The sequence below is a fragment of the Neopelma chrysocephalum genome, unplaced genomic scaffold, assembly GCF_003984885.1.
Source record: "Neopelma chrysocephalum unplaced genomic scaffold, ASM398488v2 Primary Assembly neopelma1_117, whole genome shotgun sequence".
NCBI classification, from domain to species: domain Eukaryota; kingdom Metazoa; phylum Chordata; class Aves; order Passeriformes; family Pipridae; genus Neopelma; species Neopelma chrysocephalum.
This window is the reverse complement of record NW_020897779.1, coordinates 99,917-172,005: the sequence shown is the minus strand read 5'-3', so window position 1 is coordinate 172,005 and position 72,089 is coordinate 99,917.

The following is a 72,089-nucleotide window of genomic DNA, read 5'->3' as shown; positions in this document are numbered from 1 at the left end:
TGGAAATAAAATGCAACACTGGTACAAAAGAAGGAACCCAGATAATAAATGGGTCCAAAGGAATCAGCCTCGCATGATTGCATAGCATTTCTTTGGGGAAAAAATGGTGACTGGTTTATTGTTAAAACAGTCCATATTTCTCGTGGGAAGTAACCATGCAGACTAGTAACATTAACGTAAATAGACATTCTCTCCAGAAATTGTTTCTGAGAATCCCAACAATCTCTAAATAGTAGCTTGCTCCCTCCAAATAGACACCACTGAACTTGCAAATTGATGTAATTCCAGCAGTGGGCCTGTAACTTTCCTCTGCAGTCATGCTGTTGATTTAACAGGTAAGAAACAAATAAGTTGCAGAGAAGGCAGAGTGACTAAACATGTTCTTAGCATCAGTCTTCTCTGAAAAGATCAGCCCTCAGGTATCTCTTATCCAGGAAACAAGGGTAAAGAAATCTTGGAAGGAAAACTTTCCCTTGGTCAAGGAGGATTGGGTTAGAGAACACCTAGGCAAACTTGACATCAACAGGTCCATCAGCCCTGATGGGATGCGTTCGTGAATGCTGAGAGCTGGTGCACAGCATAGCAAGGCTGCTCATGGTCATCTTTGAAATGTCGTGGAGATCAGGAGAGGTACCTGAGGGCTGGAAGAAAGCCACTGTCATCCCAGTCTTTAAAATGGGCAAGAAAGAGGACCCAGGGTACTAGTGGCCAGTCAGCCTCACCTCAACCTCTGGGAAAGTGATGGAGCACTTTGTTATGGAGGGAATGTTTACCTACACAGAGGAGAACAAGAAGGTGATCAAGAGTAGTCATCACGGATGCACTAAAGGTCATTCTTGACCAATTTGATTGCCTTCTACAATGAAACATCTATCTGGATGGATGAGGGGAGAGCAGTGGGTGTTGTCTACCTTGGCTTTAGCAATGCTTTTGACACTGTCTCTCAAAACATCTTCATAGGAAAACTCAGAAAGTCTGGACTGGATGAGTGGACAGTGGGGTGCATTGAGAACTGGCAGAATGACAGATCTCAGAGGGTTGTAATCAGTGACACAGGGCCTAATTGGAGGCCTACACCCAGTATTGTTTAACTTGTTCATTTATGACTTGGATGAAGGGCCAGATGCCTCCTCAGCAAGTTCACGGATGACAAAAAGCTGGAAGAAGTGGCCAATACCCCGGAGCACTGTGCAGCCCTTCAGAAGGACCTCGAAAGGAGATGGGCAGAAGATGGAGAGATGGGCAGAGAAGAACTACCTGAAGTTCAACAGGGGCAAATGGAGGGTCCTGTACCTGGGAAGAATAACCCCATGTACCAGTACACGCTGGGGGCTGACCTGCTGGAAAGCAGCTCTGTGGAAAAGGACTTGAGAGTCCTTGTGGACAACAAGCTTGAGTTGTGATGAGCCAGCCATGTGCCATTGTGGCAAAGTAGGCCAAGGGGATCCTGTGGTGCATTAAGAAGAGCATTGCCAACAGGTCAAGGGAGTTGATCCTATCCCTCTACTTAACCCCAGTGAAGCCACATCTGGAGTGCTGTGTCCAGTTCTGGGCTCTTCAGGTCAAGAGAGACATGGACCTTCTGGAGCAGGTCCAGCACAGGACAACAAACACAAACATGACCCTTACAAGGACAGTTCAGACTGGAGAAGAGAAAACTGAGAGGACACCCCATCAATGTCTACCAATATCTGAAGGGAGGGTGCCAAGAGGGTGCCAGGTGAGTAGAGCCAGGCTCTGCTTGGTGGTTCGAAGAAATAGGATAAAAGGCAATGGACAGAAACTGATGCACAGGAAATTCCACTTGAACATGAGGAAGAACTTCTTTACTGTGCAGTGACCGTGCACTGGAACAGATTCTCCAGACAGGTTGTGGAGTCTCCCTCACTGGAGATATTCAAGAACCATCTGGTCACAGTCCCGTGCCATGCGCTCTAGGATAACCCTGCTTGAGCAGGCAGGTTGGACGAGATGACCCAATGTGGTCCCTTTCAACTTTATCCATTCTGGGATTCCAGGATTCTGTGATTCAGATTTAACACAGTAAGGCAAGTAGGGTTGGATTTTACTTTCACAAAGATGAGATATCATGACCAGGCATTACTTCTACCAGAGAATATTTGGGAGGATGGAAGAAAGAAGAAGAAAAGATAAGGTTTGGGCAGAGATTCCAGCTTGCTGCTACTAGAAGATGTTAGGGATATTACCAAAGTCCACGTGTATTTTGAAAACTTTTTTCCTTCTTTTAATCTTTGCATAACCTTTACTTCTACTGTAGGTAAATGCCATTTAAGCTTTCTGAGCGGAGTTCATTTCCCTCTTTACAAGAAGGATTTTTTTTCCTTTTCTGTTTGTGCGTAATTCCCCAAATTTATATCTCACTAATTTAAGTCAAAGCACCATTACAACGCAACTTATGATTTCATTCTTATCCTTAAAAATTAATTGATTTTATAGAAGTTCTTTCAGATACTGACTCCTCTATGGGTGCTTTCATTAAGACATAGTGGTTTTAAAATGAGACATGGTTATGCACAAACTGTCTTAAACATACAAAGAATTACAGCATTAAAAATGGTGCTAATGACTGCTTTCCTTGTATTGCCCAAAAAAGTCCTCATTTCCATGTCTACCTTTTCTTCTACTGTACCCCAGAGTTGAACAGTGGCTTATTTTCCTTTGTGATCCTGCAGAGTGACCCTACGAAACTCTCAAAAGCCAGAGTAGAATCCCACTGACACCTCCCTAGGCACTTAGAATTGGCTGTTTCCAGGTGGCTCCCGATTGAGGGATAGCAAGGGTGAGCACAAGGGACCATCACTCAGCTCTTCTGAGATCAGGATCTGGGCTGAACTTTCAGCACAGAAAATTTCCCAAGTGTTTCATGAAAGCTGACAATTAATACAGCTAAACTGTTCTCTGCAGGGGATGTGGTGTGGCTCAGGACAAACTGTCCTATACATAAATTATACCTAGATATTCCTTTTCATGTGACTCTTTAGACTTTTGGTTTGAATATGCCTTCTTCCACTTTATACCAACGACTCTGTGATGAAGCATTGCATCTGAATTATTGCATTTCACACCTGGCTTCCTCTTTATATTAATGTTACTTTATGCATTTAAATTTCAGGGGAAGCTAAACAGAAGGCAGCGTAGCAAAGCAAATTTCACAGTCTCGTTTATCAGTGTCACTTAAGGTGATGCTGTCTTTGCTGAGTCAGAAAGCTTGTCCATGGATTTATGACTGCCTGCTGTTTGGAGGAAGCTTTCCTCAGGCATGTGGTCTAAGGCCTAAAGCGACTTTCCAATCACCTGCTCTGACTATCCACATGCTTCAAGCGTAGCATGTTCTTGCAGTGTTAAGGATGGTGTTGATAGATGTCTGCAGCAAGGCCAACAACATGGCATTTGAGGGACTCAGTTCTGTTGTGCCTGATAACAAGCTTTTGTACAGTGTGTCTGGGCAGCTTTATTTGCTTCTGCTCCAAGTTGGGCAATGCAAAACTATTTCCTTTCAAGGTCATCTCTAGGATGCTGCTGAGTTTCTAGGCCTGATGCTAAGTAAGATTTGTTCAAAGAAAATATATGTTTGACTTCATCCAGCCGTTTTTCGGCTGCCAATTGGCTTTGCTAGAAAAGAAAGAACCAAAAAATAGCGTTGTTGAATGATACTTCTGCTCTTAGTTATGCTGGGAACAAGAGACTGACTTTTCTGGGAAGGCAGAAGCCTCGGTTAGTAAAATCAGGAACACTTCTGAGATTTAAATCTCTTCCCACCAAAGGTCACTTCTACACAGTTATTCACTTAGAGATATCAATTAGACAAGAGAGAGGTGGATTTGAGCCAGACACTAAAAAGTAACCCCTGCTTATGTGGTTTATTGGCTGCAGTAGAAAGCCTGTTGATTTACAGGATCATACTTAAAAGGACATCCAGGTCTTAATGAGATGTTTTTAAGCAAGGAGTTATATATGAGAGTTTCATGAGTTGAAGGTGAGGTTGCAGCCTCCAGGCAACTAAGAATAGGTGAATAGTTGAAATAAGCTCTGGAATCAGTGGTTTAGTAAGGCACTCGCTAATGCTAGGCTGGTCTGGCTCCACAGGCTTCATTGGAACTGGGACCAATTGGTTCCAGACGGAGTGTTTTGCTAAAAACTAGCCCATATGGACAGCCAAGCCTTAGCACCTGCTCCACTACCACTCCTTTTCTGGTTTTGCTGCAGTTTTGACAATCCATTTAGTGTCACCAGGCAGCTATTCCCTTCCTGATTTTGAGGGGAATGGAAGGATGTTGTCAGCATGAAAATTTTATAGAGAAGGGTGGCTGTTGTTTTTCACCTGGGCTGGCAAACTGTTAAAACCTGAACTTGGACTGGGTATCTGAATGTGGAACTAAATGGAAATCTGCAAAAAACCCTATATATATATAATTTCCAACCAAACCGTGTCAGTCCAGCAACATTATTCATGTTTGCTTCTGTTCTATTGCTTTACAGTGAAGAAAATGGGGTGTTGTATGCTTCCAATGTATGATACAGTCATTACTCCCAATAGTTTGCCATTTAAGCAGGTGATTTTTCAAATAATCCAAATTACTGGAATATTAATTTTCTCACAGAAAAAGGCCAGATCGCTTAGGATTATTTGGAGCCATGTAGGCCCTATGTATATGCTTTATTAGTGATCATTTGCAATCTCTCAGAAGTCCATGAATCCTTGGGTTTGGATTGAAAACCACTGCCCCAGATAGAGAAGATGAAGCAAGTTGCTTATATAACCCAGCTGGGGGGAGGTGAAGTTGCTGGAATAAAATTGTCTATTAAGAAAACTGAACCTTATGCAATTTGTCAAATGGTCACATCCTGTTATGGTGATTTCTAAATAAGCTTGCTTCACAGGCCAGAATTTTATGCTGAAGTCTCAGATGTGCTTGTTTTTGCTCATTTACGTGAGATTAAATCATTTCTTAACTCTCTTTTGTCATATCATGGATAGGCGCTGTAAACAGTACTAACAAGGCTGTATCTGTTATCTTGTAGTACATACAATTAATCTCCCCCAAGTACAATGGAAATAGGCTTAATCTAATTTTTAGCCTTCTGAATGTTTGAAACAGTGTACATGATTTAATAAAAAATGCGATGTGGATAAGCTGTGACACCCACACTGGTTTTCATGCTATATTCAGACTTGGAAATGGACTATAGGTGTATCTTTTTTGTAGGGCCACTGAATAGCCATTCTTGTCCATAGGAAGTGGACAAGAGAGTCTGAGACTGAATTCTGAGTGCTGCATTGCACCTACGAGCTGCAAAAGCAATCACATTGCATATTGAAGCGGCAGGGACTGCTTGGAGCAGTGCTCTTACCTATATTGCTTTTAACCATAAGGATGTAATTGTTGGATAAGGTTTGGCCCCATAGCACTGAGGAATACAACTAGTGGAGGTATCTCCTTGTGCAGCTGCAGCGTGAGCTGCAGGTTGTTCCTGAGATGGGAGACATGGCTGGAGAACCCAGCAAGGGGCACTGACCTTTGCCTAAGGGAACCTGAGGCACCGGCAGGGCAGGGGGGGTGTCCAGTCAGCCACAGACTCTGTACAACCCAAATTAACAGTGAGTAGACCCCAGACTAAGTATCACCATTGGAACTGTGTTGCAAAATGTGAGATATGTAAAATTTTCTTAAGAAAGGATGTTCTTTGATGTTTGATCTTTGTGTACTTTCAAGACTAATCAACAAGAAGGGAGACTTAATTCATTAAACAGAGAGCAGCAAACAACCAAGCTCTAAGTGATGTCCAGGTGTTAGAAAAACAAATTACTTGTTGGTAGAATTGCCTTGTTAAAGTTTAGGGCTGGACATGCTTCAATGATCTCAGACCTAAGGGAAAGTTAACAAGACTGGGAAGAAGGATGTCCCACTGAGAGTGGACACAAGGAATGCAGAATTTTTGGGCCACAAGGACATTTTGCAGAATTCCCAAGATAAGGAAGAAACTAATAAAGCCAACTCAGCAACTGTGCTGAATCAGCTCCGACTGGGTAAAAGGTGACTCCGGCAGAGGGAGATCATGACCACCGACTCAGAGACCACTGACTCAAGAAACCAAACTCAAAAGAACTCAAAAGAAGAGAAAGACTGAGCATGTGGGTGACTTAGCATAGGAAGTGAGAATAGAAGATAGAATACTAATTAATAAGAGAACTGGGTAACTTGTAGCCAATGAACAATAATTCCTTTGTTTGCTAAAATGTGTAAGTAGTAAAAAATTTTGATTGCTGGTGTGCTTGATTTGTGGAATACCAGCAAGAATCCAGGCTTGTGCAATTCTGAAATAAATAATCAATGTCTCCCCCGAGTGTGTAATTATGGGCTTGACGCACACTGAGTAACGAATCCAATTTTTGTGGTCAACAAAGTGAACACAGACTCTGAGGTTACAAAAATCTGGGGGTTCCTTTGTTGGAGGTCCCTCCCTGGAGGCACCAGCTCCAGTTGTTACGGTGTCACTGCACCACAATTAAATCAGATGAACTAGACATGTGGGACTCTGCTACGGGAAACCTGAAGGCACCCGATGAGCAAGATTTGTCTGTGTGATGTGTGGTGAGAGCCAATTGGGGCACCCACAGATCTGCCCACTGTGAAGGGGCTTTGCTCCCAACAAAGAAAGTCTGGGGTGGTGAGAGTGTGACTCCCAGAGTGGTCCTAAATAGTCACGCAGGAAAGTTTGCTTAGCAGTATCTGCAGAAAGCTTTGCCTGTAGTATCAGATCAGCTTTCCTAAGGACCTCACTCCTGGACTTAGGTGCTTAGTTGATTCTTGGCCCAAGTTTGATGGGAGGCTGGACTTGTTGTTGCATTGAATCCTCTCCTGTAACTTGCATCTCCTGTCTGTCCAGTCCCTGGTGAAAAGGAAAGAGTTGCTCCAAACTTGCTCCTCAAGCCTGAGACCTCCCCATCCATGACTTGGAAGCAGAAAAGCCTGTGATTAATGGCAAATAGCAGATGTAGTGGATGCTGGGTGTCTTACTGCTTTCACTTCTCAAGAAACCCATCTCAAGCCTTTCTGACAAATTTGGTTTAATCTGCAGGTGGCCTACACATATCTGAGGAACTGCAGTGCATCACTTCATAGGGCCAATATGAAGGATTTAATTTCTCTTATTTGATTTCATAATGATTGATTGACCAAACTCTGGTTTGCTAAAGAAACTTTTTTTCTTCTTTGTCTGGATACTAAATTTACACCTACAGCGCTTTAGAAATATAGAGGAAAACCAGTGGAAATACCTTGGCAACACACTTATAATAAAGAAATAGGTCGCTGTTATATATTTTCCCAATCTTCCTGTGGAATGCATGTCATATTTCCTGAAAACTAAATATAGCAATGTACATTGAATGCTAATGCATAGACTTCTCTATGTAAAAGTGTAATAGATCTTCAGAAAGTCTGTAGGGGCTCAGTAAGAATTTTAAAGGTAAGTTGTTGATTACATTTAAAATATTGCGGGCCATTTAAGGAAAGTGGTCAGAGGTAGTCAATGTGTCCTGTATTTCTGTGAATATTGTAAAGGGTAAGGGGTCAGAAAGGTTTAAATTGGAAATTCCCTGCTTGGGATAGTGTGGAATATACCACTCAGGATAGAACTAATGACTTAACTACCCCTGTCTTTTCCAAAAATGCTCTTATCAGGAACTTGCTTTGATGCTTCCTGCTTCACGGGCTTGCAGGAATGACTGAGGTATTATTAACTCTTGAGTTAGGAAAACCTTTTTTTTCCTACAATGCTCTTGTTCATCTTTGCTCTCTAAATGAGCATTATTCAGCTAAATGCACCAGCAGTGGTGCTCACCCTGAGGTGTTTAACAACCAGACCATGAGCTAATGTTGCACAGGAGCAATTTTACCCTAAGTTACCTTAGCCTGTTGTGTGTGGAGGAGATGTTTGGGATGATGGGGTAAGGCTGGGGAGGTACTTGGCTCAGTATACATTAGGAAGAGAGGTGATTTGAGTTGTCTGTCCTCTGACAGGGAGTGGGAGTCTGTGACATGCTCCTAGGAGGAGGGAACTTCTCCTGTTCCTACATGAGCTGTAGTGAGCTGTTATTTTGACAGATGGGTGAAGCCCTAGTCAAGCTTAGGCTGAGCCCAGCAGCTGTTTCCCTGTCCAGGCTGCACTGAGGTGATTCAGCTCAGTCTCGCAGAGAAAGTGAAAGAAAGAGATAAATTGTCCTATAGGACTGAGGTCTTGTTCAGCCCTGCTGGGCTTGTCTGTTCCTCTGAGGCAGGTGTTCAGCTCTTGGTCGCCCACCTGTGCTACAGCCAGTGTCCTGGTTACATGGCAGTACTGCAGACATCTTTTGCAAGAGTCAGTGTTCCAGTTAACCACAGGAGGAACTGCACAGACTGTTCAGACTGGGCTCTATAAACCTGTAGTAGCCTAATTCAGGGGCAACCTGCAAGGAAGGGATGTAAGGAGACCCTGTTGCTCAGACAGCTTCTGTCACTTTTTGGAAGTTGCCAAGCACATCTTTGAAAAAAAAGGTCAGGGAAAAAGGCATGAGCTCTTGGTAGGCTTTAGTTACTTGCATCAGGAATATCTCTGGTTCAGACACAGAAGAAGGATGCTCAGTGAAGGTAATTCTAATACAGCTTTAAATACAGTGGCACAAAGCCTGATACTGAAATATTGTAGGGTTTGGCTTATTTTGCACCCTCTGATGTGTGGTATAAATTGTAGGAAATCTAAAGTTAGGCAGCTGCTAAAGCTACATGTAGGTGACTAGAAACAAGCTGAAAGACCTTTCATGAGCCTAATCATACTATAGAGACAGTGTTATCATCATCATACTCCCATGTGCGTGCTCAGTTTGTTACCTTGTGCTAGAAAGGAAACTCAGATCTGTAATGCTTCCAATTACCAAGCAACTAGTTTTATATCATCCAGCCAGGCCTGACTAAAATGGCTCCTCTCTGCCTGCCCCTAGATGGCCATAAATAAAAGTAAATTCAGACATAGTCTTTGCTTTGAGACATGACCTTGCAAAGATGTAGGACATTATTTTTTTCCCCCTGAATTCCACTGATTGAATTCTTCAGTCTTAGCACTTTTTTTCAGGCTGGGGGAGAGGCAGGGCAGGTAAACAACTGGTTCTGTTGTATTGGCAGCTATGAGAAAGTCTGGGAGGGAAAGTCCTGTCCTTTGGCAGTGCTTGGGTCTCACAGGTTGCTACAGGATTTTCTGCCAGCAGGAATAGGGCCAGCCTTTCCCCCTGACCTCTAGGAAGCAGAGTGATGTAGTACTGTGGGAAGGACAGGCCAGTGGCTGCAAATTACTCAGCTGATCCACCAACGCCTGTGGCTGACCAGCTGCCCCTACAGGCAGAAAAGCCAAAAACTGACACATCCCACAGCTCTTGTTTTGTTGTTGTTGCTTTATTTTTGTTGTTTTGGGTTTGTGTTGTTTGTGTTTTTTCCTCACATCAGTGAAATTCAGCCGGTGCCCAGATGTTTGCTGGTAGAGGTACATAGGACTACTCAGTAAACAGGAATGGCCAAGGTGCAACACAGGTTATTGGATCATGGCAAAGGCTTGGCTCCTTACTGACCAGGATCCCAGTGACCCAAGGAAACTCTCAGTGAGCAGACCTGTCTCTCAGTCCCTTGTAATGTCTGTTTAAAATATCACTTTCCACTGGAATGGAGCAGGGTATCAGATGCTCCTGAATCTTCAGAAGATGCCCTAGTACATGCCACATGATACCAGTGAGGAGCTAGGGCAGTGCAGGATAGTGTTGGAGGGTGAGATGGTGCTAACAGGACACCCTCCGCTCAGGTGCAGCAAAATAAATCCTTGCTGCCCTGCCTGGAGCAAACCTTCTCAGCCCAGGTGTGCAGAGAAGCACTACCCGCCCCTCCTGCTGTCCCTCTGGTCAATGCCCCATCCTCTGCAAGGCTCTCAAGAGCCAGCACTAGAACAGAGAGGGCAGACCTGCAGGCAAGACAGGGAAGTGGTGCATGGGGAGCTCTCTAGCAGCTCAGTTGAACTAATGAGCTAGTCCTTTTAGCTCCCTCTTCAGAAACCTCGTATTGGCAAAATTAGCTCTTGAGGAAAAGGGAGACGGCAATTTTAAGAGTCCTAAGAGACTTTTAAAAGCATAAGTTGTGTTTGAGCATCAAAAGCTGCAAATGTTTTGAGGTTAATTGAAGGATGTTTCAGCCTGATTTAATTTGCTCATTGCCCTGATGAAAAATTATGTATCTCTGTGATAAATGTGGGTGCCTTTATGCACTTGATTCTAATTATTGATAAGTAGGTGTGAGCAGTAATAGTACCCAATCTTTACTTGGGGAGGGGGGGAACGAAATGACAAGTGTGTTTAATCACCAGGACTTTATTCACTATGCGTGGGGGGTGAGAACATCATGTTATTTTAGGGCTGGGAAAGCAGGCTTCTTAGAGGAATTATCCTGTGAGAGGCCCGGGACTGAAACTTCCTCCTGTCTGTAAGCCAACTCATCAGTTCTGTGAAAGACAATCATAGATCTGTCATGAAGTCAGATCATTTTGGGGATCTTTGAGTGTGCAGCAGAGATATTTTTATGACTTATCTGAATATGGTGGTTTGACCTGGGTTGGATGCCAGGTGCCCACCAAAGCCACCCTATCACTCCCCTCCTTGGCTGAACAGGAGAGAGAAAATACAACAAAAATCTCATGAGTTGAGATATGGGCAGGGAGAGATCATTCAGCAGTTACTGTCACAGGCAAAACAGTCTCAACTTGGAGAAATCAATTGAATTTATTACCATTTAAAAGATTGTAGAAAACAGATATGAATATTTTTTTGCTGGTAGCAGAGCAGAGGGCAACATGGGCTAGGTCAATGTTCAGTTAGAGGCTTTGAAATTGTGTTGTGGAAGTTGGGACCAGCCAACTTCTCTGTTCTGAGGAAGGTTTTTCACAGCTCTCTGCTCACTTCTGTTCAGGTGTTTAGCCTGGGAAAGATTTCATGTTGTGGTGTGGTACTTCTGTTCAGAATGTGGTACATAATCTGTGTTGTAATTTGGTTTCCATTTCTGGCTGCTCCCTTCTCAAATAAGTTTGATGGCGAGAAAAGGAGTTGCACGTTCTGTTTGCAGGGTGACTTAGTATAAACAGAGTTTAAAAAAACCCCAAAGGTGTTACTGTTAGGCAGTTGCATATTCTTCATACAGAACTATCCTTCTGGGCAGTCTTCCAGAATTTAGATAATTTCTTAACAAGAAATTTGACACTTCACAATGTGCTGTGTGAGCCTATCTTGTAGCAGAATACATAACAGTCATTCCAGCCACAGGACACTATGGTGATAAGGAATATTAAAAATTCTTGAAAAAAATTAATCCTCAATTAATAAAAAAATAGCACTTGTTACAAGATCAAGAGTTTAAATGCTGGAAAGAGATCAGATTTTTTTCCTTTGATGAATTGCCTAAGTAACCTATTGCACTAACAATCTTCCAATTTTTCTGATAGAATGGAAAATGTTTTGCAAACTAGAAGGGTTCTGGAAGCGGAAATACTGGGGTTTCCAATCTGATTCTGTAACAGGGACAAATAATGAAGGAAAGGCAGGAATGAATGCTGTTGAATTTGTGCCTAAGAGTCAGCAAGGCTTGGCCCCTTTCTCAAATTTGCTGCAACTGCATGAAATAGCTGAAGAAAAAAAATGAGGTTTTCAACCATCATCCAAGTGCCCTGTCTTATTGTGACAGTTAATAAGTAGGTAAGTAGGCTTTTTATTGAATATGAAAGTGCAATTTAACAGAAAACAGGAATCCTCTGAAAGCTGGACTGAAGCTCCTGACAAATGAATTGCTCATTTTTTATTTTAATTGTACTGTTATTGCTCCCCACAGTAAAATGTACCTGTAGGTTTCTGAAGCTATCAGCTACAGTATGGCTACGTGGAGCCCCAGACGAACGTACTGAAGGAGACGATGCCAGAGAGGGGGAAGTTGTGTGTCTCAGCCACTGTTCTTCCCAGGTCATAGAAGCACAGAATGATCTGGGCTCGAAGGGACCTTGAAGATCATCTAGGTTCAACTCCCAGGCCGTGAGCAGGGATGCCACACACTAGATCAGGTTGCTCAAATCCCCATCCAGCCTGGCCTTGAACACTTCCAGGGGCTGTGTATTTATGACTTCTCTGGGCAACCTGTTCCAGCTCCTCACCACCCTCTGAGTAAGAAATTTCTTTCTAATATCTAATCTAAACCTGCTCTCTTTCAGTTTAAAGCCGTTAACCTTTGTCCTATCGCTGCATTCTTTGATAGAAATTCTCTCTTCATCTTTCCTGTAGGTCCTCTCCAAGAACTGGAAGGTTGCTATAGCATCTCCCCCGAGCTAAACAGCCCCAACTCTCTCAGCTAGTCTTCACAGGAGAGGTGTTCCAGCCCCCTGTTCACCTTTGGGGCCTCCTCTGGACCCACTCAAGCAAGTCAGTGTCTTTTTTATGCTGAAACCTCCAGACCTGGATGCGGCACTTGAGGTGGGGTCTTATGAGAGCAGAGTAGAGGGGGAGAATCACCTCCCTTGACCTTCTGGCCATACTTCTTTTGATGTGGCCCAGGTGCAGGACCTTACACTTTGTTTTGTTGAATTTCATAAAATTTTTATGGGCCCACTTCTCAAGCCTGTCAGGGTCACTCTGGATGGCATCCCTTCCCTGCAGCATGCCAACAGCACCATACCACATGGTGTCATTCTCAAACTTGCTGAGGGTGCACTTGATCCCACTGCCCATGTTCCTGAAAAAAAAGTTAAAGAATATTGATCTCAATACAGATCCTTGAGGAATATCACTCATTGCTGGTCTCCACTGGATTTTAACCATTTACTGCAACATTTTGAGGGTGACCATCCAGCCAATTCCTTACCCATTGAGTGGTCCACCTGTCAAATCCATGTGTCCCCATATTAGGGACAAGGATGTTATGCAGAACAATGTCAAAATGTTTTGCACAAGTCCAGGTAGACGACAGTTGCTCTTGACTTAACCACCAACCCTGTAACTCCATGGTCACGGTGGAGTGGGCTGTAGCAGAAGTGTGTCTAGAGTTGCAGACAAACACCACAACCATAGGGAACACAGCCTTTCCAGGGTCTCCTCCTCAAGGAAGTTTTGCAATAACTGAATAACTGTCCCTGTCATCATTTACAGTTTTGTTGGTGTTTTTTTTGGTTTGGTTTTTTTTTTTTTGTTTGTTTTTTTTTTTTGGTTGCAGTGCTGAGAAGAGAGAGGTACAAAAGTTCCCTGGGGATAGGGGTTTCCAAGCCTGCTGAGAAGAGCAGAGGTCTCTCGGGATGTTTTGTGCCCCCAAGATGTGCTGCAACACAGTGCATGGGGTCCATTGGGCAGGTCCAGAGCTTCTCAGTGAGCACAGCTGTAACAGCTGCTGATACAGGTCCTGGTGTTCTGGGAGCCTGTGGATAGGCAGCAACATCAGCTGCAGTGTTGGTTAAAGTGAACCTGGCTTGGAAAGGGGACTGTAGGGAGAAGTTGGAGGTCAGAAGTGCATTATATAGACCTATGTGGAGCTTCCTTGACTTCCCAGTATCTTTGCTCTGCAGAGGCTTCATCTGGAGATAGATCCAGAGCCTATCCTAGCTCTCTCATCCTGTGGTTTAGGAATAGTACTCTCCAATTTAGTGCTCCCACTAAGAGTCTCCAAACTTGCTCGCTCTCCCCTCCCCCTGCAGTGGGATGGAGAGGAGAAATGAAGGCACAGAAAGTAAAGATCACATGTTGAGATAAGACCAATTTACTGGAAAGCAGCAATGAGATAAGAAAATGAACAGTAGCAGCAACCATACTACTGAAAGAGGGTACAAGAAAGATTCACAGAGAAACAATTCACACGGAAACCCCCCCGACAATGGACAATACATGTGGTTAGGAGAATGTTTCCCCAGTTACAGCTAAGGCATAAGGGCCTGCAGTCTTCCACTTGCCACTGCCAAAACGTGGAGGTGCTCTGGCAATTTAGGGAAAAATTTTTAGACTGAGGTTTCTGGAACAATCTGTAAACTCCCTGAAATCCTTTCTCCTTTGGCAGAACAGCAAAGAAAATCTCTTCTTTATGAAAAACTGAAATTCATAATTTCAGCTAGCTAGAAATGCTTCTAATTAGGACAATGAGGGAAAGAGGACAGTAACAATTTTGGGACAATCAATATAGTCTGTTTCATCTCCATGTTCCTTCTGTCTGTTCCTTTTTGGAAGGATTAAACCCAGGGTGCAAGATCACTACATTAGCCATAGCTATGTGTCTATTGTGGACTGTATGTCCTCTCAATAGGCAGCCCTAGCTAAACTAGTTTGAGAGGGTGTTTGGTCAGCTCTCTACTGCTACATCTTTGGGTTTTTCCATTTTTTAAATATGCCTCTGGAAACTAAGTGTGACGCAGCAATTCTTGTTTTTGTGTCATGTCTGCACAGCTGTCATTTTGAGTCTGCTTGGCAGAGTGACAAAATTGATGGCAAGGAGAGGTGTGAGTGGGTACTTCACCACTCTCCCGACTTGGATAAATTTACTGATTGTGCTGTAGCTGACACAGTGGGAGAAGGACTGCTGAATCATGTACCCAGGGTTACCCATGCCAGGATATTGCTAGAAGCAAGCCTTGTATTTTCCAGTAGTGGTCCAGAGGAGATATGAGGTTTAATGGGCTAATGTTAATTTGCACAGCTCCCCAGATTTAGTACTACTATGGTTTCCTAAAGAAATAAGGTTTGCATGATCATTATGTCTGTCTGGTCTTTCTTCCACACCCATTAGTTCCTGACCCTAGTTGACAAACTCGATTGATCTAACGAATGAGCAGAGTTCCCAGAGTCAATGAATTTCTACAAATACTGAGAAAATTGTTGGCTGAAGAAAGAGTCCTGATTGGCTCAGTGCATCAGCTGGCAGTTGACCCAAATAAACATCGAGGAGAGCTGCAGGCTGCACCTCTCCAACTGAAAGGGGAGATCAGCAGCAAATATCTTGTGAGAGAGGGATAATTTGTGAGTATTGTAGTGGGGAAAAGTATGGAAGAAAAAGTTAGAGGATACAAATATGCTGGAATAAATTCCACTAATTGGTAAAGTGGTCTGTTAAGGAACCAGAAAAGGAAGGAGAACTCCCACTAAAAGTTTGTACCTTTCCTGTTGCTGCATTGTCCAAATACCTTCTAGTCCTACATGAAGGTGTGCAGCTAGCCTCTTGTGTGACTTGCCCTTTCTTCATGTATATCCTTTCCACCTGCTGTCTCAAGCCAGCCTGTTGCTTGGGTTCCTGGTGCATGAGGTGAAAAAAGCTGATGCTCACATCAAGTGACCTAGTGTGAGAAAACAGTCTTTGACTGCAACACGTCAAGCAGTCTGGAAACATGGCTGTGCATCTTCAGCTTTGCTTTGGTGATTTTTGAAGCTTGGCTTGTTTGGGAGCTCTGAGTTGTGCATCCAGCTCGAGTGGAGCTTCTCCTTTGCAAATTTTAGTTTACACCTGGACACATGTCCAGTGCCACCAGGGATAATACAAACACAATAGAGACTTGGACCTATAGAAGAGTGAACCTGTGCTATCAGTTTTGTTGTGGTTTCGTTATTTCTCAACACATCCATATTCTGTTAAAACAAACTTGTACTGAAGGAGCATGCCCTGGAAGAAGGATCTGAAGCGGTGGTTTGGCACCTGTCAAAATTGGTGAAGCCCTACTAGGACAAAGGTGCAGATGTGCTTTCAGATGTGTGAGGATCCTAAAAGAGGATGTCTGTGAATAGCCACCAGGCACTGTTTATCAGCAGTGAGAGAGATCTTGGATCCACACGGTTTAAATGGCCACAGGGTCACTACAAGCTCCAGAGAAGACAGACACACTGCAGACCCCTCTGGGGCAAACACAGCAGCTGCTTGGTGCGTGGAGTCTTGGCACAGTCATCTTTGCTGATCCCAATAAGTACATGCATGTATGTTTCTGAGAAGGATGTTGGGAAGCTGCCCAGAGCTGAACTTGTCCTGGCTAGACAGCATAGGCAAGTGGGCAGTGGGAATTTCCCCAGCTGTGAGTGCTCATGTTCTTGGTATCTCTACCTGGGCAGAGCTGAAGGGGACTGTAAAGGCATCATTAGAATCAGGACAGTAACAACTCTTCTGGGGGTTCTTTCCGAGCAGGAGAGATCCTGTTGGCAATACACTGAGGGGCATATGACAACATGGAGATGTGTTTGGGTGAAAATATGGAATGAAAAACTACACAGCAAGAGGGAGGATTGTGGCTGGAAGTGCAAAATTATGCGTGAGCCTTGCTGGTAAATCTGATTCATTGCTGCTCAAACCCTGGTCACTTCTGTTGCTTTGTCGTTGCTCTGGGATGCAGCCGGATTTTGCCAGCCTTTGGGCACAGTAGAGTAGAAGGATGACTCATACCAAAAGCGTGATCGGGTTTTAGATTTAAAAATTTAAGCCACAGATGGACATTTGCATGATTTTTTAAAACAAATCTCTTTCAAAATTATCTTTGAAGGAGGACCAGTTGAGAGATATCCCAAGCTACTCTGTGACTATTGGTATTGGTTGTAACTGCCTGGCTCTCACTTCCCACTATTTGTGAGTGAGCCGGCCTGATGTAGATGCTGCCTCAGGGGATGATGCCATTGGAGAAAGTGCCAGTCAGCACCATACCTGGTTGTCATTCCTGCACTGTCATTCCAGCTCCTTACTACACTGTGGTGTCTTATTCAGAGATGCTCTTCTATGAGAATCTGTCAATCCTCCAACTAAGAAAATTAGGGAGAGAAATTATGTCTCTCCCCTTCTTTAACAAGACCTCTGTCTAAATCTCCCAGATTTGGGTTCTGATTTGGTGATGTCTTAGGTATTTCATAAAGAAACATCAAGAGCTGAGTAAGTCATTCAGAATGTTAAAATTTAGTTGTTTTATGGATATGTATTACAGGGAGAAAATGCAGAGAAATTACTAGACTCCAAATCAGTAGGGAAGACTAACATCAAGGCTATGCAAATTTGGGTGGGATGCTGAACAGACATCTTCTGTACTGAGTAACTGTTGCAGTTAAGCATCCACCAAGCTCTTTCAGCCCTTGATATCTTTAAATTATTACAACTATAAAGCTATAATTGTACAGCTATAAACTATATAGCTTCTTTTTGGCAAATTATTTGTTTTAGCACAGGCACAGTTGAGTGATGGTCTGTAGCTGGTTACAGAAAAGGACGAACTTGATGATCTCCTGCTCTGTTCTGGAAGGAAATCTTGTGGATAAATAAGATTTTATTCTTCAAGGTTTTTTTGCAAGTAAAAACACTTTAGCATTAATTAACATTAGTCTCTTCCCTTTTAATATTTTTCTTCTAGTATTTTCATGAAAGATTCATCTCTGCTTTTATGAACAATATTAAAATAGTTCTGTTAGCATCTACTGTGGATAGCCATCTTTTAAAATTGAACCTAAAGGGTACTAATATCTTCCATTTGCTTCCTTGAGAAAGAAAAAAGAACCATAGCCATACTGACCACTGGAAGTATACAACTGCAAATTTCACTATTCAGCTCTTGTTCTTTTTTCTGCCAAAGGGATTTTTATTTTGTGAGTGTGCATAATGCAACACTGCTGTACGTCTTGGAGGCACAAAACTTTGTAGGAGGCAAGAAGTAATGCAAACCAATGGAACATACCTTTCTGCAATGAAACACAGGTAGTGAGGCCCATTGGAATTTCAGTTATGGGTATTGCTGAGGAATATATATGATACAGGACATACTGGAAATGGTTGGAAAATTTCCAAAAAAGATTCATTTGAGTTGAAGTGTGAACAGGCACATGCTGAAGTCTGTTTGAAAATCTAGGTTTCATGCTGGGTGTTGTCAAATCTCACACTGGTAATCTCTGTTTCTTTATAGAAGGTGAGGATTTCAAAAGACCTCCAGGACTAGGTAATTGACCCCTCTTGAGTTAACAGACCCCTCCAGTCAGCTCAGACCTTTTCTGCAAGGGCGACTTAGCCCTTCCTCTCAATCAGCTCTACTTAAACTGTTATTCCAACCAGGCAAATCTTAACATATTTGAAAAAATTTGCCACAGGTAGTAACAAACTTATCCACAGCTGGGGATATGTGCACTAGAGCGAGAGTTGCTGACTGGTTGCTTTGCTGCTTTTCTTCTGTCTTAGGTATGTTCTTTAACTTCCCACAAATGCATAGGGTGCTCTCACTCAAATTATCACTTCTAATTCTAGAAGAAACTTGTCTTGGAGGGGAAACCACCCACCCTTAGTGTCTTGGGTATGCACCTTTCTACAGGAATAGCAAATTCTCAGTGGAGTTGGAGATGAATGGTCTCTGATGATCTGAATAGGTCTGAGCTGTCCTGGGGGGTTGCAGGAATGAGTGCAACTGCTTGTTTGGGGTCTGTTACCCAGGTACTCAGTCTGAACCTCAAAGCCCAAAGCACTGCTGATTGCTCACACTCCCAGCATGGGTCCTTTTGTTTTGGAGGATTAAGTGGAATGTCGTTTCTAGAAATTGAGGGAAGGAGAATGTTAAATGTCTCTCTAAGACAGCAATTGCTTGAGGCCTGTTGTTACCAGAGTATGTGTGTATGAGTATTGACTGGGGCTCCTAAGATGTTTTTGTGCTCAGCTAATCATCACTCTGTGCTTGCTCTTAAGACTATTTTGGCATAAGGCCCATAATATTTAGACTGATTTTTAAAGAAAACAGCTCTGAGTGATTGTGGTATTTGTGCCTGCCAGAGCACTGGAGACTAATTTGGAAGTTGTAGTCGTTGCCTCCCTTCACTTTCTTTCCTGGGGTGGGTTGGGAAAGGAGGGAATGCTGGGTTAGGAAGGACACATTTATTTTTGTGTGAGCTTCTCTGGAATGTTTGGATGATTTCCTTGCAATTCTCCTTCAGCTTAAAGCTGTTTCTTAGGATAATTAAATTCACGTTGGTACATCAGAACAATGAACTCAAGCTGACTCCTTCAACTAGTATGCACCTTGGATAGGGAGAATCACATTCCAGCTGCCTTGTGCAGTGCTTAGAAGTGTTCTCAAAATAGGGATACAGAATTAAATACAAAACCAAGGAGCTGAAGAAGGCTATTTTTCGAAAGATTGTGCTTGTCAGTGGTGCAGGAGGTCTTCTTGTTTTCATACAGTGGTAATGCAGCAATAAGGGGTTTCTTTACTCTGGACTCCCTCTTACCTAGTCAAATTCAGCTCCGAAGACTTTGCCACCCTGTTCTTCGTTGAGATGAGATCTCTCTCATTCTTCCTCAACTAGAGACAGCTCTTCTGTCTTCCTCATAGATGTTTTAGCAATGAAAATAGCCCATGTTATCATGGGCTGCAGAAGGCAAAAGCTTGTAGACAAACGCCATCAAACAAAGTAGTGGCAATTGTAAATTAAGGTCCTTACACTGTTCATGGCTGGAGAGACCAAATGAGCACACCTTTTGGCACAGTCTGTGCAAAAACATTAAGCTACCTAAAATCGTGTGCAGCTGCAGAATGATGTGAAAACATAGTTTTATCACACTGTTGATGTGTCAGTTCTGGTATTAACTAGGACAGTGTGAAGCAGTATTTTGCTGTCTCCTGTTGCTGTTACTCATCTTTACTACGAAAGCTCAGTATTCTCCTTAGAAAAATATTGCAGCTCACCACCTTACTAGAGTTTTATTTTAGCTATTGATTTTTCACAGTTTCTTTTAACCCAGAAATGAATATGTCAAAAAAACCCAAAACAAAACAACCAAAAATGTGAGAGTTTTGTAGGAAGAAATTCTAGGAGTGCTTGTTTGCTTAGAGGAAAGAAGAAATATTTTCATTTCAGATCCATGTTGGGGTTTTCTTCTTTACCAAAAGAAAGAATAACTTTAAGGAGGGAGAGTGTGTTGCTGTTGGGAGTGAGGTTGGTATTTTTATTTGGTTGGTTGATTGGTTTTTAATTTTTGTTGTTCCTGCATTAAAAGGATGATATGTATAGTGAAATATATGTTTCATAGTCTATACTTGTCTTTCTAAGATAAGGTCACCTGTCTAGTGGGTGAAGGAAAGATGGTGAATGCAGTTTTTCTGGATTAAAGTAAGGGGTTTTTTACTATCTCTCACAGGATCCTTCTGTACAAGTTTTCTAACTGGGGGATGAGCAGATACATGGTGCGCAGAGAGAAGAACTGGCTGAAGGGCAGGGCTCAGAATGTTGTGGTAAATGGTGCTACATCTGGCTGGTGATCCACAGCAGTGGTGTTCCACAGGGCTTAGTTCTATTACCCCTTCTGCTCAATATATTTATCAACAATCTGGATGCAGAATTTGAATGCACCATTAGCAAGCTTGTTCATAACAAAAAACTAGGAGATACTGTTGACTCTCCTTTGCAATATGCCTTGCAGAGGGATCTAGACAGATTGGAGTATTGGGAAGTCATCACTGGCATGAAATTTAACAAGGACAAATGCTGCATTCTACATCTGGGATGGAGTAACACTGGACACAAGTATAAGTTAGTAGAAGGGTAACAGAAGAGCAACCTGGCAGAAGGAGTCTGGATGTGGTGCTTGGCAGCAGGCTCAGTGTGAGTCAGCAGTGTGCCCAGGAAGCCAGGAGGGCAAACCCTATCCTGGGACAAAACACAGTGTAGTCAGGCTGTCAAGGAAGGTGGTTATGCACAATGCAGTTGCTCACCTCTCACTGATTGATATCCAGACCAACCCCAAGCAGTGACTGGCAGCTCCTGACCAACTCCCCCCCGTTTATATACTGGGCGTGATGTTCTATGGTATGGAATATGGCCCAACTGGGTCAGCTGTCCCAGCCATCCTCCCTCCTGGTTTCTTGTGCAGCTCCTCCCTGGCAGAGCATGGGGCACTGAAAAGTCCTTGACTTATGGTAAGCACTACTTAGCAACAACCAAAACATCAGTGTGTTATCAACATTATTCTCACCTTCAATCCAAAACACATCACTCTACTTGCTACTGCTGATTCCAGAACAGTATCCACCCCTTATGAGACCCCTGGTGGCCTAGTGGTTAGCGTGCAGGACTCTCACTGCTGCGACCACGGGTTCGAGTCCCCGGTCTCCTGGCCTGATGGAGGTCGTTAGCCCTGTGTGGCCATCCATCTATGAGAAGGACACTCTAAACAAACCTACGTCCTGAGGACCTCACTGCCATTGTCCAAGCTTGCTTGGCCCTGGCAGATGAACCTTAAGATTAAAGGGTGGGCTCAGTTCAGGGCAGGCTGTGTCTCACCTAAAAAATCCATTGCGCAGGCTGGAAAGGTAAAAAGACCTTTCCCCAAATCTTCGTTCGCGAAGATGGGCCATTATTATCCACCCCTTATGCCATACCATTTACATCATACCAGGTCCCATATTTCCCACTACTCTATCACCTTTCCTATTTTTTGGTAGATAGACGCAGAGAAATCATCCCCTTATTCTATGGACTAGCACTATAAAAGTCCATTGAGTTCATTTACTCAAGGACCTTGTGCTCCATCTGTCATAACAGTCTATCAGGCAGAAAAGGTAGTGTGTGGTTTTGGGTTGTTGGATGTTGAAGCCAATTCTGATTCCATCACCACTGTTCTAATCCAGTTCAATCTAAGTTCATTTTTCGTTAATTTGATGGTCAAACAGGAGCCAGGTTCAGATCCCCAGATCTGTCGCAGTGAAGATTTATGCCACGAGTAGCCCAGTGTGGTTATATAGCCACCATAAAAGTGATAATATACAGAGTTAGATGGCAATTAGCATCATATAGTTTATTCTCACCCAAAATGAAATCCCCTTGAGGCACACACAAGACTTCCCTATCCTCCTGCGTTACCTACCAAGTGCACCGAGGTCCTTGAGCAAAATCAATTCCACAGATGGGTTTCCCTTTGCCTGAGGCATTAATAACCCCATGCTGTTTTCCCCAGAATGTTTTTAATATGCACTACAGGACCTCTTTCCCTTTCTACAGAACGTAAGGGTTTTGACTGGACAGGGCAAGCCTGATTGGCAATTCCAGTAATGTTGACTAAGCCAGTGGCCTTTGCTAAATGTGTATCCCAATGTTTGAAGGTCCCATCACCCATTGCTCTCACTATACTCTCTAACTATCCGTTGCATCATTTGATCCTTTTGGAAGCTGCTAGGGAATGTGATGCATCCACTCAGTGCCCTGTTCTTTGGCCCAAGTATTTATGAGGCTGATTTGAAAATGAGTCTGATTGTCTGAGGTGTCATGGGCTTACCAAGATATAAATATTTCACCCTTATGTTGAAAATCCACCTGAGCCACATATCCTTTTTCTAAAAATAAATTAAAACCCTACCCTTTTTCTTAAATCTCTCTTAATCCATTTATTGCTGTTAAGCAACTTGATTTTTAAGGACTTTTTTTATAGCCGGGAATGTATTCCACTCTAATTTTGTGTTCAGGATTATTGTAATTAACTTTTGGAAACTACTGATATCTTATTAACTATTGCTTGCCCTTCAGACTTTTTTCGCATTCTTAATTTCCTTCCAGTCACCAAATGAGTCAATTATTTCTATCTTCTGAAGTTTGAAGATCAAAGACCTAATGTTTTCATTCAGTAGCATTTTTCAAAAGGAAAAGATTGCTTTTCATGGTGGATTGAAGGCCAGCAGTTGGAAAGCATGCCAGTGAGGAGTAAAACTGCCTGTCTCATTTCGTTTGCTTTACTTTCTAACTGGCTCTTGTTGCTTCTTGGGACTGCCACCCTGTGCTCTGATAACTTTGTATAACTCTGTTCCAGGATAGCACCTTGTCTTGACAGCAACTGTGTGTCCTGGGAAAGGAGCTGAGGGGCAGCAAGAAAACTGTCTTCATTCAGGAACGATAGGGGAATCTTGTATGCTGCATATAGAAACCTTATCCCCCCAAGAACTTTAGTTTTGTGGTTCTTGACAGAGCCAGACAGCTCTTGGAGATGTATAGCAAAAGAACAGTGAGCTGCAGGAAGGGAATTTCCAATCAGACTTGAGCAGCAGGGAAAATTACCCCATTGGGAGTGATGCAATGCTGAGACAAGCCCACCTAAACCCTTCTGTGATGTGACCCCACCTATGCTTAATATGGTAGATCCTATGTGTATTAATACTTTTTGTGACAAACAAGAAGGACATTTATGTGACAAGGAGCTTCCCAGGGAAAGAGGGGGACAAGGAACAGAAGAGAAAATTAAGAAGTAAATGTGACTTGGTAGTGACTGATTGTTTGACCACCAATCTTCTCCAGTTCTCCCTTGAACAGTTTAATATCCCAGTTGCAACAAGCAATTTCAGAACAGCATGGGATGCCTCTATAGATACAGAAAAAATGAGGTTTTAACAGAACCAAGGTCTAAAACGGTTCAGTCTCCTCACATGAAATTTCTGTGGGGAACCTTTATTCAAGGTGGAGTCTTGCTGCCTGCATTTTTTTTCTGCTTTTGTTAGTTAGATGTAAAGATGTAAGTTGTGTTTGCTTTATCTTGCTGTGCTTTGCTTCTCCTTTTGTTTTATGTGGAAGTAGTTTCCTGTGATTTTTTTTTTCCCCCAGGGCACTAGGAATAATGAAAGTTTCAATTTTGAAAAAGGTGTAGGAAAAGACTTGGGGAAAAAATAATGCTTTGCAGGAGGAGAGTCATTGGGAGAGTGAAAGTGACTAAGGAAGAGAGATGGCATGAGACAGAATAGGGTTAGTGCCCGATGCAAATCCACTGGGACTACTGGGTCACCATGTCTGGAAAACTGGGTACAGGCAAGCCCTGAATGAGGAAAGTAAGGAAAGCAAAGTCCACCAAGTGAATGAGAATGAGAAGCGAATGAAGCTGCCCACTGGTGAAAGAAGGTGTGATGTGCCCTAGACAGGAATGCTAGCAGAAAATCACCATCCTGACTTTGGGTGGATGCGGAAACCCCAGCTCTCTACTTGGTTGGTCATGTTAGGCAGAGGTTTTGGTTTTCTGCAGCTTCCCCAGGAACTACCTGTATCCTTGGGCAGACCATGGGAATGAAAGCAAAGCAGGAGATGCCTGGAGAGTAAGAAAGCAAGGAAAGCAAGAAGAAGGACATACCCTGGCATCTCCTTCAGATGTCAAGAATCACTGAAGAGCCTCAGCTGTGAAACGTGCCTCTACTTTTTGGTCTTGTCTTGCCAATGGTTCAGAGCTGCATTGATACTCCAGGAGCTCAGGAGAGCAGTACACCAGGACTACCAGGGAGCAGTCACTGGGTGAACTCATTGTCACTGCATTGTCTCAGAGGAAAACCCCTGCTGATGGGCAAGAATCTTTCTACTCAGGGGTTGTGGGAGTCCTTCAATGGCGGGACAGGCTCTCTTCCTAACTGCTTTCCCAAACTTGCAACCTTCTAACTTGCAGTCTCAAACTTGGGAGTCTGAGTGACAGTATCTAGAATCTTAACTGTGACAATTTCTTCTATCAATCTCATACACTGACATGCTTTTTTGTGTGTCAGAAATGGAGGACTCTGGTCTTCCAGAGGCTGTGGAGCAGAAGATGTTCTGTGGAAAATCATTTACAGATGCCTTTTCTTTCTCCTGCACTCTTTTTCCACTCGCAGCTTCCTTAAAGTCTTGCTTTATCTCTCCTCCTTGTCCTTTTCTCTTTAGACAAGCATCACTTGCACCCTCTACCTTAAGGATATTTTCCATGTGCTGCTGTTTCCCCTCTCAGAAGTGCAGTTGCTTATCTGGGAGCCCTGACTTCCCTTTGTTCCCTAATACAGCTACCTGACATTTGCAATAAGCAGATGTCTCTTTAGAGGGTATGGCTGTTAGATGCAAGTGTGCTGTCATTATTAGAAGCTGTTCTCACATCGAAAGATATTTCCACAGAGAGATGCAAGATTTCCCAGTATTTTCTTTAATAACAGTGCATTTAATTTTACAATACTGCAATTGAAATGTGTGGAGTGGGCCCTTTTTCCTGTTAAATCTGTTCCAGATTTTATTTTTTTTTTCACTGTTCAGGTATTTTGCCATTTTCGTGGGGAAAGAATTACAGCTGTAGCATATTTGCCATTTCTTGTATATCCCTATCAGGTTTTCAGTTCAATCTGAGAAAGGTTTGTTCTGCACCATACAAATGCTTCATGTTGGGAAGTCCAAAAGGACGGCATGCCCATGTAATTTAATCCAGGGGCCAGAAGAAATGTACTCCTCAATGAACTCATGCTGGACCGGAAAACACACTTACTTGTTACACGTGGTCCTGAAAAGTCTGGCAGCCAAAGCACAAAACTTGTACCCAAGTTTTTGGTGGCCTAAACATGGTGGCCTATAATCTGTAAACAGGGCCTCAAGGTTCCCAAATACCTTCCAATCTCTTTGCACATTTGTGGAGGCAACATATTTCTGTCTTTGAAGCTGTATGCTCAGATAGCTCTAGTTTTTGCAGTTTCTTTCAAAGTAAAAGTGGTGAAGCTTTTTTCTTTTTTTTTCTTTTTTATTTTAACAGTCTCTTCCTTAGCATGTGTAAATTGCCAAAAGCAATCTAAGAAAAAGAAGCAATTTTTAATTAAGCCACATGTCTCTTCAGACCTTCTTTGTTTCACGTCCAAACTCTGCCTTCAAAATGCCACCTGTCTGTATCTACAGTGTCTACTGTGTTTTTGGGCAGCAGCTACTGCTGAACTGCTGTCCTTGGAGTGTCAGGCAGTGGTGGGTGCTGATGGTGTGCTTTAGAAATCTTTTTAAACAGTTGAGTGTCTCCATCTTCGTGTGAGCTTCTTTGCTTATTTAACAATAAACAAAATATCAAGGACCTGAATTCTGGTTATGCCAATACTTGACCAGCCTGAGGATGTGCTCAGGGGTGGATTTACCAGGCAAGCTATCCAGAAAAGTGCCTACTCACTTTTGTGATGTGCTTTACAAAATCAACCAAGTCAGGAGAACATCTATTACAGAGCAGATGGCTACATGTAATCTTCTATGCAGGTTTTCAACATTTCTACCCACCAACATATTTTTCATTCACCAAGGCACAATATGAGATACTTTTGAGGGTAGAAAATTTTATTTAATATGTTTGAAAATGTATTTGAAGTCCAACACAGAAGCATTTTCCTCATACTCAGCTCTGACTGAATCTGCCTTGGTTTCTCAGGAGAAATGCTTGTGAGGAAGGAAGGAGAGCACTCTGAGATCTCCTTTGATATACTGATAAAATCATTGCTGTATTTTGTATTCCATCAGGCATACCACTGTGCTTTATTTATAATTTTAATGCAAAGCTATTTTTTATGTATCAAAACTGGCAACGAAATTAATACTCAGTATATAAATGCATTATATAAAAAGAAGAACTCTGGCAGCTGCTTTAGAGAAGTGATTAAAATTTAAAAGGCAGTTTGCCAGTAGAAGAAAACAAAATAAACTCATTATTTACCATGACTACACCACTAATGGAGTGTGGAAATCATTTTATTAATATTTTTGGTATTTTAGAGGCCACTTTTGTTTTTTTTCTTGACAATTACAAAAGATCTGCTTCTTTACTGGAAAGATGATTACTCTGGAAGTTAACAGCACTTTCTGTGGTAAACCTAGTTGCTCTGGCAACTGCTTTCCATACAGAAGATAATACTGAAGAAATAATTCTTCCCCTCCACTTTTGGGCCAACGTACTTGTCAGTCAACTCCATTTACTCCTCTAGATGCTTGTGGTATTTCTAGAAGATCTGTGCAGAGATGTTGGTCCATTGGGTGACTGAAGCTTTCCAAGAAGGGCGCAGCCAAGGCTTTGGCTAAGTCCGAATAAAAGACACCTGGACTTTTCAAAGTCTGGAAGGTATCAGTATCATAGGCAGTAGAAAAGAGTCCTTCCGAAGTCCTTGTGAAAAAAGCACAGGGATGGGGCACAAAACTGCCTGAAAGGCATCTAGACCTAGACTTGGCCCTTCTCAGCCAGATCTTTATATCCCTCACTAATTTTCTTAACAGGTTGAAAGCTAGGACATCCCTGTGCCAGGCTTGTAAGGCTATTGACCTGATAAAGATCATCTGGCCCTTCAAACAGCAGGGAGAAAATACATCGGAGAGCTGTGACCACCTGAGAATTTTTTTTTTAACTGACTTAGCACAAAGAAAATAGCAGTGTTTTTCTTCTGACAAAGCAGCAGCCTTCATGTTTTGTTAACTGGATAGCAAAGAAATAAAGACTCGAGATGTGCTGATTGGTTGTGTTTAGATGTCTATTGACTGAGCAATTAGGATGTCATCGCAAGAGAATGCTTATGTAAGATGGTTCCTGGGCTGAACCCTTCTGTCCAAACTGTTGCCTGAGTAAGTGGAAATATTGAAACAGTGGAAGATAGTGCCCTGAACAGCCCTGCTGCCTGTTAAGTGTATGCATGAATGACGTGTATCTCACTTCGTTTTGGCTAGCTCTTTTGCCTATTGCAGGAGGCTCTGAGTACAAGAGAGATAACAAGGCCCTGTAATGTATGAACAGTTTTTTAATATTGCTAATCAAAGAATATTACTGATGCCCTTCTGCTTCTGCCTATGGTACTTTGTAATAATTTTAGTGGAGCAAAACCCACAACTGTAGCTAGGTCTTACCTCTTCAAGCTAAACTGTCAGAAAAAGTATCTCATAATTAAATATTACTTTAGTCTATTCTAGTATCTAGGTTTATTCCTTCAAGGTTTGGAACTAATTACATTCAGGTTTAACCTTAGTCTAGGCAACTGTCTCTGACAGTCCTTGGAAATACTAAGTTCAGGAGGCTGACCTTTACTTTTTCTCACAGTTTGGATACAAACTTGTAGTAAGGTACAATTGCAGGTACTTCTGAGGAATTTTAACTGGTGCTTTCCTTTTAAATTTAAAGTGCTGCAGCGAGCTAAGGAAGTAAAAAATACTTAGCCAGCTTGGCATAATGCTGTGAAATGGTGCAATCTGAATGAACAAATTGGATGCTTTGCAGGCCTTGCAGACCATTTGACACAGTCCCCTTGGGTCAGGGGCTCCTGCAGTGAGATCCTGTCCCCATAATGGACCCAGAAATTCTTGGAGAGTATTGTAGACAGTCTACTTTACTACTAGAATAATAGGACTGTCCTATTAGCTTACCCTTGTCTCTGCACACAGTAGGATTTGAGTGCCAGGTGTTTGCTGCTTCCATCCCAGGGGCAAAAGAGATGCTCACCAATCTCCTTTTGCCCCCCAAGTCTGAATGAGAGAAGGGGCACCTCCCTTTTATCTCCCTAAGGAAACTACTGCTCCAGGTGACACGTTCAGGAAAGTGCCTGAAACACGGTTTTTTGGCAGTGTTTGAGCTTGATTTTTTTTTAGTGGAATTTAAAAAAACAAATTGCTTGTTCCTTTCTGTCTTTATTTTTGGTTGGTTTGTTGATTTTGGTGTTTTATTGTTTTAAAGCATCTGCTCAGCCCAGCAGCAACTTGGTTATGCCCTGCTGTAACGTAAAGGAGAATTAGACAAGCCTTCCGGGCAATTTCACCTGCTCTCACTGTTAGAAGTCCTTGTCTCTGCTCTGTGATGAGACTGTCATTATTTTCCTCTAAGCAACTCATGTTCTTTACCAATGTGCATTTTGTCCATAGGTATGAAATACAATGGTGTGCTGTTTCACAGCTAGGAAAGTTGGATTGCAGAGACTTTTAGGGGCTGTGTCCTCAGGTGCCCTTGGTCACTCGTTTCCAGTCCGTGTAACTTGTCCAGGGTCACAGATGTACCAGTCCCTCCAAGGCTAGCTTTCAACTGCAAAACTAGGAAATGGCAGAGTTATTTTGGACAGTGATTGAATTCTTAGGTACTGCCTAAGGCCAACTGAAGGACAAGCCCTGACTGTGCGGAAGTGCTTGGAGGGTGACCTATTTTCCCTGACCTGTGACACTGGCTGTACCAGGCTGTACATTGAAACTCTGAGAAACTAAAATATGCTAAACACAGTTTTGTCAGATAGGAATCTCTCTCCCAAGCAGAGATTAGCCAGAGAGTGAGCTGCTCTGGGCAAATTAACATTATAAAAATAATAAAACAAGTTTAAACCTGTTTCTGTTCATCTGGCAAGTGCTTTCACACTAATAATGGAAAGGGCAGCAGTATTATATATTAATGACCTCCTTTCCATTGTTCTTTGTAACTGCACTTCATTAAAAGGCAACCTTTCTCCTGTCCTTAAATAGTAAAATATATAAAAGCACGTCAATATTTTATAGCAGCTAAGGCTGCCTGCTACCTATAATTACAGTAAAAATTGGGCTGGAGAGAAATTACTTCGTTTTCTTAATGTTTCATACATGGAAAAACAATCAGGCTTTTCCTGTATTTCTAATTGCATTGACTGGCTCCAGATGAGTGTTCTTCTACAAATTATTACCAGGCCCTGGAAAAAGTGGCACTGAAGTAAAACCTTCTTGCAGCTAAATGCCAATCCTTGTTGCAGGCTATTTTTACAAGCCTCTAATTCCAAGTCCCGTTTAGTCTAGGGACCCCTAGTTCCAAATTCATCAACATTAAATCCTGATTAAACTCTGCCTGGAAAGCAATGAACCTTTGCTTTCAAAGAGAGCAATGGGAGCTCTCTCTGCTTTGATGAGTACCACGTGTGTGTTGTGCCATCCCCTGCACCCCTGTGGTCCTGCTGGGAAAGGGAAACTGGATGTCTGAGGTCTTGGATGAGAAAGAGGTGGAAAGCAACTTTGCTCAGCTAATGAATCATAGGTAGAAGAGAGGAGAGCAAGGGAAAACCATAAGTTGCAGGGATCTCTCTCTTCTACCGTGGGCTATCTTGCTTTTCCTTTGGAAAGGAGTGTTAGGACTATGAGAGCTCAGGCTGCAGCCTTGAAGGAAGTGATTCCAGCTTGCTCACATGTGTACAGAGGACCAACAGCTGTAGTGGGTTTCTGTGGCTGGGTTTTGGTAGGGGGGGGGCTACAGGGGCAGCTTCTGTTAGAAGCTGCCAGAAGCTTCCCCTGTTCCGTGGAGCCAATGCCAGCCGGCTCCAGGACAGACTTCCTACCACTGGCCAAGGCAGAGCCAATTAGGAGCAATATAACACCTCTGTGATAACATAGTTAAGAACAGAAGACTGTTGCACAGAAGAAATTCCAGCCAGGGAAGAGCGGAAGGAGAACATGGGAATAACAGAGTAGACACCAAGGTCAGTGCAGAAGGAGGGGCAGGGGGTGCTCCAGGTGCCAGAGCTGAGGCCCCTGCAGCCCGTGGTGCAGACCATGGTGGAGCAGCTGTGCCCCTGCAGCCCATGGGGGACCATCGGGGTGCAGAGACCCACCTGCAGCCCATGGAGGAGCCCATGCTGGAGCAGGTGGATGCATGAAGGAGGCTGTGACCCCATGGGAGGCTCAGGATGGGGCAGGGTCCTGCCAGAGATCTGTGGCCCCTGGAGAGGGAAGCCCACGCTGTAGCAGGGTTTTCCTGGGTAGGACATGTGGCCCCCGTGGGGGACCCACATCGGTACAGCTCATTCATGAAGGACTGCACCCCATGGAGGAGTGACCCACGGGACAGCAGTTTGGGAAGAGCTGCTCCCCGAGGGATGGACTCACATTGGAGAGGTCCATCAAGGACTGTCTCCCGTGGGAGGGACCCCACAGGAGCAGGGGAAGGACTCCTCTCTCTGAGCAGCAGCAGAAACAACAACTGACTGCAACCTCCATTCCCCATCCCCCTGCACTGCTGGGGGGGGAGGAGGGAGAACATGGAAGGAAGGAGGGGTGGGAGGAAGGTGTTTTTAAGATTGTTTTATTTCTCACTCTTTGGCTCTTATCCTGTTAGTAGTAAACATAAGTATTATCCCCTCTTTGAGTCTTGTTTTGCCTGTGAAGGTAATCAGTCACTGACCTCTCCCAGCTCTTATCTCTGCTCATGAATTCTTAGCTGTTTTTTTTCTCTCTCCTCTATCCGCTTGCAGAGGGGAGAGTGAGAAAGCGGTTTTAGTGGGTACCTGGTATCCTACCAGGGTCAACCCACTACAACAGCCAAGTGCTGCAGGACCCTGTCCTTGAAATGGAGATGAGAGATCCCGCCAAGATTAGGTGTCAGCAGAATTGCTACTGAAGTTTTGGTGCTGAAAGGGAGAGGTGAAGAGCATTTTCTGGTTGATGCTGCTTGGACGAGGAAAGTTGAAACAAGAGCAGTGTGACCTCTACCTCTCACACTTTCTTAGTTCCATTCAGTAGCCCTATCCAAAATCTAGGTAACATCATTCCCAGACCCTTTCCAAAAAAGTCTGGGCAGGTCTACGGCTTAGTTTTTCGAAAGAGATTCCCAACTGACTAAAAGCACACTTGTTTTTTAACAAACGATATGCTTTTGGCTGTGTGCTACAGAGAAACTACATCTGCGGACAACTGTCTTCCGTTGATGTCCCTCTCATCTCTCTCCTGAAGGGTAGTAGATATATGTCTCCATGCTTAAGTTTGCTTCTAGCTGATGCAGCCCAAATTTGGGGGGTAGTGAGATATGGATATGGACCCACTGATACCTTAATCACAACTGGCTAGAAAGATGTGGCATATTCTGCAGCCTGTGGGCGGCCTAGAAGGGTCCAAGACTTGGACCATGTGCCTGGGCATGACAGTGAAGAGCAGTTTGACACTTTCAATGACAAGATATGCTTGAAAATAGAAATTGTGCCAAAATGCACAAACTTGCAAGACTTGCACAAGACTTCAAGAAAGTCCTTCTTTTGATTTTTCATTGCTGTGTGCCTGTGACACTGGTTGTCAAAGGAGTAGAGATGATTTGTGCACAGACGATACTCGAACTGCAAGGATTGCCAAAATACCTACAGCATTGCTGAATCCTTGCTCTAAGTCTAAATTGTTTAGCATGTTTGAGCACATTTCAGAGCAGAGATTTCCTTATTGCTCAGTGACATATGCCTGGCAAACTTACACACTCTTTCATTACTGCTGGTTGCCACAATACACCTGCCGTATAGGCTATCTGGGTATGTTACTACTATGACAGAATAAAGTACAGTTGATACGAAAGCTTTGATTGTTAACAAAGAAGAGGTGTTGACCTGAGAAAGAAATTACTTCACTGTCTTGCCAGAAAGACTATTATGTATTAGCCATATGTGTGTGTGAAAGCTGACGGAGTTAAAGCACAGCTAGCTCTGGCACCGGAGACTGTGGGCCCCTTAACTGTGTGGTCCAGCAGGACTAGGATGCTGGAGGGCTGAGTTTTCCATTGTTGAGGAGTTGTGCTCATTGTTACCAGAGCACCTGCAGATTCGTGGTGCACTGTCACCTTTCTATATAGGCCGTGGCTTCTTGGCGTATCCGATCACTGCAATTGCTGTGGTTTTGCCCAAGAGGCCTTTTCTTTTTTTGCCGTGTCCTTTTCTTTCACAGGAATGCATGGCAACACCCCAGCATTATTAAACAGCAGTCCCATCCTACATACAGCCCCTCCTTATCTTTGCGTGCAGCAGACATGTAACGTGGTACAGTGGAGGTGGGTGCTTGGCTGTGGCTGGGCTGAGGACCAGTCAGCTGAGCTGCTCCGGGGCTGACCCTTGAATCTTCTCCATAGGCTGCTCTCATGTCCTCCTTTTCAAAAAACACAGTGAATATATATTTATTTTGACGGTGAGGAAAAACCCCTAACTCTTCACAAATTATTTTACTATCTCCTCCTATTTTAAGGCAATTTGTGATACTGGTTGAACATTTGACCCCATATTGTTTACACACCAGAGCCGGTGTTCCAACCACTGAACCTAGGGCAGGGAGCAATGACAGTGCAAAGGCTGCGTCAAAGTCACTTTGACTTGCAGAACAGTCTAGATTTCATCCCAAAAGTCTTCCCACTTCCCACCTCCTCGCTGCAGTTACTGAGTCAAGGAATCAGTTATTTGAAAAACTCTGAGTTTCTTCTGTGGTTTGGCTTGCTGTTGCATTCAGGTTCCCTTTTTCTTCATTACTTCACATAAAATGCCAAGCAAAAGTAAACTTTATGCCCATCCAAGGAAGTATTTAGGACCCCCTTCCAGAGAAAAAGCCACACCTGTATGTAAAATCAGCTCTTCAAAATCATTGCAAAAATTTGAGAAGGACAGTCAAGTATTATTTTAAAATAGAAAAAATCTAGAATTTTCTTTCAGTTACTTGAGGAAAAAACACTTTGAGCAAGTGTTCCTTTACTATTTTTTTTCTTGTACTTGGAAGAGTTTTCATACAAATGTGAAAATTAATTAGGATGGAGAATGTAGGATCTTGTTTATGTGAACATATTTGTTGAAAGTTTATGACGGCTGAATATTGCAGTAATTGATGTGTGCTTGTATTTCAGTTTCTCATGGGTGCCATCTGGTCCTGTTAAGTTGCTCTGTTGTTTTATATTTTGTGTTGTGCTGATTTATTTTTCTTTCTTATGATTTTGCACTTACTGTTGTTGGGAGGTGGAGGGAGTGGGAGAGAAGGAAATGTGGACAAATTGGAGGAAGGATGAAATATCTGCAAAAGTATGAGCACAGGATTGATTAATTCAGTTTGTATACGTGCTTTACATTAGGGACTGGCAGCATGTGACTAAAAGGATGGATATATCTCAGCTTTTTGAACAGTAGTCAGCTGATGTTAGAAAAGACAGAGAACATCTGATGAGCTGTTAGTGAAAAATATGCATCTTTTTATCCCCTGCAAAAACGGACCACATTTTCATAGTTGCAAATATTATGTGTAGTGTGAGAATTCAATTCTGCTTGAAAGGGCCATATCTGGACAATGCAACCACTCTGCTGAGTGTGCTGCCTGGTCATGCTCACGATCCCTCAGCAAGCTATCTAGTTGTGGGTAGAGATGTTTTTTCTTTTCTCCCATGTCGTGGTGTAAAGGAGGAGTAACCAACTACCTGGAACCCAAATCAAGAGGCTCCAGATCTTCTATGCCCAAGGTGTTATCTTTCCATCCTGAGGGCTTCGTTCCCTTCCTGCTACAAGGAATTCTTCATGACACAGACCTCATTTAGTCCCTCAGTGACCTGGCTGCCCATGAGCAATTCTGTGTTTGTATGCAGTCATCTGGATCCTGTTTCCATGTCACTCCTTTGCTGACTGTCCACCACCAGCTTCCAGCCCAGGACTGTGTTTTCAGAGTGTTTCATCTCTTTGATCACAGATTTTCCACTGTACCTCCCAAGTCCTCACCAGTGAGTGTTAACTCTGCTTTTGGGCCACCAGTTCTCATCTCACTCCACATGGGCAGCAGCAGATCTGTTGCAAAACTGGATTCTATTCCAAAGCAACACAATTCTCTCCCCATGGTGGCCTCAGGGACAGCTGTCTAGTGTAGGGACAGCCAGGACTAGTCCAGGACTGGCCATGTGCTAAATGGGCAGCCACTACACATGTGCTGGTGCGTTGACTGGCTGCCACCTTCAAGGAAGTGCTCCAAGTGATTATGATTATGATATTTTAGAGTGCTGTGTATCGCTTTGGAAAGACTGAAATTATTTGCTAGAGTTTAAAATCTCTCTTCTTTTTTATGACACTTCTTAGATATTAGAGCCCTTTTACTGCCCACACATGTGTATAATAAGAGAGTTTAGACTAGAAATGGGCAAAGTTTTGACAGATAAACTCCGGTAGAAAAGGTATAAATTCTACTCTTAGCAGAGCTAGTTGGGAATGGTTCAGTCTTCCTGGGGTGGGGCGAAACTGCAATTGACTTAGAAAGCCATTATTTGCCACATGATATTTCTTTTTTGAAAAAAAAAAGAAAGTAGAACATTAGGATAAAAAATAATAACATTATTTTCTCTAGGCTGGGCTCATTCAGCAAATGACACCTCCCATGATAACTTTTTGTAATATAATCATTTATTACAGTTCTTTCACGGCTTATATACCCCATTACATCAGCAGTAAATTCCTCTTAGTAACTTTTCTCTATATCTACTTTTTAGTTAAGCATTCAATGTCCATGAAAACATAACACTACAGCAGTTTCCCACACACAAGGATACATCTCACCACGTCCGCATTTATCTTGCCAAGTTCCCCTTCTAAGTTTCTCCCAAGGTCATATAATCTCAGTTCCCTACATCTCCCCCTTCTTTATTTCTAAGGCACCTAAAGTTAAAGCTGTGTGGACTTGTACTACCAAGGCTTGATGTATTGCCTTTTGTATCATAGATCCCAATCAAGCATGATAAACAGAGAATCATCCCCAATAGACTCAACACTATAACCAAGCCACACATTAGAATCTTTTTTACCCATGGCCCTAATCCCAAAGTCTTATTCCATCCTTCAAAGGGGTTCTGTCCGTCGTTCACTGTCCAGCTTCTTCGTTAGGTCCTGTAACTGTTGTAAGCTTTTGTGAATGGAGGTTGATTTGTCACTCAAATTCATACAACACATTCCTTCAAATTCTTTGCATCCATGTCCCTGTTCTAAAAGCAAAAAGTTAATAGCAGCTCTATTTTGCAAAGTAGCATGTCTCACTGATTGAACACTGGTCAATAAATCTGCAATAGTCTGACTAGTAGCATTTGGCTGTTTTGCTAACCAACATCCTAGTTTTTTTTATATAGCTAAAGCTTTTGCAGCTGCCACTCCAGGTGCTAGGAAAGAGGCAGCAATTCTTGTCCCACGATTCCAAAATTTTATGTTATCCCTGCGTTCACTAATGAAGGTGTGTGCATGTCTCCTGTATCTATTATGGTGTTTTAGGATCATTGTTGTATTAGGAGTATTATCATATAAGGTCTTCTGATAATTCTTGTTGGTACTGAAACCCAGGCTCGATCTCCACAAAGAGGAAAAAGACTAGATGGTAAGGTCAGGTGACTTGAAAAGGATAGAATACTATTATCTGTATATGAATACCTTAGAGATGCATCACTAAATGGTCCAGTACCTGTGACATTCCAGCGGGTGCTAACATTGTTCTTAAATATTATGGATCTATGTGCACTCAGGGATCCTAACAATTCCAGTTCTTGAGGGGAATTTGTACAAGGCTGACCTACGTGAGACCACCACTCATCCCAGGAGTCATAAGTGTCATTTCTCATAAGATGCTGGCAAAGGGATGGTGTATGCAGCGAGTGATTACAAAGAGCGAACAACTCCTGTGCGTCTAGAGGAACACCTACCAGGCAAGTCAAAAAAGGGTTGTTAGGTGTTGCAGTGCTAAGATACATGGCATCCTGACCCATTACATTGGCTAATGTAACTCATATGTTCTGTTTCGGTTGAGTAACTGGCCATCCTTGGGTTACTGTACCTACGATCAGCAGTCCCAGCAGCTTTGCAAATACCACCCAGTCTCTCATGCTGCTTCACTCTCTGATGCGTTGTTGCTGCTGTTGTCGGCGTCAGCGTTGTTGTTGTTGTTGTTGTTAACTGAGGTATCAACTGGCCAGACAAACGGAGCAGGGATCCTCCCCGACCTGTGGAGACAAAAGCGTATCGTTTCCCCCACGTTATTAAATTTATCAGCATAAGAGGGCACAAGGCTGAAAGGTGTTATGAATCAAAACTAAGAAAACCGTTAATTTTGACACTGTGCGACAGCTGTATCGATCCTGAATAACCTGAAGCACACAAGACAAAGCATGTTTTGTTTCATTAGTTAATGGATGAGGTGAAGATAAGTCAGGATCGCCCTTTAACAGTTCAAACAATGGGGCCGATTCTTGTGTAGGTTAGGGATTGCAGTCGCACCAAACTGATGGTGCCTAACAGTTTCTGTTCATCTGGAGTAAAAGTATCCATCTGACTCCGCTCTCTTAAGAAATGGGTGACTGCATAAACTAAGCGCTTGACTGATGACATATTGAAATTGATTCGGTTTCTCTTATGTTGTGCGAGAGGTGGCGAGCCCGCGCCTCGGCGGGGCCTCCCCGGCTGCCGCCACGTCCATCGGCTCCCGCCGCCGGGAAGCGGCGCGGCCGCCGCGCACCCGCCTCCGGCCGGGAATGAGCTCCGGCTCCCCCGGCAGCCACAGCGGTGCCGGCTGCGGCGGCGGAGGAGGCGAGTGGGGGGCCCGGGGAGCGGCGACCTTCGCAGGGGGCTGCCGCGGCGGGAGATGTGCTTGCTCCCAGCGGTGCCAGGAGCAGCGTGTTCCCCGGCGCTGACAGCGCTTGCAGCATGGCCGGGCAGCTCGAGGCGGCGGGGGCCGCTGCCCCCGGCCCGCTGGGCTCGCACGGCCCCCGCGGCGGCGAGGAGGAGGCGGCGGTGGAATTGAATGCGCGGGGCGGCGGTGGAACGGGGCTGAGCGCTGCGCTCCAGGGTGGATAGGGGACGGGATGGCGGCGGGAGTGAAGCCGGTCCTCCCTCCTCCTGTCCTTCTTCCTTCCTACGCTGCTCGAGAGTCCCACAATATTGTGAAGAATCACTGTTTTTCTCGCTTCCCGCTGCGGGGCACGCGGTTTTTGCCCAGGGCGCGGAATTCGCGGGTGAGGGGTTTTAGCGGTGAATTTGCGGGCTCGGCAGAAGCGGCGGCGCGGAGCGAGGGGTTTATCAGGGCTGTTCCCGAGGTGAGCGCGGCACTCTGTGGTGAGTCATTGTCAGCCGGAGGCAGATATAAATCCTGCTCCTTTTCCGATCGACCCAGGGTGGATCGAGAGGGCCATCGGGGTTTGAGTCTTGGGTTGTAAGCAGGGGTTGTTTCTCTTTAGAATCGCTCTCGGCGAAAAGCGCATCCGCCGAAAAAGGAGATAAATCACTTACATTGTGGCTTGCAGGCGGCTTAATGCCGAAAACACCTGTTGCCACGTTGAAAGTAAACGGAAAGCTTTTTCATCTGGCTTCTGCCTCAGTTCCTCCCCAATTCGCTTCCATACGAAGACATTCAAGGTTCCCTCTCGGGGACACCAGGAACAATTGTCCCGTACCCAAGCTAGTAGCATTACCAACGATAACTGGCATATAACTGCCATATATCTTTAACATCTTTATGAGTATTTCCATCTGATTTTTTTGTTCTCATGTTAGTGATCGTCCCGTGGTTCCCAGCTGCTCACCTGCTGTCCTACAGAGGTGATGGGCTCATGCAGTCAAATCCTGACCCAGGTCACTGTCTTGGTTCAGCTGGGCTATGCCACAGGAGTTCCAGCTGTATTTTCTGGATTAACTTTGCATGCCACTCATTCAGGGCGCCATTCATGACATACTCAAGCATGGACTCCATGTGGGATAATGGAATCATTTATTACGGTTCTTTCATGGTTTATATACCCTGTTATATCAGCAGTAAATTCCTCTTAGTAACTTTTCTTTATATCTACTTCTTAGTTAAGCATTCAATGTCCACAAAAATATAACAGTACAGCAGTTTCCCACACACAAGGATACATCTCACCACGTCCGCATTTATCTTGCCAAGTTCCCCTTCTAAGTTTCTCCCAGGGTCATATAATCTTGGTTCCCTACATCTTGTCTCTGGTTAGAGGGATGTGATATAGCCTGGACAATCTTCTGGACTCAGGACAAAACTGATTTTTAAAACATTGGAGGGATCTCAAGAATAGAGGCTCTTTTTTTTTTTTTTTTTGATTTGGGTTTTTTTCCCAAGACAGAGGATCTGGAGGAAATGACTGAGGAGAGAAAAAACACTTTCCTCCCATAATTGATGCTGTGTCATTTCTCTGTTGGATGATGAGGCAGAAACTCAATTATGGCAGAAGACAGACCGTGATGAAGTTTATCTGGCAGCACAACTTTCATATTTGGAAATCCAAAATCCAAGGACAGATTGGACTGGAAACTGGATTTAAAATGAGGCCTTCCCATCCAGGTGCTCCCAGTGTCTCAGTAGCCATTTATAAGATTCATATGATAATTTACCAGTGTTCTCCCATGGGTGAAACAAATCTTATTCTCTCTGCTCATTCTTGGCTGGTTGGTTGACCTCAAGGTGTCCTGCCAAATGTGGTATCTGCTTAGCTACACAGGCAGAACTACTCTGTCATAGGAGAGAGTTAATGACTTGGACAGTGCTGCCTTTTGTGTTAAATTGACCTTGTGTCAGCTGCAAAGGCTGTGCAATCAGCCCTGTTGTGTGCTACAGCAGGGTCTAGAATCATCCTGTCCCTCCTCTACCTGGGCCTTCAATGATGTTCTGTTGAACCACAGTCCTCAGAACTGTTGTACTTCACAAAGTGCCTGCACAGGATGAAACTTTCTTATGTTAAATCAGTCTTTTTGCATGAAAGACTACCCTGGCTGTATATCTAGGCTTGCCTGTTGGTCTTAGATTTCTTTTCTTGTGCCAGGAGAGTCCCATGGGTTGCATCCTGTGTCTCTACCACCCTGGGCTCAGCTGTACCTTCTTAACCCTTGCATGGTATTTAATGTCAACAAGAGGAAAAAGCATTACTCTTCTCTCAGATATATGACATATCTTCTCTCCCTGACAGCTTAGGGAAAGACTCTTTTGATTGTTTCTTGCATTTGTTAAATAAGTATATTCCCATGAGTGTTTTGGGCAGAGAGCTTTGCCACGATGTCTTGTCCTGCAGTTAGCCCTGCCTATTAAAAGAGAGACTGGTCCATCAAACAGCTTTCTGAAATATTTCCCCTAGTCCTTGGAAAAAAACAAATATATTGATCCATGTGCAGGGTTTTTGGAAGAATCTTGCATGAGAGGTTTATTGGGTTTCAGCAATGATTTCTCTGCTCAGCTTTTGCCAAACACTCAAGCTCTTTGTTTAGTTGTCTTGTGTTGACAAATAAAATGTGTATGCAATTGCTCTGCTGAATCAAAACTCTGACAGCTTTAATCTTTCATATAGTGACAATTTTCTGTATTCCTGGCCCTCAGGGTACCTGGAACATACAGGTGATGACTGCTCTACGTGGTTCAAAAATGCTTTTCTGGTTGACATGTCTGTATGGCAGGGTGGTATGCTGGGAATAAATTCACAAATATTCCTATGGGGCACAAAGGGATCATGAATCAAAGCTCTTGGACACTGACACAGCAATAAGGTCAATTGATTTGGTGTAATGTGCAACCTCGTCATGCCTTTATCCTGAATGTGATTGCTCTCTGGGATGTAGGATAACTGCAGAATCATATGTTGGTCCTTAACAGCAAGTTTGAAAAGACAAACCACAGTGAGTTCCTAGTGGGCATAACAAATTCTCCTTTTGTGAGTGCATTCAAGTCCATATTCAAGGCTATTTGGAGAAGGTGCTTTAGGTAGATGTCAATATCTGAGCTATACCTTAAAATGACCAAACAAAGCATTATAGCTTGTGCTGTACAAAGGTCAGGGCTAAAATGGTGTCTCTTTCCTCAGAAAAGGCACTCAGGAAGAGTAACCTTCCATCTCTGGAATAGCATTTTTTGTGCCATTAATCAAGGTACCCAACCTCTCTGCAAAAAGTTACTCCTCCTCTGCATCACATTAGTCTGCTGAGATGTCTTGTGGCCAGAGACAGTGTGTTGTGCTCTAGGCTGTAGAAAAAACCCCTGATTCTGTGTCCATGGTGCCAAAAATACAGACCATAAAAAAGTTGTATTTGAGTTTTTTCAGTCTAGGGCATTCACTGCTTTCTCAAATGTTTATCATGCTCCCAGCAAAGAGGTGGAGACTGTACTGGATTAAAGGACTACTTTTACAACAAATAATTGAAACCCACTAATTTTTAACTTTCTCTCTTTAGGTGAGTTAGCAGAGGAAATAGGGAACATGCACACCTTTCAGTGTGAGTAGATGGGAGTCGCGATGTCAATCCCATCCTTGGAGTAGGGGAAGGTGGTATATATGATGTCTAGAAAACCACTCTCATCCCATGCCCTCTTGTCAACAGCTCACTCTACACAGCAGGCCTCAAGAGTGGGAGGAAATGGCAATTCCTCTTATGGAAAGCATTTCCTTGCTCCAAGAACAGATTACACACGCTGTGGTAACACCTGCCATAGCCAAATAAAACCCACTGGAGTAACACAGCCATTGCCAAACCATGTGCAGTATTCCAGCTTTCAGAAAGCAACCATTGCTGAAAGCAAAGAAACTCCATGTCCTGCAGACTTTGCTATCTGAGGGTGCTGGCATAGCCAAAAGAATGTGCCAGACACAGGTTCTCTAGGATTTAAGTAGCCCTGGATGGAGGAGCTCATTTTGCTCAGCACTGTTAAAGGTGCCTCTGGAAAACTTCTCCTCTGTAAAGCATGGTGCCTCCTGACTCTGTCTGCATCGGAATTAGGAGGGCTCACACCTTTACTTTGAGAGTTGTTTTTTGGGTCTTTTTATCTCTTAAACTCCATATTGTTTGCACAAATTTAACTGTCTTTTTTTTTTTTTAAGAAACCATTAATATAGAAACCTTCACCACTTCTAAAATTTAAGGGAATTATTAATCTGGAAATTTTTAAAAATCTTTTGTCTTGTAACTATTGGAAACACTGACATGATCACACTCCAAACAGCTAATTTTTTCTGTTGCTTTTGAGAGAAATTATGAGCTACTTAAGCAATCTCTCATTTGATCATGACACTACTGGTTTACAGCATGAACATCTTGCTGCTACGTAGGATATGTTATTTCTAGTGAAATATGCTAAATTCAGAGCAGATTTTTTTCGCAGACAGACATTCAAATTAGTAAAATAATTGGACAGGTGTGCTCTGTTTTTGACAGTGAAACCTCCCAAGCTGAGTCACCAAGAAATAGAGGTGCTACAGAAAGACATTTAAGACTCCATGTGTTCGTTTCTTGTAACAGTCATCTATGATAGCTTTTCTTCAAAATTTTTGTCTTCTTTTCTTCCCTTGTCTCTCCCCCAATAGAGCTTTTCAACAGCCTAGTTGCCACTAAGGAGTTTCTTAATTTCTTTGAATATTTTTCAAAGAAGACCTAGGAAGACTTCCAGAGACACTGTATTTTCACTTGCAAACATATCTCAATTTTTCCTGTAGACAAGACATATCTGCAAAAAAATCTCTTGTGTCCATTAAAAAAACCCATTATTTTGCTTTCCTATCTCTTGGACTGCTTATCCATTGGGCAATTCTGTGAAAAATTAAGAAGGAATTCTCTTTGATACGTTGATGTGCATCCTAAAATCTGGAGATTTATTTATTTAGGGTTCTCTCACTTTTACCCTTTTCAAGGCACAGTCACTTTTAGCATCTGTGAGTCTTGTTTGAAAATTGTGTTGGATGTCTAGAGAAGCTGTAATACTTGGTGAGGTGCTGAGTTGTCTTGTCTGGGAAGGTTTCAAGGTAGGCTAGACAAAACCATGACAGACCTAATCCAATATTGGCAATGGTCCTCCTCCAAAGGCAAGGCAGGTCTGGAGGCCTCCTGATGTCCCTTCCAACCCAGTTACAGGCAAAAAGCTCCATGACACCAGCAGTGGGAATCGAAGGTGGTTCTTCCCTGCCCTTATCAGATATACATTCAAAAACAGACTGAAAAGAGTTGTTCTTTATCATCCTCAGCATCTACAGCCTATAAAGGCTTTTCACGATGCTTATAGGCCCAAATGCTAACCCACCATGGACAAGCTATCCAGACATTAATTTTTTTTTTCATCCAGCATTCAACAGTGAAACAGAATGGTAAAATTCTGGAGTTGGCAGCATGTAATGGTTGCTGGATAAGACAGTTTTCCTTTCAAGTTAGGCTGAGCTCTTTTCCTTGCTGCTTATCCTCAGGCTGACAAGGCTGCATCTTCTGAGATATAGCTAACAGCTGTATGTTTGTGGCAGCCAGGAGAGACAATGGCTGGGGTAAATGCATGACAGCTTTGGTCAAATAAGCATTACACATTACATCTACTGCAATTAGGAAACAAACAGAAAAGATAAATCCTGGTGAAGGAAAAGGTGCCAGAACATACATTGATATTTTTACCTTACAGCTTCTCAGATTTTTCTCACTAGGAGAACCACCACTCCTTACTTTTTTTTTCTCCCTCATGGATTTTTTTTTTTTTTGGTTTTGTGCCTGAATGGATGGAAATCTCTGTAGCTTATTTTAGATATACGTTTAGTCTCCCTGGGATACTCTTTCAATAATTTACAGATCAGCTGTAGAGCACAGGTGTGTGTGTGGGAGAACTGACAGCAGGGAAGCTCAAATCTGAAACCTCCTCTCTGACATCTTTATTTCTTCATTTTATGATTGGGAATCAAGCATATTTTAAAATGCCTTAAAATATTAATTTAGCCTAAGCAAGAACTGAGTAGGTGGGGATTCAATTTTTCCAATGCCAGTAACTAAAATAAAACGGATTAAGGATTTGTGAGAAAAATGTCAGCTTTTCTATGTTTTCCTGTTAGTGCATTAAAAAAGTAGATGTGGAAGCAAGATGAACTCCTCGGGAACTTTAGAGAGTTAAAGTAAAGCAAATGGGAAGTTCTGTAGCTGGAACCCAACTACCATCAGGACAAACCAGGGCTAACAGATTAGAAAGCAGCTTTGCAGAAGACATGAGTGTCCTGTTGTACACACTGCACACTGGTAAGACTACATCTGGATACTGCGCTCAGCATTGGGCTGCCTAGTACAGGACCAGCACTGAGGTACTATGTCAAATCTAGTAGAGGCCATTGGGATGACCAGGGCTGTAGCAGAGGTGATCAGTGTGGGAGGAGAGGCAGAAGGATCAGCCTGAGTACCAAGGAAACAGATCTGGACACTTTTTTGGAGGTACACAGAGAAAGAATAGGAAGCCATGGGAACACTTTGCAACCAGGAGAACTCCTACTAGATGTTAGACAGTCTTGGGTTGGCCTTGTTCTAGCGACAGTCAAGGTGTACTGAACAACCTGCTGAACAAAGCAGGTGAGGATTTGAACTACTAGTTCAACACGAGTTGCCTCTCAGTGTTTGGGTTACCTTGAGCCAATGTCTCACTCTCTGTGTTTTGAGCTCCTGTCTCAGGGAGGGCTGGGGAAACCGTGGTTGTGCATTTTCTGAGGCTTCTATATGACAGAGAACAAAGAAGCAAGTTAGGGGAAGATGAATGTTGTTGCTTCTGGCTCACAGTGGTGGTTGGACGTTTGTCTAAAATGCACAGTTAAGAAGGGTTTTATCTGGTCAGACATCTAACACACCTTGCAGCTACCTCCTGAAGAGCATTAATATTTTTCCCTCCTCTCACATAGAGGAGAAGTGATTTTGACAGTGCAATACCTAGATGATCAAAGGATATTGCTGCTCATTGCCCTTTAGTCTGCCACTGAGGTCAATTTATTTAGAATAGAAAATCCTCAGACAAATTTTGTGCAATATTAGTTTTCAATGGGAGCTGATGAGTCCTGAAGAACCTGATGTTATTAAAACCAAGGACCTGACCTCTGGCACTAAAAAAACTTCAGTATTTGAATGAGCTCTTTTTCAATTAGTGTAAATTAGAGAAAAACTTATTTCTAATTTCAGAACTGTGCACAGTAGAAGAAGAATGAGAATTACAATTAAAACTTTCATATATGATATTTACAGAGTAGTAACATTCCTGTCCTATTTTTATGCTTCACAAATTTTTTAAATTAGAGGGATGCCAGTATTTGGATCCAGCCCCACGGCAGACACGGGAAAAGTTGAAAAGCAAACACTCTAGCTCAGGCCAATTTTACAAAATTACAAATAAAAGCTTTCTGTAAATTTAATAGCTGCTACTTCATACCATGAACAGGAACTCAGAGGAGTTGGATCTTGGCTTGAACTCTGATGGGAAGATAGATTTTAATGATTATCCTTGTGTAGGGAGACACACAGCCAAATGGCTGAATACCAGGGTTAAAGGAAGGAAGTTAGCTCACGTTTGCTGTAGATTTGCAGGTGTACACAGGACAGCTTTCCTGCGAGTCAGCTGATGGCTGAAAACTCACAGAGATGCCAGGAGCTGACTGTGAGACCAGCCCTGCCAGTATGATGTTAGTGAAAACCCACTTATAAGTACCATGAGAGAGGTGGGGCACTGGCAGAACATACTGTGTCCTGTGAAAAGCTCCTGTCCCTGCTCTCTACCCACACTTAATAGCACCTTCAAGAAACACAAAAATGAGATTCCTGTTTTGCCACTTAAAAGCAGAAGGAAATATTATTAATTTCTCAAAGGCTAGATGTATGTTGAATTATTTGGTCTTGTTCAGATAAGAAAATATATGACTTGACTGTCTGCCAGTAGATATTCAATAATAGCAATGACAAATTCCTGTTTGTGGATTACTGATTCTGTAGGACCATATCTGGAGCTCTGCACCTGGATGCATATCTGTCATGCAAATAAATTCTCTGCAGGAGATTCATTTAGTCTGTTGCTTTTAGGACATGTCAGACTTGGCTCTGGTCTCAAAAAGTATAATTTGTCAGGGACTTTCTATGCATACCATAATATCTTCATGAATCAAAGGTTTTCATGGATTTTTTTCAATCTCTTTACACTTTTGTATATCAGTGTTACAATCCTAATTAACATAGCATTTCTTTTCCTTCTTTCCTTCTCTTCCAGTTTCTTTTTGATTTTCTCTCACCTTCTGCACTTGCAAAAGGAAGAGAAGAGAGTGGACCACGACTGCTTGGTGAATTTTCTTCCAAAAATCTCCTAGTTTTTATGGCCTGAACTGATGGATTTTCAATATCTGCATCCTGTTTCTCCCTTTATTTCTTATTACATGGTAATTATTTTTTGTGAGTCAACTGAGGCAGTATAGGAAGGACTTTCAAAAGTGATAGGTCCTAGTCCATGGTTTATTAAGAAACAAAAGGCATTTGAGGCCTGGGAAGCTGAAGTTCAGGGCCAGAAAGATAATTCCCTCTACATAGAAGGTTGGAAACACCATATGTCACCTCACTGTATTCATCTTCTTGTTTATTTCTTTAGCCGTTTGTTTTGGGTTTGATTGGTTTTTCCTTTTTCTCAGCAGCTGGAAAGGCTTCTAGAGGAGAGATTTAGACTAGATGTTAGGAAGAAGTTCCTTTGCTCAGAGCGTGGTAAGGCACTGGAAGAGGTTGCCTAGAGAAGCTGTGGATGCCCCAGGCCTGGACGTGTTCAAGGCTAGGTTGGATGGGCTTTCAGCAGCCTGGTCTGGTGCGTGGCATCCCTGCCCACGGCAGGAGGGTTGGGACTGGATGATCTTTAAGGTCCTTTGCAACCCTAGCCGTTCTATGATTACAAAGCAATTGAATTAAAGGGACATTTTCAGCTTTTTTATACAATCAAACAAAACATATCGCATCGCAGGTGATTTCTGTAAAAAAAAAAAGCAAAGTAGGAAAAAACATAGAAAAGTACAGTAACACCAGTGCACCAACCTGGATTCTATAATGCTGGGTCAAAACTAGAGATCTGTCATTTGGAAGCGGCTTGGTGGGAAACTCCAGCTTAGAGTTTCTAACTCCTGGAGCAAGTTTTACATATAGTGGAAACTGCTTTTTCTGGCTGTATTGCTAATGGAAAGTCTTCTTCCCTAGGCATGGCACAAAATGGGAGCACTGGTGTGTAGCTGCAATAAGGCAGGGAAAAGGGAGAATAAAACCAGGTGGCTTGGATATCTGGAGGAACTTGAACAAGACCATGGGCCACACAGAAGTTAAGCAGATGCAAAAATCATCATCATTTTGCGTTAGATCTTAGATCCTGCAAAACCTCCATGGTGTAATTAAAATTTTTCAGAAATCAGTCAGTTTTAAATGTGAGGAAAATGCCTTGTCTTTCCTGAGTCTGAAAGTTTGAAGGAAAAGGTGCAGCTTGGTGCAAGAATTCCTCCTCCCCAAAAGGTGCAAGATTTCCACAGCTCAGCAAAGTTGTCTGAGCGGTTTTTGCTGCTCATTTTTCCTGTTGTCCTTAGCAGCACATTTTTCACGGGACAGATTTTCAGGTGGCATCTGATTCATTTCTTCTGCAGGCAAAGGGTTGCATGTCAGATCTCTCTGCTAGTTACTTCTGAAAAGGAGTGAATGGGGGCATCCTACGCTAGTAGTTGAGAAATGCCCTTACCTCTCAGTATCATAATGCACTTTTCACTGCTGGGGCAAATGTTACAGCAGTGATGAACCCAGGGCTCTGTGAGCTCAGCTATAGCAGCACTCACACCTCAGAGGGCTGCTGAGTTTTTTATATACCCAAATAATGCCATCTCTGCTGGCAAGTTCTCTTCTCAAACCTGAAGTTCTGACAGATATTATTTTTGGGATAGTTAGAAGAAAATACTTATTTATTAATTTGGTTCTGCTGTACTTGGTCTGATCTGACATATCAATCAGTGGCTGAAACAAGGATGGCTCTACCAGGCCAGTCCATCCCTATGGGCAAAGCAGGTTTCAGCTGACCTGTTTTTTGGCTTCCAATCTCGTGCTAGTCCTTGGATGCCTGCTCCAGAGATGGTTATTACAGGCTCTGACCTTTGCTCGTGGCTTTCTTGCTGGCAAAACACTTGCAATAAAAATAGGCAGAGCAATATTTTCTTCCCATTTGCCTCCTGTTTTTTGATCTTGCTTAGTTTCTAGAATTGTTACAACAAATGTGGCATTGAAATTGGTACACTTCAGAAGACTTTCTAGGATTTGCATGACATGAAGGTAAATTGTTGAAAAGGAATTTTGCTGATTTCCTCTTTACAAGAACTGTTTTCTCCAGTCTTCTGAGTGAAATTGCAAGATTTCAGTGTGAATTGTTTAATAACTTGTTAAAAAAAAAGTCAGCTCTTTTCTAATACAACAGCATGAAGGGATATATTCTAAAATGTGTCATTTGGGGAAATTTGGAAAACCACAACACTCCCTGCTGCCCTGTTTTTTTTATTTCTGAAAAACTTGAACACTATGCCCACAAGGGAGTTCTGGAATTATTTGCTCATATTCCCATTCTTCTCTCTGACTCTGACATTTTGTTTAGATTTTATTTATTGTAGCCTGATGTCTTCCTGATACCAGTGGCAAAACCGATAGATGGTGTCAGTTTGTAGGTTGGGTTTGAAGACACCTGAGCACTTGAGGAAGACCACCAGAAGCTTTTGAGATTCTAAAGTAATATTACCAAATGAAAACATCCTGGGCTTTGACTGAGATGATCCTTATGCAAGTAAAGACAGTTTCAAAGTGTTGCACTCATAGTGCTCTTCAGAAGGACCTGGACAGACTGGAGAGTTGGGCTGATTCCAATGAGATGAGGTTCAACAAGGCCAAGTGCCGGGTCCTGCACTTTGGTCACAACAACTCCCTGCAGCGCTACAGGCTGGGGACAGAGTGGCTGGAGAGCAGCCAGGCAGAAAGGGAGCTGGAAGTTTGGATTGACAGGAAGCTGAACATGAGCCAGCAGAGTGCCCAGGTGGCCAATGGCAACCTGGCCTGGATCAGGAACAGTGTGGCCAGCAAGAAAAGGGAAGTGATTCTTCCCCTGTAGTCAGTGCTGCTGAAGCCACACCTGGAGCGCTCTGTCCAGCTCTGGGCCCTCAGTTCAGGAAGGACACTGAGATGCTGGAGCAGGTCCAGAGAAGAGCAACGAGGCTGGTGAAGGCACTGGAGCACAAGTCCTATGAGGAGAGGCTTAGGGGGCTGGGGCTGTTCAGCCTGGAGAAGAGGAGACTCAGGGGAGACCTCATCACTCTCTACAACTCCCTGACAGGAGGTTGTAGCCAGGTGGGGGTTGGTCTCTTCTCCCAGGAAACCAGCAGTAAGACAAGAGGGCATGGTCTTAAGCTCTGCCAGGGGAGGTTTAGGTTAGATATTAGGAAGAAATTCTTTACAAAGAGAGTAATCAGACATTGGAATGGGCTGCCCAGGGAGGTGGTAGATTCACCATCCCTGGATGTTTTTAAGATGAGACTGGATGTGGCACTTAGTGCCATGGTCTAGTGCCACGGCGGTGTTGGATCAAGAGTTGAGCTTGATGATCTCAGAGGTCTTTTCCAACCTGGTTCATTCTATGATTCTGTGAATACTGATTCATATTTCCTGGAATGAGGAGTGCTGGGGAGGGATGTGCCATATTCTTCGTAGCTGTTAATATTTTATCCATTTTTTTGTTTGATTGTAGTTTTTTTTAACTGGTCATAACATGAGCTTTGTAAAATCATAGTGGCATTTCTAACACTTCTTCATTAGAGCAGATTTTTTGTAGCAAATATATTTTCTGACGAATCATTGTCCAAAACTACTAAGAGATTCACTGGGAACCTTGGCAAGTAGAAAGAACTGAGCAAAGACCGGAAGCCGTGGAGGAGAAGCCAAAGTCTGAGAAGGAGTAGAAAGCAGTGAGTCAGGGAAACATTTAGGTAGGACTATTCCCACTTATTTTTTTTCCAAGTTTCTTCATCCCTTTTATGTACTATTGTTCTGATAAAGGACACCAAACACAGCTTTCTGGAACTTGTGTGTAAAATTTGCTGTGGGAAAAACTTTGCCTGGACTTGCAGTGGAGCTTACAGTACTGGCTCCTGTGAAGTGGTATTGTAAATCTAATATCAGGCCTGGTGACTGACTTCAGGCTGGCCTTTCCTGCTTGCCAGACTGAAACCTCTGGCAACTCAGCACACAGAGTGAATAACAGCTTCCCACCAGTCAGTGATGCTCACTTTGCAGTCTGACTCCTGCCATTTATCCAGTTTCCACAGAGGCTTCTGTAAAGGCTCTGTCAACTACTTCTGCTGCAAAGAAACATATAAATGAGCAGTGTAGCTAAATCAGTTTGACACACACAAGGGCTCAATAAAGTGACATCTACCAGAAACCAAAGCAGTTCTGAAAGGCTAATCGATGATAACTAAATCTGCATTAAGTGGGGGAGAGCACCATGCTGCTGTACTCCAGCTTCAATAGAGACTTAAGACTTCATGAAATGAGAAATAGAGTCTTTGCAACAGTCAAAATACAGAGGCAGCATTTCCTCCCTCAATAACTCCAGATTGTCACAACAGAGGTCTGTCCCCATCTTCCACTCTCTGGCTTTATCCCTGTCTATCTAAAGGGCAATTGACAAGTGTTTCTCTGATAGCAAGGCAGAACAAAACCTCTAGCCAAACCAACACCTTTAATTTGTATCCATGATTCATTTACTGTCTCTGTATTTAAATCCAAAAAGATTTGCATGAAATTCCAGACCCTATAATGATGTAGAACTGTATTATGGAAACAGTCTTCAGAGGGCCTATAAACCTTTTATACAACATTTGCCAAGACAGACCAGACTGTGATGGAAAAGGGCTCAACATCCACCATGGATTTCGCCCTTGGCCTTGAAGCAGTGGTGTTAGTTTTCCACAATTGGAAAACCCCATCCCACTTGTCTCAAAAGTCCTCAGTAGGCATACTAATGCAAGGACCTATGTGACAAAAGGTATAAGAGACATTTATTTTCTGCTTTCCCTCTAGTTTCTACAGACATCATTCCCTGGAGTGTGTGGCCAGCTACCAGCATTCTGATGCCTTGCTGGCAGCTAGGACCCCCATTCCCATGGGGTTTACTCTGGGCGCAGTTAACGTAAGCTCCCAGATGGCTGTTACTCTCACTCCACGTTACTTTGCTCTTTGCTCAACTCCTTTCCACCTTCAGATCAATACTTGGTTCAATGTTTTTTGGCAGGGCAAAGTGACTTGACTAAAGGGCAACTTGACTACAGTCAAGGTTGTGTACATCACTCGTGGTGGGTGAAGGCAAAGGAAACAGACACACGTCACACCAGCTCTGATGGACAACTGGGTGTGCAGAAAGACAGCAGGGCTGAGCTCAAATCATAAAAGGGGGGAATAAATGTGTTTCTGGAAGATTTATGACAACAGGGAAATTTCCAACAGCTTCTAAAATAAATTCTCCCAGACCATTTTGAAGATCCTCTTAATTGCCTCCCTTAACTTTGTCTATTAAGAGAGACAAGGTCATGCAGGGGAAGGCTGGCACAGAGGAGAAACCCACCCGGAAAAAAGCCAAACCAGAAAAGACATGCAGGATGACTCTATCTTGAGCTTTTGTTAACATTTCCAGTGACAGACCTTCAAGCGCTCTCTATAAATAGCAATTAGTTAAACTTTAGAGTTAACTGACATGGCTCCAAACTGCATCAGACAATCAAGCCTTCAGGTAAGAGTGCAGCAGCCACAAGCTTTTGAACAGATGCTTTTGAACAGAAATACTCATCTCTTTCTGTGAATTATTGCCCCATTTTCTCACTAGCCTCCCAGTTCACTGAGGGTGTTGCTGCAGTGATATTAGCTAAGACTGTACACATTTATTTCACAAACACTGCAACAGCCAACAGCAGAAGAGGTAGAGCTCTCAAATGACATCATGACTGCATTTTGACTCAGTGACAAGGTTGAGTTATTGGTGTCTCTCCTCAAATATTTACTGAATAACTGAGGAAAATAGCTGAAGTTATTCTGTTTATTTTCCTTGCTATTTCCTGCCAATAAGAGATTAATAAATAATGCTATCTTTAATGTGATGGTGACTGTGAGTGATACTGGTGGTGAACTTTTGATGACAGACTGCAAAGGAAGACCATACACATATGGTGTGTAAGTTGTGTTACCACAAAACTAAGAAATTAAGAAACATCTACATTTATAATTCATAAGCTGTGAAGAGCTGGGCCTGAGAAGTGTTTGGGAGATCCTGCTACACGCAGTCTTCAACACACTCCATAGTCAAGCCTAATCAGGGACCTTTAGTACCAGCACTGACGGGATCTGCTTTTCCTCTGTGCTCTCCTTTCCATTAGTGCTGGAGGTTTGAAGAGAGAAGAAACATTCTGGTTTGAAGAGACAAGTGGCTGGACTGGAGATTTCTTCAATGGTAGCTTTGATTGAAGGACCTGTGCCTAAAGGATCACACTGTTTTAACTACACTTTTGGGAGACGGAAGACAATAAAGACTAATTAATTATGCCCCCAGGAGAAAGGCATACGTATTCAGGGCAAAGAGGACTACATCTGCTGGGCCTAACCTATGGCTAATACAGTACCTCAGCAGGGCAGTGAATCACCCTGAAGTATTCATGTCTGTTCTAGTGGACCAAAACAGATTAATTTTTTTACAGATGATTCTGAAGCCCCTAAACCGAGGTCATTGGAAGTGAATGTCACCAGCTTCCAGGAGAGATAAAACGATGGTACTGGGGTGGGAATGGAGTTTATGTATTGAGCAGGATAACTTACCTTTAATTTTTACTTGTAATATAGAGGAATTTTGAAGGAAAAGCCCTGCAGAATTGAAAATCTAATGTTGAAAATATAAACACTTTTATTCCAGAGTTTGGTCAGGAAGGGGTTTGTAAGGGTCTCTGGTCCAACTCTTTACTCAAAACACAGTCAGCTTCAAAAGTAACTCAGGAAAGCGAGGCATCTTGAATCTCACTACAGCCAGGTTAAGAATATGCTGCTTTGAGTGGAGGGGAGCCTTTTACATGAAAGCAGTTTCACTATATATTACATTCAAACATGTTCTTTTACAGTGCATGTAACTATTCCCACCAATTTCAGCAGGAGATTGTCTAGGTGTTGTCAGGATAGAGCTGCCCAGCTGCTCTTTTGGTCTTTGCAGTGAAAATGAGAGGGAACATGTTGGGCATAGGAGACAGATGAATTCTCACCTTCAGAAAAAGGAGAAGTGATACTCTTGTTTCTCTTTCTTCTTCTCTCCATCTGCTGAGAAGTACTTGGTCAAGAATTGAACATATTTTGGCAGTTAAAAGCCTGAATATGTTCCACCCATGAGAAGAGAGAGGAGGGGAGAGAGCTGTTCCTTTTCAGTCAGCTGATACGTGACTTCTGTAAATAAGCTATTTGAAAACTAGTTGATATTTATTTGATGTGCAGTTGATTAAGTTTAAGTTATCAACAGTGATAAAATATACACAGACTCTGCTTGGTGGTCAGAAGGGTTAAAGACAGACCTAAATTTAACCCAGCTCTTTGGCTTCTTCCTTTGGGAGAAAAGCATTCCTGATATCACTGGTCAGGGTTTTAATCAATGCTATGGCGAGAAAAACAAAATCAGAATGTTAAGGTAGAGTTGTCACATTTGTGGAAAGGATAACAGATTATGTGCTTTATGGACCAGGTGATGTGTCACAACACTGTGCTTAAGGGACGGCCCTGGTGACCCTGAGCTCCAGGTCTTACTCATTATTTACAGAAGGGAGAGCTAAACAATTCCCATACTGTCTCCTTACCATCACGCAGCTCTGACCTATCATGATCTTAGCAAGCATGCCAACACTGGAGGAGTCCTTCTGTTTGCTTCCTCCCTCCTCTGCCTGTGGGTGGGCTCCCAAGAGCTGTGGGGACACAGCAGCAACTCAGATTCACCAATGCTATGCTGGCAAACTCAACATTGCAGCTGGGCATCAAAGGTTGCTCTGGAAGGGTGTACTTTTAGCTTCTGCATGGAACCCCACACAGTCTGAAACAGGTTTATGTAGCCTGGTTTGATTTGTTTGGCCCAAAGAGCCAAACCAAGGAGTGTTCGCTTTTGACCAAGGAGTGTTCTTGTTGGGCAGGTGGTTCCCGCCAGCTGTTGGACGTAGCACAGGAGACATTCAGACCTTTCATTCTGAAAACATCTTGTAACTCAGAGCAGCCTCCTCTGACACCCCTTTTTTCCACCTTGTGCCCCACTGTTTCACAGTGCGTAACAGCACTAAGGTCGTCAGAGCTGAAGGAGCCATAGAAGAGGGCACCTGTGCTCTGAGTCTGTGTGCTTGGCTGTGGGAGCAGCAAGGAGCCATGGAGATGGCCAGCTTCCCTGTTGAGCACCTTAGGCCTGGGTGGTTGGTGCTGCAAACCAGCTGCCTCAGAATACTGAGTCTGCTCTGGACAGTAAACCTGTGAGATTTATCCCCTGGGTTTCTCCTCTTCACTGTTGGTGCAACTGGTCCTGTTGCTGGATCCACATATGACATGGAGTAAGGCTGGGATAGTGATTCAAATGTTGTAATTTGAGATCCTGTTTACACCCTGTGATGCCTCCCATCACAAATACATGGCACACACACACTTTTTGAGAGCACAAGAATGCATTTGCAGAAAATAACCATGTTTACTTGTCCATATATCTATTTTCAGTACATTCCCTAGGTTCCCTCTTGCACCTACACCACCAAGATGGTGCTGAACACTTATAACCAAGCAACATAGCTGTAGTGTTGACCCTGAAATCTGTACCTGAAAAAATTGTGTGGATGTGACAGTTAGACACCGCTCTGTCAGGCAGAGATGAAAATTCATCAAATAAGTTGTTGAAACTTGTTCAACTCTAGTATAAATCCTAAAACTTTGATATTTCTACTTCCTTACAAATAGTTCATATCCTTTTGTTTTGGATGCAAGAAATCTACAGATTTGTACCACAGGTTACAATGAGCTACAGACTAGCTTTGGTTTCTTTTCAAGCTTTAATCAGTAAAGAGTGGAACCAATCCATTTAGTGAAGTCTTGTGATAACATAATTAGTTAACCAGGGTACTTTGTCTCCTAAAATTCAAAAATATTGCACTTCCAAATCCCTTAAATGGATACAAAATTAAGTTATCTTTGGAGGTTGTTCTGGTGTTGACACCTGAGATTTTTCAGAAAGCTTATCTGCAGCACCAAGACAATCTGCCACTTAAAATGAAAGAGTGGGGATATTTTATTATCTTATATTTGGTTTGAAATCAGAGGTGTTCTTAATTAAGTTTCTAAAATGCTCATTTAAAGGGCTGTGAAGTAATTAGAAGAATGACAGGTGATGTGGTATATTATCATTGCCAAGTATGATTCAGACAAACTGTCACTAGAAAATGGCTCTGAAAATTAAAAATCCTCTAAAATCTATTATTAAAGCTGTTTGTTTTTTTTCTTTTTCTTTATTTTTTCCCCCATCAGCTACAGTGCTAAACATAATCTCAGATCTAGCAAAATACAAATTACTGCTGATAGCTTTATTTTGTTTTATTCTCTTCTCTGGCATTGGGAACTTCCTGGATATAGGGACCATAGCTAGTGTCAGCAGTCAAAAAGTAACATGGTTGCTGGGCAAAACATTTCCTCTAGCATGGCTGGTCTAAAGGAGTGTATGAATTTTCCCCCTTGTTTCTCCTATTTCTGTTTTCAGCTTGCAGAATGTTATAATAAGGGAGGGCTTTCCAGCCAGTCTGACTTCTCATTGCTCTCAGCTCTAGTATCAGCACCATCTGTCTGAGGTTTCATCCAGGTGAGCCTGAAAAATTGTTGAAAGTCTTCGAAAACTTTTTAAACTGTGGTTTCCAAAAGGGTGTCCTGGATGTTGTGGGAGAAAAAAAGTCTTAGCTCAAAAACATAGGGGAAAAAATAATGTTTTAGTGTAACACAAAGCAAACGTATGTTATTCTTTCAACCTTTTCTTCACTTAGAGGGGTGCCCTTGTTTTAAGCCTGTCCATTCAGAGCCAGGTACATTATTCTGCTTTGCAGCCCCTCTCATAACCCTGAGCCCTGTGACTATTTTCAGACTACGCCTGAAAAAAACAAGTATATTTCCATCCTTCTAAATCCTCCTGTAAATTTTCTTTTTTTTTTTTGGTCTGGCATTCTACAAATAAGCTCCCACTTCTGCTCTTTCATCATCTCCCAGCTCCCTCTTCATTAAGTTCTTTCTAATGAACTGAAAAACAAGCAGGGTTTGTCAGGATGTGATCTCTGCTCAGCTGTTCTGTGGTGACTGGGTTTTAATTGCTCTGGGTCAGCTTTTGCTTTCTATCCTCAGGCCAGAAGTCACGTAGTTCTAAAGCAGGGTTCTTTACTTCTAATATACTGGATTATTTTCCATCCATACATGTAATTTCCTTTCATAAATTCAGACACCATCTGAAACTTCCAAACATATCCAAATTCCCACAAGAGACAGTGCAATTGCTAGAACCCCTTTCCAGCAAAGCTCATACAAGAGTGGTGAGGGAACACAATCCCGACCTGGACCTCACTGCAGCCAATCTATGCTGGCTATGACAAAAACCTGTCTTGCCAGGCTCTGCCTTTTTGCAAGTTGGAGGGCCACCATGGGCTAGAGCATGGCTTTGTACAAAACCCTCCCGCCTTGGTTTTGTTTGCTATTGCCAGGGATGGAGCCAGGGTCTTTGTACCAGTAGTTTTGTTAAAAAATGCAAGCAAAAATAGCACCTAATCTGTAAATGCTGCATTCCCCAGGTTTAGGCTTTGTTGGTTGAACCCTGCAATATTTGATGACCTCCTGGCAGAGGGACTTTACTCCTTTGCCAGCACCTCCAGAAGGCAGTGCCTTATTTGCATCATCAGCTTGCACAGACAAACCAGGGAAGGGCTACACTGGTGGGTTTTGTGTCTCACATTTGGGTCTGTCTCAGGGAGCTAACCCCCACTTTTCATCACCTCAGTGTTATATAGATCTGTGTTGCCTAGGCTGGCCCACAGAAAGAGAATATTGTCTTAGAGTACTGAAAGTCGTGCTGCTCACTGTGTGCATGTGTGGAGTGTCCCATTGGGAAGGGCAATGAACAAGCATAAGAGTGAGTTAGAGAGAGCTTTTCCCCTAAAATAGATAAGGCATAGAAAGGGGGAGAAAAGAGGTTGAGAATCCTGAAGGGAGAGAGCTGGAGGAGAGTTGCATGCAGCAGTTCAGGTGGCTGCAGGATATGAAAATCCTCCCACTGCCCTGATTTGCATTGCAACTCTTCTCTTGGCTGCAAACATTGCCGGTGTTATGTCATACAGATGCCGTCTCTGTCTGATGCAGAACAGAGAAGAAGGGGGTTATAAGAATATATCCCAGCTCTTGGGAGATCTGTACCTGGTGCCTTGCAGTGAAGGCATTGACTCAGTTGTTGCCCCTGTCTGCTCGTGGTCCTGGTATGGTGTCTGCCAACTTTTACAGTCCTGCAATTCTCAGAAGCAGGTGTTAAATAGGACCCAACTTTATATACTAGCAGTGTCCTTCACCATTGTGTACACAGGGACATTGTAGTGCCATCTGCATAGTTCTCTAACTATAAACAGAAAGGGTGAGAGCTACTCACCATAGAAAAGTACTGGTGGAAATTTTAACCTTTTTTTATCTCTGGTCACAGAAAAATCTGGGTTTTGGCCTACCTGCAAATTTTCAACTCTTCTGGGAGAGAGGTACACAAGACCACTTCTGAGAGACGGTCTAATATTCCAACACAATGGCACAAATTCCCCAGTTTTTGTGTCTTATGAGTAACATGTAGTAGTTAATAAGTTATTAAGTAGTACAGGGTTCTCCGAGAGATTTAATTGTCCCCACACAAGACAAGAAGAAGTCTTGAATCACAGAGAGAGGCAAATCTCTTTGACAGCAATGGTGACAGTAAAGGGTGCTGACACCAGACCCTGAGGTTGGTATTCAAAGACAGCTATGGTGTGGGTCTACGAAAAAATAGGAAATGCAGCTGCTGGTAAGGGGAGGAGAAGGTCTGGAGATGTATGACAAAGCCTGGGGTGGAGTGATATCTGTCTCATCGTGCTGAGGAGGCAAAAAGTGGAAAGAGAAAAGGTTTTCAAGGGGCCCTGAGCCAAGTAGTGCAGTTCATAATCAAGAGAGTATCACAGCAAGGAGACATGTATGTGACTTTGTGTAGGATAAAAATTTCCATGGGGCATGTTGTTCCCAGAGTCTCTGTTTAGTCCTCTCTTCCCTCTTTAGTTGTGGTTCACTAGAGCTAACAGTTCTTCCACCACAGCCTCAGGCCCTTTCATCATCTCTTCTCTCCTTTACCCTGGTCTGCTTTGCCTGGAGGGCTTTTCCTTCAGCTTGCAATATGTCAAGTTTTGCTCTTTGCTCTGTTGTGAAGTCACTGCAAGCCCCAGTGAAATCCATTCAGGCACGGTGTGTATCTTTTCTGACTGTGCATCATTTCCCAAGAGATGCAGCATGTTCAAGAGGCTGAGGAGGCATTTCCAATGAACTAAGAACAGAGACGAACTAAGAATAGAGGCTCACCAGCCTCTACACAGAGGAACATGCAGGGATCTCTCCATCCTTCTCACATCTGTGGTCCATTTGATTTCCTCCACGCTCATGGACTTCTGGTGCTGGTGGGAGGGGACATCCATTGCTCTCCAGTCCAGCCCTTCTCTTGGAATGGGAATATCTTAAAGGTATAAATATTTTCCTCTCCAGTTTCCATAAACAAACAATAAATGGTGAAACACCTTGCTCCATGGGAGAAGTGCAGAGGTGGAGCACCTTGCTGGAGCTCCCTGCTGCATGGATTTCAGTAGATTCCACGGGGGGAAGGTATGTGAAAAGCACCACAGACCGGCATGCGTAATTTCCCCTGGGATGAGGCCTGGATTGAAGGTGTATGGAGTCAGACTCTTTCTCTTCAAATTCCATCCAGCACTATGTACACACACACCATTCAAGGCAAAGCTGCTGTAAGCCTAAGGAGGGCACCAAGACCCCCTTTCCAATGTGCAACTCTTTCATCATTTCACAATACTGTGATTTCTCTGACAGAGCAGGGAGGAGTCTGACATATCTCACATGGAGACGTGTCACACTCCGTCCTGAGGGCCTTCATGCACAGAGCACAAAGGATGGAATTTGTGGCCTACAGACAACAACCCAATCAACTGGGAGATTAGAGGAGACACATCTCAATCAAGCCCATGAGATCAACCTGATCTGCCCTTTGAAATAGTCTCCGCTTCTGAGAAGAGAAAGGAAGATCAAACATCAGTTGATTTCTCAGGAGTTTAGCAGCATATACACTGAAAAGGGTCGTCTTCAGACAAGTGTTCTTGCAGTCATGTTTGAATCGTGATCCCCCATGTTCCTGAAGCAAACCAAAAAGCTGAGAAAAAACCACCAAACTTTACTGTTAATCGGCAGAGTTGGCTTCAGCTCAGCAGAGTCCCTGTGCTCCACATGAAGGATCTTTTTTAGTGAATCACTCTTTGCACAAATGCTCTGGCTGAAGCTTTGAAACATGGCTGAATACTTCTGTCACAAGAATAAGACAGGATGAAACGTAAATGTGCATGTAATGCTCCCCTGGTGGCCAAGTCAAAGTTACACACACAGAGAGATACTTTTCTTGAAAAAGAAGAAAACAAACAAACCAAAACAAACAAACAAACCCCAAACAAAAACAACAACAACAACAAATCACAAAAACTCAGCCAAACCAAACCAACCAACCAAAACAAAACAAAAAACCCACAGGAAGCTGAGAGAATCAGCCAAGAATTAGAAAAGATGGTCTGGAAAGTGGCTGAGAAAATGCTGGATATGGGTGAAATGGATATGGGTGAAATGGATATGGGTGAAATGAGAAACCATGACCTGCTCATGGAGAAACTCCAGAGCAGTAGGACTTGTTTGTGGGCAGAAGTCACAAGGCAGATGTTGGCAGTTCCCAAGAGGGAGAGTGTTTTATAAAGACATCAAAAGTTAGTGGAGATTTCAAAATGAGATTTTATCAAAGGACTTCTGTCCTTCAGAATATACTGCAAGACAGTCCAAACTCATTTCTCTTTTGTGGAAAACTGACTAATCTTTTTCTTTCTTTATATTCCTGATTGGAACAGCATGAAAATGCAATTCCCAGAGTGTTCATTGAAGATAAGGCAATTTTGTAGTAAGTTTATTTTTTATTTTAATGTCTCCCTTCTCAGGGAAACACAATGTTCCTGAATACTACCAAAATGACCTAAGAAGCTCTGATAAAATTTTAAGTTCAAAGTTGCCAAATGCAGCTTCTCTGTAACATAGACCTGGAACAACAATTTTACATAGAAAAAGTATCTGCTTATATTACTGTATACTACAAGCAAGAGACATTTGACCTAGGGAAGATCATAGACTTCAAGCAGAAATATCCAACACTAAGCCAGTTTGAAGCACTTTGCAAATCCATTGCACAAAGAAACTGGTTAAGATAATTAAATGTAAAGTTTGCCTTGCCTTTCAAATCCTTCTTGTGAAAGAGAGTAGAAACACAGTAAGAATTCTTTAGAGTGTTTTAATTAACTAAGGGTTTATACCACTACAGTAAGTTGTAGACCTACGTCACAACAAAGAAAGGAATGAAATTACAAAAGATCTCTCTGAGCTAGCCAGCTCTGTGCTACTGAAACTGGGCTATAGCTAGACTGTACCCAACCCCTGTTTTTTCAATTAAAGTGCCATCATTTTCACTGGTTTTCCATTTGTAATGTTCTGTGACTCTACGTGGTGCTCTGTGTGATAACATATTATGACTATTAATAGCCACCAAACACAAAAAAATCCCTATCACCTGCTTTTACAGAGAGGCAGAGTAACTTTCTCATGTAATGGAAAATGCTGAGAAAAATACACAGTGCACATTTCTAGAGCTTAAGACAGCAGGAAGCTTTTCTTTTAGGATTTAGCTTTATCTGACAACCAAGCTGTAATATTAAATCCTCTGAAATCTGCCATCAAAAATTCAAGACTCGGTATCATTATTCTAATGAAGCATTAGTCTTGGTAATTACTGAGAGGTATGGGAACTTGGCAACTTGCCCCAAACAGGAAAAAGATACTAATATTCATCTTGGCTAAGGAGCAGGAGAAGCTATTTTGGTTACTGCATGCATTATGCACTCTGACCTAAACAGAAAGAAAAGCTGTTTCTGTGCGATATTTGAAAAGCCTACAGGAAGCCAAAACCTGCCTCTGTGCAGTTAAATTCAAGGAGCTTAAAGGCAAAAAAATAAAAAAGAAGAATAACTGTGCAGGGTTTTTCTCTCTTAGTTCCCAGAATAATTCCAAATCAAACAGTTTCTTTGTGAAGGGCCTTTTTCATCAGAAAGAGTACGTGTAAAGTTAGTGCCAGCCTTCAGGAGACTGACGTCTGGGTTACAATTTGAGATATTTTTTTCTTGCATCTTCCTGTGACAGAGATTGCATCTGCAGTGGCTGTTCCCCAGTGAGCCAAAGGAGAACCCATCCAAGAGTTATTGCTCAAATCAATGTGCAGATGAGTTTCAGAGAAAGGCTTGCAAGGGAAGGAATAAACAACAAAAAGGCAAAAATGTTCCTTTTCACCTTCGAGCTGGACCAAGCAGGGTTCTTGCTCTCTGTCTGTGTACAGGAAAATTTTACGTTTGCTGAGAAGGTAGGTACAAGTTGATGTGACTAAACCTAAATTTCCTACCAGGGCAGGTCTTGGTGTAGTGCCCCTTCTGCCCACAGGAATAATCTGAGCCTTTGGGCCTTGGATGCTGTCCTTGCCCTGCTTGCCTCCTGCAACAAAAAGCTTTGAGCTCATCTGTTCCTCCTGAAGCCATAATACATTCCAAAGCACATCCAAAGTACTACATAAACCTGATATTCCTGTGTGTCCATGGGTTGCTTACCATCATCAGCTGCTCTACAAGATAAAAGCCATGAAAAGCCCAGGAACACTGTTGGACCACTGGCCCATCCTTCCCTGTGATTTGTCTCTCTCTCTCATTGTCCCTCTAAAAACTATCCTTTCAGAAGGCTTTCTGCTCCTCCTGATACTTCCTTTCACCCCTGCTTTCTAGGCCCCTTTCTCCAGTCGAGCACTGTGATTTCTCTTGCCTAAAAACGTGGTTCAGAGATCTGTCTCTGTGGGGGCTGTCAGCTGACTGGCGTAGCTGCTGGTGGGAGTTGGGCTGGTTTATTCATTCTCCTGCAAGACAGATGGGAGATGCACAACCCAGTAGTCCTATGGCAGAGGAGATTAAAAACATCTCTACCTCCTTTCCACAGAAAGGGCCTTCTCTGTATGACTTTAATGCAACAGATCTTGAATGGTCTGTATGATTGTAAGGCATTCAGACCGTTATCTCTTAATAAATTCATGGCTAGGCTTCGCGAACGAAGATTTGGGAAGGGCTCTACCCACGTTTCTTGCAAGCGCGTTGGTGGCTAAAAAGGCCAATACGAGAAAGGCAAGTCCGGTTGCAAAAGACACAGCAGAAAGACTCCTTAGATGGTATATTCTGCAAGGCTCGATTCTTTCTGCGTTGTCTTTTCTCCTCAAGGGTGATCCTGCGTGCTTTCTCAAAAGCATCAGCAGCGTTATAAATGGTCTGTCTCCAGGCCTCCTGATTGGAGGCCAGAGTAGACCAGTTATGGTGATCAATATGCCTGAGGCTGAGTTATTGCTTCAGGGAGTCCTTGTATCTTTTCTTCGGGGCTCCTCTCTTGCGGCAGGCGGTGGCAAGTTCACCATAAAGCAGGATCTTAGGGAGACGGTGGTCCTTCATCCTGGCTCTTAATAAATAAAAAAAAAAAAAAGGCAGAAACTGCACTACTCTTTTTTAATTGCTTAAACACTTTCTCATCAATGAGATCTGGACTTGGTATAACTCTTGCTCTACTCGTATAAGTCCTTCCCACTCTGCAGTAATTTCTTATCTCAATTATTTATTTAATATACTCTTTTTCTTTTTGCTGGTAATAGATTGCATTGTCCCAAACTAGGCATAAAAGAAAAATATTCTTCCTCACCAGGCTAATTAGCAGCCATGGTTGGCTGTTCCCAGCAGAGCAGACCTGCCTTTGTCTTCAGAAGTCTTAAAACGGCAGAGAAAGTAAAATTCCTTGTGTTAAAAAGTTGAAAATTTGCCATGATAAAATCACTTCTTCTCCCTGTCTGGCAAGAAGAGCTTAACAGGGATGTTTCTGGCTGCAGATGGAAAAGGATGCCTGGCTGGAATTCCCTTGCCGTTGCTTTGCTCCATGGATTTGGAATGGAGGGGCTGCTGGATGTCACACTTCCGCTGGATGTGGGAAATGTGAAAGGGTTATCAATCAATGGCTCGAGTAAGATGGGAAATGAGTGGGAGGGGGCTGGTATCTCCCATCTGGGAAAGCTTTCCCATTGGCACTACTTTTGCCACCTTGTTTGATGCACTTTCACGAAGAAGCAGCACTTATGGTGGCTTCTGTTAAAATTAAGAAGGTACCAGAACAAGCCATAAAAGAGGTCAAACATAGTTTACCACGTAAAATAATCTCAACGTGATACCGAAATTTGAGCCTTTATAAAAATATGATGGCTTCAGTGGCAACCAAGGCTGTCAATTCCCTCCACAGGCAGATAAAGACAGGCTTGTATGTCACAGCAGCAAGGTGAACTAGGGTCACATCTGAAGCAACTGTGTTTAGACCTTGCCTGTTATAATCCTCAGTCTCTAAAATGAAGCTTGATTGTTTGTTTTGCTTTTTTCTAATATGCCACTGACAAGTCAGGTAACACAGTCCAAGAGAGACGGAGTGCTTTAATACAGTAAGGCCATTCTGATTGCTGCCACATCTCATTAAAAACTATGTGCCCTGCTATTGCAACTGCAATTTCACAGCTCCCATTTGCGCTCTCTCTGGTTAATGATATCCATTTTTAGCTTGCTGATGTTCTTTGGTAATTTATTATGGCCCTGTCCATTTGATGGACACTTATTTCACCTCACCATCAATGCTTCTATCCCACTGCGTCTCTGTGATAAACTGCTAAAATAAAAATCAATGAGAATTAAGATTGAAGGTGGTTTGAAATCAGAACCTCGAAGGGTGCACAAGGCTGTCCTGTCCCAGTCCTGGCAGGCAGCTATACCCTGGAGATCAAAGTAGCACAGAGCTGCAGTCCCCATTACCTACAGCTCAGGAAAAGAAGACTAACTGCCTCAGAATATAGCCACCTTTGTGGATCACCAGCACAGGCTGCAAGAGGATGCCTGGAGTGAATAAAAGAGCAGGGAGCTGTGCTGCTCTCTCTGACTTTCCATGGGGAAAAACAACCTGTGCATACCAGACTGTCAGTGACTACAATAGATGCACTTATTGCCAGAAAACAGGATGTCAATGGTACATCTGAGAGGGTACCAGGCTCCACTACATCTCTAAGCACAAAAAAAAGTGTCGTGACTCTGTGGTTACAGCTGTGATGGACTGATCATTTGAGCAGAACAAGGATTCACAGGGACAGCCAATATCTTCTGTCAGCTTGAGTGACGTTTTTGGGGACAAGGCCACCGAAGAGCACTTGCTATGCACCTGCAGGTGCCCCTGGAGGCCAGCATGCTTCGTGTCCCCAGGAAAGTTATGGCTGAAAACAGCAGGCCATGGCTTTGCTGCACTTGGAGCATTAGCAGATGACACTGCCCCGGCGTGCAGTTACACTGGAACCTTCAAGGGCAAAGCTGGGCCAGCCAATTGTCCACGTGCAACCAAGAATGTACACGGGCTGCACTGGCAGCTGTGATGTGGCTTCTGCCTCTGTAGATTTGCTGCAGACTAAAAAGCTGCTCTGAGTTGAGACGGGTGATGGCACACCGCATGCTTGGTGACTGTAAATCTCATATAAGTCTCTGGGAAATGAGGGGCAAGGAGAAAGCAACATCCTGTACTGGAAGAACATTAAGTAAGCAAATTTTGGGTCGCAGACCAGGCCTTTTGTGACTCAGCAGTTGCACCTGCCACAGGGTAAGAGAGCTGTGTTACATGTGCCATGTACCTTTGAAGTATGAGCAGAGACCTGAGGGTTTCTTGGTAGGTACAAACCTTATTATCTACTTACCATCCCACTTTCCTCTGCCACCAAAGGCCCCTTGTCTGCACGCTCAGTCTCAATGACTTCTGTATTCACAGTGTGTGCAGGTCTGAGAGGATCACAGTCTGTAAGTCTGAGAGGATCACACTGCCCTATGTATGTTCTGTAGGTTAAAAATTGCTTTTTGTTTGGCAAACCCAGGGGGCTTCTTGGATCATACCACTTCATATGAGTTTTGCCATCTCTCAAATATGCAATTGGAAAATGACTACAAAACATATTTCCATGGGCTCTATTGGCTTTGAGGAAAGAAGACCAAAGTCAGTGGTTTAGAGCAAGAGATAAGTTACAATCCTTGTCTACAGAGGGAATACATCAGATTCTTCTAGCTCTGATGGGTTGTCAAGCTTTCCCTGTATTGACACCATGATTTCAAAAGAGCACACCGTATTTGCTGCAGCTCTGTATATTACAGAACCAGTGTTTGCAGCTCATCATTGATGAACTCAGTAGGCTTCTGTGTGACTCCAAGGTGCACAGCCAAGCACTCACCAGGAGTAAAATTCACAGGAGTAAAATTGCAGACTGGGTGATGAGAGTAATTCAGAGCTCAGTTGCACCTCTGGGGCTCAGAAGAACAACTGGTGGTTTATGGGATTTTTTTAAGGATTTGTTTCGTCTTCAATGCTGCAAGACACCATATTATCAATTAATATCAAAATTATATATATGTGTGTGTATCAAGATCTAGATGATGACATTAACTTGTTAATGGTAAAGTACTTCCTAGGCCAAAAGGAAAAGAACTCAGGCCCATGTTCACCATTGTAATAGCCAGGCTTGAAACATAAAGCAAAATGGATTTAGCCGTTAAGGCTGCTGGATTTTCCAACTCGGAGATGAAATTCAGTTAAATTACAGTTTCAGCCCCTTGCCCTTCCTGGAGACAGTCCACTGGGAAAACTAAAAATCAGTATCTTCTTCCCCATGCACAGAAAAATAGCTCCTGCCGACGGTGAGCCTGCAAAGAGAGAGAGAATTTGTTGGAGAGCCAGGGGCAGGAGGGGAACAAAGCACATCCAAGATGAGATGAGCTGGGAGGGCAGTCCTCTGCCGCACTGGCTGGTTACAAACTAGGAAAAACCTAATTATTTCAGCAGATTTATCCTCTCCTTGGGAAGGCACTGCCCAGGCACCTGGGCTTTCTCGTGGATGAGCTGAGCTAGGGGGCCTCGAGGAGTTCTCCTACCATACATTCCTGCACAGCCCCAAGTTGGTGGTCTCCACAACAGGAACCTTACACAGGAGATGGTCAGATCCTGCTGCAGGGATCTGCAGCAGCCTGGGCCCATTATTTCCACAGCAAAATAAAAAAAAAGGAACAAAGCCCACACTTTTTTTTTATCTGATAATATTTCTTTCTCAATAGCATTGACAAGAGACAGGCTGAGCAGACAGAGAGACTGACCTTTCTGATTCCCTGACCTCTGTAAGGGCATCAGAAATTCAATATCTTCTCATTTGTGAACCTTAAATTTTCATCTTAGCGTTTTGCTGTTAGCATTTTTCCATGTTGAGAGCTATATTCCTGGAACACTTCTAACAGATACCTGAGCACTTTGGAAAAAACCCCCTGGCCACATAGCTCTTAAAATATGTCCAACTTTCCTAACTAGAGGAGTGGTTTGTTAAAGAGGATGGAGAATTTCTTTAAAGAGCAGAGAAGGTGATAAAAATAATAGGGGAAAAATCTTGGAATGTGCCATAGTCAGACTATAATGATCTGATGAAATCTGACCCTGGATAAGATAATGGAGATATCAGGTATTATACCTGGGGCTAATCACTCTTATTATACCTTTCCCGCAGTTCTTCCTAAGAATGGAAAAAATGTCTAAACCTAAGTTACCTGACACTTTATATCAAAGCATGCTGAAATCCAGGGGAGTCTCTAACTGCCTTCTTAAATTGCTGATATATTACTCTTGCCAAAGGAATAATTACAAAGCACAGGTGGCTACTCATCCACGCATAAGGTACGCTATGCTCAGGGCTCAGGGGCTTTCAAAGCAGATATTTTTCAAATTCTCCATTGAACGACTGGGAATGCATAGTCTAAGGGAATGCATGCAGTATTGAAAGTCAATTACATTTTTTCCCGCATATTTGGTACCCCAGGAGATGCCCTAACCTTGAGTAATATGAAACTTTATAGTCTATGTTATACCCTCCAAGCAAGGTATCTTCAGTCTGTCAGCCTCACTGTCACATGTGTGAGGCAGAGTCCTTGTGCCTCCAGCACAAGGTGGGCTTTTTTGTGCTCACCTGCCACCATATGACTTCTTCCTATCAGGTATAAAATGCACCCTGGCTGTGGAAAGTATACTGAGATAGGTTTCACACGTGTTGCCCATGAGGCAACTATTTCCCATCACTATTATGTGCAGTCTCACGTGATAAATAGTGACCTAGATGTGACTCTGCATTAGGCTTCCAGCAGCAATGTGCACCAGAGAATGTGGCTGTGGCTGCCCAGAGCCTCACTGGAGCTGAGGAGCCAAGAAGCTGAACTTTTGCCTTTGGTTAGGAGAAACAGTGGTGGACCCTCAGTAGCAGCCGGCAGAGCCAAATGACCTGTAGTTGCCTACTAAACATTTCTGCTGATCACAGCCTATTTCCACACATTGGGCATGACTGTTTCCAATGAGATGCCATCTGGAATAAAGGCAAGTTCAAGTGTGTATTTGAGCATTCAGACACGTTTAGAAAGCAGACAGGAATGTGGAAGTTAACATTCAGATATTTCATAAGCTCATATACCTAGAAGCCAAATCCTCCAGCTAAACAGATTGTGCCATATTAAATCAAAACAGTGCATTGACAAAAGCTAAGCCCACAAGATGTCATCTAGGTCACTGTTATGCAATGTCTACGTTGGCTAAGGATAGTCTCCCTGCATTCTTAATAAAAATGTTAATGCCTTTCTACCTTCCTTGCTTACCCCAGTCACAATTCAAGGGAAGAGGGATTGGTTTCATAGGAGAACGAACAGTGCAACAACATTCTAAGATCTCTGTTCTTGGAGTGGTCCTTTGCCCTGGGGTGCTTCTGTGCTCCCACAGAGCTCCAAACACAAATGGGGTCCCCATCCACATTTGGATAACCCAAATAAATAACTGTGATAATCTACCAGCTCTTTGAGAACTGATATGTGAATGTGCTGGGTTTGACTTTTCTTCACAGTGGCTAGTTCAGGGCTGTATTTTGGATTTTGCCGAACACAGTGCTGATAATATAGAGAGGACTTACACAGAGCCAAGGCCCTTTATGCTTTCCATAGTGTCATGCTGGCAAGGAAGTTGGATGTGCAGGGGAAGCTGAGAGGAGACACAGCCAGGACAGGTGACTCAAACAGACCAAAGATTTATTCAAGTGGGGGAATATTTGGAGTGATGGCATTTATCTTCCCAAGTAACAATTGTGCATGATGGGGCCCTTCCATCCTGGAGGTGGCTGAACACTTGCCTCCACATGGGAAGCAGTGAAAGAATTTTTTGTTTTGTTTTGCTTGTTTGTGCAGCCTTCCCTATTAAACTGTCTTTATCTCAACTTTGAGTATTCCAGCTCTTGCGCTTCCAATTCTCTCCCCAATCCCAGTGGTGGGGGAGGGAGTGCACAGCTCTGTGGTGGTTCATTGCTGACTGGGGTCAAACGATGACAGTGAGCTAAAGTCAAAACCCGTTAAACAAATTCACAGATGGACTAAAGCCATTTTAAGTCACTATGGCAACAGAAAGGTCTTCATAATTACAGCAAATTATATTTATACTCGCTTCAGGGAAATGTTCCTCGACCTTTCTTCTTCCAGTTAATTGACGGACATTTAACTTAAAATACCAAAAACCATTGCAAAGACTACAATAGATTTTCCTTCTATGTATATTCCTAGCTGCAAACTAAGCTGAAATCTTGTTTAATTATATTGTGGACCCTTAGGTATTTACAAGTGCAAGTACCTTTAAGGTTCCTGGGAATGGCCTTGCTCTTTTTTGCAGAGCTCTCTGGTGTTTACAGGCAGCAAAACATTGTTCTGAAGAAAAAGAGGAAAAGTGTGGCAGTCTTCTTCAGAGGAAAGGCTAAAGAACATAAGCTTTTCAAGGATACCTTACGTAGCAGAGGAATGTGGTGTTTGTGTATTTATCCAAATTTACAATGTGCTTTTTTCAAGTATTACATAATGGCTTTAAAACAAGAGCAGTGGCCTGGGACTGTCATTTCCTAGAATCATAGAATCATAGAATCAACCAGGTTGGAAAAGACCTCCGAGACCATCAAGTCCAAACGTTGATCCAACACCGCCGTGGTTACCAGACCATTGCACTAAGTGCCACATCCAGTGTCATCTTAAAAACCTCCAGGGACAGTGAATCTACCACCTCTCTGGGTACCCCATTCCAATAATCAATTACTTTCTCTGTAAAAAATTTTTTCTTAATATTCAACCTAAACCTCCCCTGGCACACCTTAAGACCATGCCCTCTTGTCTTACTGCTGGTTTCCTGGGAGAAGAGACCAACCCCCACCTGGCTACAACCTCCTGTCAGGGAGTTGTAGAGAGTGATGAGGTCTCCTCTGAGCCTCCTCTTCTCCAGGCTGAACAACCCCAGCTCCCTCAGCCTCTCCTCCTAGGCTGGTCCCTTCACCAGCCTCGTTGCTCTTCTCTGGATCTGCTCCAGCATCTTTGTGTCCTTCCTGAACTGAGGGCCCAGAGCTGGACAGAGCGCTCCAGGTGTGGCCTCAGCAGCACTGACTACAGGGGAGGAATCACTTCCCTTTTCTTGCTGGACACACTGTTCCTGATCCAGGCCAGGTTGCCATTGGCCACCTGGGCACACTCTGGCTCATGTTCAGCTTCCTGTCAATCCAAACTCCCAGGTCCCTTTCTGCCTGGCTGCTCTCCAGCCACTCTGTCTCCAGCCTGTAGCGCTGCAGGAGGTTGTTGTGATCAAAGTGCAGGACCCGGCACTTGGCCTTGTTGAACCTCATCCCGTTGGAATCAGCCCAACTCTCCAGTTTGTCCAGGTCCCCCTGAAGAGCCCTCCTGCCTTCCAGCAGATCAACTTGGTGTCATCTGCAAGTTTGCTAATGGTACACTCAATTCCCTCAGATCATCATTAAAGACATTAAACAGAACTGGGCCCAACACTGATCCCTGGGGGACACCACTAGTGACCGACCACCAACTGGATGCAGCACCGTTCACCATCATCCTCTGGGCCCGGCCATCCAGCCTGTTCTTAACCCAACAGGGAGTGCCCAGACTTCTGGCTTTTTCAGGAATATGCTATGGGAGATGGCTTTGCTGAAGTCCAGACACATCTACAGCCTTCCCCTCATCCACCAGGCAGGTCACCTGATCATAAAAGGAGATCAGGTCGGTCAGACAGGACCTGCCCTTGCTAAACCTGTGCTGGCTGGGTCTGGTCCCTTTTCCATCATGTAGGTGTTGTGTGACTGCACTTAGGATGATCTGCTCCATAACCTTGCCAGGGACTGAGATCAGGCTGACAGGCCTGTAGTTTCCCGGGTCATCCTTGCAGCCCTTTTTTGGGATTGGCTTGACAGTCACCAACTTCCAATCATCTGGGACCTTCCCAGTGAGCCAGGACTGTTGGTAAATGATGGAGAGCAGCTTGGCAAGCTCTTCTGCCAGCTCCCAATCACCCTTGGGTGGATCCCATCTGGTCCCATAGGCTTGTGAGGATCCAAGTGGCTCAGAAAGTCACTAACTTATTCCTTCTGGATTACAGGGGGGCTATTTGGCTTCCTGTCTCTGTCTGCCAGTTCCAAAAACCGGCTGTCCTGAGGACAACCTGGCTTACGGTTGAAAACTGAGGTAAAGAAGGTGTTAAGTACCTCAGCCTTTTCCTCATCTTTGGTGATTATGGTCCCCCTCATGTCTTACAAAGAATGGAGGTTTTCCTTGCCCCTCCTTTTGGTGTTGATGTATTTGTAGAAGCACTTCTTGTTATCCCTAACAGAAGTGGCTAGATTGAGTCCAAATTGTGCCTTTGTCTCTCTAATTTTTTTCTACATGACATAACTATATTCCTAAACTTTTCATGAGTAGTCAGCCCTTTTTTTCCACAAGCAGTAAGCTGTCTTTTTTTTCCCCTAATTTTCTTCAAAATCTCCCTGTTCAGCCAGGTTGGGTGTCTTCCCTGCCAGCTTGCCTTTTGGCACACTGGGACAGCCTACCACTTAGGTTTTGAAGGCTCAGCCTTAGCCCGCCCCACTTTGCTGGAGGTGAAGAAGTGCAGTTCACAGAGATTTAGAAGGGGCATTAAAAAATCAAGGAGCCACTTTTAAGTCATTCACAGTCAGATGCTGCCCCTCCTTTGCCAAAGCCAGGTTTGCTTGCTTGCATGCAGTACAAAGTGGTCACCCCTCAAACCTCTAACTCAGTTAGTAGGTCTGGCCCTCATGGAGCAGTGCAAGGAGGAGAGAGACATGAACTTGGACATGTTCTCACGGGAATACAGGTGGGAAATTCCTTATCCTCCATTCATACTCCAAGCATCTCTTCTGTTCTACTTCTCCTCCAAGGCTGGGACAGGGGGAGGGTATGGGGTGCTACATAGTGTGACTTGCTTGCACTTGGCCAACCAAATGTATCTGCATCACCTGTTTCCTCTGCACTGGTCTCAAGAATCTGCTCTTTAGCCAAGCAAATCCCCTGAGCTCCAATCCCAAAATGCCGACAGTAACATTAGCTTCTTATTCCCCTATTTAATGAAAAACCTTTCAACATTTCCATCTCCTGAAGGCTGCATGTGCAGGTCGCCTCTCTCTCCTTAGCAGTACAAGCTCTCTTTCTTCGGCAAGTGTCATCTCCAGCTTCTAGCCAAGTTTTATTTTCCTTTTCTGGATTCTCTCCAACTTTGCAGCAGCCTTTAAAGAAGCACAGGTTGGAGTCTGGCACATAGGCTTCTCAGGGCCAGGCTCCTTGGCACAGATGGTGCTCTACTGCTGCTCCCTGAAACAGCCAAATGTGGCAATGTCCCTATTCACCACTGCATCCCAGCAATACCCCTTCACCCTTCCTGATACTATGTCCCTTGTTAACACAGGGACTTGGAAATTAGGCCAAGACTTTTTTATCCTTTTTCATTCTGAAAATACTTATAGATCAAAACCACACAGACTGAGACCGGAACTAGAGAAAACAGAATATTTCTATTCAATTGATATTTTAAGCAAGAAGCAGCTGCCTCTCCCCCAATTCCTCTGCCTTTCTCCTTTCATGTAAATGAAGTTGTATATAATCCTTTGATTAATCTGGGTTTAATATAACTACAAAAATAAATTATATTCTTCGTTGAGAGCGATGCACTCCATAATTCACGCCCCATTACATTTAGTTGGTAAAAACTACAGAATTGCACATCCATGCCTTCAAGGCAGCTAAAAGAATTTGGGTGGGATGGGGAATTGATCCTCCAGAAACGAGGTTGAAATATTATTTTTTCTTTCCACTTCATAATAAATAAAATATTGCAGCATTAGCATTTCCTGCATGCTGGATATT